This window comes from Mustelus asterias, unplaced genomic scaffold, assembly GCF_964213995.1.
Source record: "Mustelus asterias unplaced genomic scaffold, sMusAst1.hap1.1 HAP1_SCAFFOLD_2415, whole genome shotgun sequence".
Lineage (NCBI taxonomy): Eukaryota > Metazoa > Chordata > Chondrichthyes > Carcharhiniformes > Triakidae > Mustelus > Mustelus asterias.
The window spans coordinates 1-56,646 of record NW_027592360.1 but is presented as its reverse complement, the minus strand read 5'-3'; the positions used below and the strand labels follow the sequence as shown (position 1 = coordinate 56,646).

Here is a 56,646-nt window from a genome sequence, read left to right as displayed (position 1 = left end):
ATCCCAATTGCCTGCATTTGGCCCATATCCCTCTATACCCATCTTATCCATGTAACTGTCCAAATGCTTTTTAAAAGACAAAATTGTACCCGCCTCTATACTACCTCTGGTAGCTTGTTCCAGACACTCACCACCCTGTGTGTGAAAAGGTTGTCCCTCTGGACACTTTTGTATCTCTCCCCTCTCACCTTAAACCTATGCCCTCTAGTTTTAGACTCCCCTATCTTTGGGAAAAGATATTGACTATCTACCTCATCTATGCCCCTCATTATTTCATAAACCTCTATAAAGATCACTCCGCAGCCTCCTACGCTCCAGAGAAAAAAAGTCCCAGTCTATCCAGCCTCTCCTTATAACTCAATCCATCAAGTCCTGGTGGCATCCTAGTAAATCTTTTCTGCACTCTTTCTCGTTTAATAATATCCTTTCTATAATAGGGTGACCAGAACTGCACACAATATTCCAAGTGTGGCCTTACCAATGTCTTGTACAACTTCAACAAGACATCCCAACTCCTGTATTCAATGTTCTGACCGATGAAACCAAGCATGCCGAATGCCTTCTTCACCACTCTCTCCACCTGTGACTCCACTTTCAGGAGCTATGAACATGTATCCCTGGATCTCTTTGTTCTTTCTACTGTGAAGTTAATTTTTGTGTGTCCATCTCTACTATTTCCTAATTCCCCATGATAATTTCTCTCTGATGGACCGATGTTCACTTTAGGTACTTCTTAAATATGCTTGTAAAAGCTTTTAGAATCTGTTTTGATATTCCTAGTTAGTTTACATCTATATTCTATTTTCTCAGTTATGAAATGGGGGCAGTGCAGTACATATTCACCAAAAATTAACTAACTGCATCGTGGGGTTACTATTGACCACAACCTGAACTGGACTAGCCAGAAAATACTCTGGCTACAAGAGGAGATCAGAGGCTGGAAATCCGAACTCCCCAAGACCTGTCCACCAACTATACGCAAAAGTTAGAAGTGTGATGGAATACTCTTCACTTGCCTGGATGACTGCAGCTCCAACAACACTCAAGAAGCTCAACATCAGAGGACAAAGCAGCCTCCTTGTCTGGCACCCTTTCCACATATATTCATTTCCTCCATCACCGACAAATATCATGTGTACCATATACAAAGTGCACTACAGTAACTCACCAAGGCTCCTTAGGCAGCACCTTCCAAACCCTGACTGCTACCAGCTCGAAGGACAAGGGCAGCAGACTCGAGGCAAGTTGCCCTCCAAGTCATTTATTGTCCCAACTTGGAAATATAGTGTCATTCCTTCACTGTCTCTGGATCAAAATCCTGGAACTACCTCCCTAACAGCATTTTGCTGTACCTACACCAAAGAGACAGCAGCATCACAAGGCGGCAACGCACCATTACTTTTTCAAGGGTAATTAGGAATGGATATGAAATGCTGTCCTAGCCAGCAACACCTATATTCCATATCACAGAATGCAGAAGAGGCTCTTCGGCCCATCGAGTCTGCACCTTGTGAGAAACACTTGACCTACCTACCTAATCCCATTTACCAGCATTTGGCCAATAGCTTTGAATGTTATGATGTACCAAGTGCTCATTTATGTACTTTTAAGGATGAGACAACCCGCTCCACCACTCTCCCAGGCAGCGCATTCCAGACTGTTATCACCATGTGGGTAACAAGTTTTTTCTCAAATCCCCCCAAACCTCTTGCCACTCACTTTGAACTTCTGTCTCCTTGTGACAGACCCTTCAATTGAGGGGAGCAGCTGCTCCTTATACACCCTGTCCATGTCCCTCATAATCTTGTACACCTCAATTGGGTCACCCCACAGTCTTCTCTGCTCCAACGAAAACAACTCAAGTCTATCCAACCTCTTTTGACAACTTGTAATGTTCCATCCCAGGCAACGTCTTGGTGAATCTCCTCTGCACTCTCTCCAGTGCAATCACATCCTTCCTATAATGTGGCGACCAGAGATGCACATGGTACTCCAGCTGTAGCCTCACCAAAGTTCTATACAACTCAAACATGACCTCCCTGTTGTTGCAATCTATGCTTCGATTGATAAAGCGAGTGTCCCATATGCCTTTTCACCACGCTACTAACATGCCATGGGGTAGCACAGTGGTTAGCATTGCTGCCTCACAGTGCCAGGGATCTGGGTTCGATTCTGGCCTCGGGTCACTGTCTGTGTGGAGTTTGCACATTCTCCCCATGTCTGCGTGGGCTTCCTCCGAATGCTCCAGTTTCCTCCCACAGTCCAAAGATATGCAGGTTAGGTTGATTCGCCAGGCTAAATTGCCCCTTTGTGTCAGGGGGACTAGCAGGATAAATAGGTAGGGTTGAGGATATGGCTTGGGTGGGATTGTGGTCAGTGCACACTTGATGGGCCAAATGGCCGCCTCCTGCACTGTAGGGATTCTAAGATTCCACCTTCAGAGATCTATGGGCAAACACAAAACCTTTGTTCCTCAGAACTTCCTCGGGTCATGCCATCCACCGAATACTTCCTTGACAAATTACGCCTATATGGAGCGACGGAGGTTGAGGGGAGACCTGATAGAAGTCTACAAGATTATGAGAGGCGTGGATAGTCAGAAGCTTTTTCCCAGGGTGGAAGAGTCAATTACTAGGGGGCATAGGTTTAAGGTGCGAGGGGCAAGTTTTAAAAGAGATGTACGAGGCAGATTTTTTACACAGAGAGTGGTGGGTGCCTGGAACTTTTAAGGGGCGTCTTGACAAATACATGAATGAGATGGGAATAGAGGGATATGGTCCCCGGAAGCGTAGGGGGTTTTAGTTAAGTCGGGCAGCATGGTCGGTGCAGGCTTGGAGGGCCGAAGGGCCTGTTCCTGTGCTGTAATTTTCTTTGTTCTTGTTCAAAGAGTATCACCTCATACTTTTCATGGTTAAATTCCATCCGCCACTTATCTGCCCATTTGACCATCCCATGTATATATTCCTGTACCCAAAGACACTCAACCTCACTGTTAACCACCCAGCCATTCTTTGTGTCATTGGCAAATTTACTAATCCTACCCCCCCACACAGTCATCTATGCCATTTACATAAATGATGAATAATATGGGACCCAGCACAGATCCCTGTAGTATGCCACTAGATACTGGCTTCCAGTCAACTAAAGGGGGAGACATGGTGGCACAATGGTTAATACTGCTGTCTCAGTGCTAGGGACCCAGGTTCGATTCCTGGCTTGGATCACTGTCTGTGCGGAGTCTGCATGTTCTCCCCGTGTCTGCATGGGTTTCCTCCCGGTGTTCTGGTTTCTCCTCTCAGTCCGAAAGACATGCTGGTTTTGTGCATTGGCTATGCTAAATTCTCCCTCAATGTTCCCGAATAGGCACCGGAGTGTGGCGACCCGGGAATTTTCATAGTAACTTCATTGCCGTGTTAATGTAAGCCTACCTGTGACACGAATAATAAATAAATAATAATAAAGCAGCCTTCTGTCATCACCCTCTGTCTTCTACAACTAAGCCAATTTTGACTCCACCTTACCAAATTACCCTGTTCCCCATGTGCACTTTCCTTCTTTATAAGTCTCCCCTGTGGGATCTTTAAAGTATATTTATTAGTCACAAGTAGGCTTCCATTAACTCTGCAATGAAGCTACTGTGAAAATCTCCTAGTTGCCACACTCTAGTGCAAAGGCTTGTCAAAGGTATTGCTGATATCCATACAGATTATATCAATGCATTACCCTCATCTACACGTCTGGTCATCTCCTCAAAAAATTTAATCAAACTTGTTACACATGCCCTCCATCTGATGAAGCCATGCTGACCATCACTGATCACTTGCCTCTTCAAATGGAGATAGATTCTCTCCTTCAGAATTTTCTTCAATAGTTTCCCTACCACTGACATGAGACTCACTGGTCTGTAGTTTCCTGGCTTATATCTACAACCTCCATAACTGAAAAAAAAAAAGCTAAATGGCTTAAATTATGAGGACAGTTTACATCATCTATGCTTATATTCTCTTGAATATAGAATGCTGTGATCTAATTGAAGTGTTTAAAATAATCAATAGCATAGAGAGAAACCCTGACTAGGCACTTCAGAGTAAGAATAAAGGGTAAGCCATTCAGGACTGAGATGAGGAATAACTTCTTCATTCAGAGTTGTGAACCTGTGGAATTCTCTACCACAGAAAGCTGTTGGGGCCAGTTTGTTAAATATGTTCAAGAGGGAACTGGACGTGGCCCTTGTGGCTAAAGGGATCAAGGGGCATGGAGCGAAAGTGGGAGTGGGATACTGAAAGTGCATGATCAGCCATGATCATATTGAATGGTGGTGCAGACTCTAAGGGCTGAAATGGTCTACTCCTACACCTAGTTTCTACGTTTCTAACCCAATAAACAGAAGTGGTGTCAAGAATAATTTCTTCATACAAAAGGTAGTGGAACTCTATTCCCAAGAAACTGTTGGTTTTGAAATTTTCAAGCCTCAAGTGTTATATTTGGATGATGTAAGGATATGGAGGGTTCTGGAATCAGATGTGGTCAGATACACATCAGTCACGATCTAACTGAACGACAATGTACCCATGCTCCGACACGGCAACAAAACGACATTTCTTTAGAAATACAATTCTGCCTCAGTTTCAACTCAAAATGTTACTTTTATAAACAGAATAAATGGTCAATATCAATATGAAGCAGATAGCTAATACATTATATTAAATCTTTAAAAACCCTTAATAAATTAAATATATTTCTATACCTCTCAGCATCACTGTCCTCCATGTGGGTCACTAAAAAAAAACACAAGTTATCAGTTCATTATTAACAGGTCACTAAGTTGATTAAATCATTAAATGAGGCACGCTGCATCACCAACCCAGCCAGCACATTTAAGGTGGAATATCTCTGACTCTTCATTTACAGGACATAGTGACTAAACCAAATTTCCCCCTAATGGTAGAGATGTTTAGAACAATAGAAGAGTTATGGTGCAGAAAGAGGCCATTCAGCCTATTGCATCTGTGCCGACCAAAAATGAGGGGAAAAGAAAGGCTGCTCATTTCAATCCCAGTCTCCACCACCTGGTGCAGGTTACTGCACTTCAGATGCAGATCCAGGTACCTTTTAAATGGGTTGAGCATTTCAGATTCCACCACCAGCTTAGGCAGCGAATTCCAGACACCCACCACTCTTTGGGTGAAAAAATGTGCTCTCTAATACATGCACATGCACATGCAGAAAATGCAGATGTATGGGATTGGGGGTGATCTAGGAAATTGGATCAGGAATTGGCTAGCGGATAGGAAACAGAGGGTGGTGGTTGATAGTAAATATTCATCATGGAGTGCGGTTACAAGTGGTGTACCTCAGGGATCTGTTTTGGGGCCACTGCTGTTTGTAATATTTATTAATGATCTGGATGAGGGTATAGTTGGGTGGATTAGCAAATTTGCTGATGACACCAAAGTCGGTGGTGTGGTAGACAGTGAGGAAGGGTGTCGTAGTTTGCAGGAAGACTTAGACAGGTTGCAAAGTTGGGCCGAGAGGTGGCGGATGGAGTTTAATGCGGAGAAGTGTGAGGTAATTCACTTTGGTAGGAATAACAGATGTGTTGAGTATAGGGCTAACGGGAGGACTTTGAATAGTGTGGAGGAGCAGAGGGATCTAGGTGTATGTGTGCATAGATCCCTGAAAGTTGGGAATCAAGTAGATAAGGTTGTTAAGAAGGCATATGGTGTCTTGGCGTTTATTGGTAGGGGGATTGAATTTAGGAGTCGTAGCGTTATGTTGCAACTGTACACAACTCTGGTGCGGCCGCACTTGGAGTACTGTGTGCAGTTCTGGTCCCCACATTACAGGAAGGATGTGGAGGCTTTGGAGAGGGTGCAGAGGAGGTTTACCAGGATGTTGCCTGGTATGGAGGGGAGATCCTATGAGGAGAGGCTGAGGGATTTGGGATTGTTTTCGCTGGAAAGGCGGCGGCTAAGAGGGGATCTTATTGAAACATATAAGATGATTAGAGGTTTAGATAGGGTGGATAGTGATAGCCTTTTTCCTCTGATGGAGAAATCCAGCACGAGGGGGCATGGCTTTAAATTGAGGGGGGGTAGTTATAGAACCGATGTCAGGGGTAGGTTCTTTACCCAGAGGGTGGTGAGGGATTGGAATGCCCTGCCAGCATCAGTAGTAAATGCGCCTAGTTTGGGGGCGTTTAAGAGATCCGTAGATAGGTTCATGGACGAAAAGAAATTGGTTTAGGTTGGAGGGTCACAGTTTTTTTTTAAACTGGTCGGTGCAACATCGTGGGCCGAAGGGCCTGTTCTGCGCTGTAATGTTCTATGTTCTATGTTAATCCCTCCGCTAATCAACTGTCTACACTGTTTTGGTTCCTCATAATTTTGTACACCACAATTAGGTCACCCCCTTAGCCTTTGTTCCAAGGAAGACAACCCGAGCCTCCTAATCTCTCATCATAACTGCAATTTTCAAGCCCTGGCAACATTCTTGCAAATCTCCTCTGCACTTTCTCCACAGCAATTATGCCCTTCATTTAATGTGGTGACTAGAATGTAGCGAAAATTCCAGCTGTGGCCTGACCAGCATTTTGTACAGTTCCATCATTATATCCCTGCTTTTGTATTCAATACCTCACCCAATAATGGAAAGTATTCCATACGCTTTCTTGACCACCTTGTCCACTGGTCCTACTACCTTCAAGAATCTGTAGGTATGCACTTATAAGGTCTCTCACTTTCTCAACCCCTCTCAATATCTTTCCATTTATTGAGTATATCCATGCTTTATTTGCCCTCCCCAAATACATTACCTCTCATTTTTCCGGACTAAATTCCATTTGCTGCTTCTCTGCTTACTCAAACCATTCTGGAGTTGACGGCTATCCTTTTCACTATCGACTACACAGCCATTTTTTGTGTCATCTGCAAATTTCACAATCATGCCACACACATTTAACTCCAAATCATTGATATACACAATAAACAACAAGGGCCTCAACACTGAGCCCTGTGGAAGACCACTGAAAGTGTTTTTTCATTCCCAAAAACATCCATTGACCATTACCTTTTGTTTCCTGTCACTGAGCCAATTTTGGATCCAACCTGCCATCTTCCCCTGTATCCGATGAAAGCTCACTTTTCTGACCGGTCTGCTTTGTGGGACCTTGTTAAATGCCTTAATGAAATTCATGCAGAGAACATCCACTCCACTACCCTCATCAATTCTCCTTGTTATGTCCTCAAAAAATTCTATTAAATTAGTAAAATATGATCTTCCCCTAACAAAACCATGCTGACAAGCCCTGATCAATCCATGTCTTTCTAAGTGATAGAATTCTGAGAGAAGGATAAACTTTCTATTAATTTACCTACTACTGAAGTCAGGCTGACTGGCCTATAGTTTTCTGGCCTATCCCTCACACACTCTATAAATAATGGTACAACGTTCGTAGACCTCCAATCATCTGGTACCTCACCTGTATCTACTAAGGATTGGAAAATGATCCTCAGAACATCCACTATTTTCTTCCTGGCTTCCTTCAACAGCCTGAGATACAATCCATCCGGCCCTGGTGATTTATCCACCTTCAAGGATGCCAGTCCCTCCAGTACTTCCTATGCTTATTGTATCTAATATTTCACACTCCTCCTCTAATTAGAATGTGAGAATCATCCCTTTCCTTAGTGAAAACAGAGACAAAGTATTCATTGACAGCAGTTTTAAAAACAGCCTGCAGTGAAATAACTGAAGGGAGAGGCTTCTTTCTACAACAACTTTCATTTATCAAACACCTTTAACATAATAAAAGTATTAATTACATTCCTAAGGCGCTTCACAGGAGCATTATATTTTTAAAACAGTACAACATTGAGCTACACAAGGAGATATTCTGGTCATTCAGATGACCAAAAGATTGATCAAAGAGATGGATTTTAAGAAGTGTCTTAAAGGATGAAAGCGAGGTAAAGAGACTGAGGGTATAGAGAGGGAATCCCAGAGCTTGTGGCCGAGGCAACTGAAGGTCACTTAAGCAGAATAACGATATAGAATGCACGAGGCCAGAATTAGAGGTGTGGAGATATCTCAGAGGGTTGAGGTGAAGAGGACATTTTTTTTAAACTTTATTTTTTCATGGGATGCAGCAGCACTGGTAAGGCCAGCATTTCTTGCCCATCCTTATTGTCCTTGACCAGAATGCCTTACTGGGCCATTTTAGAGGGCAGATCAGAGTCAATCATATTGCTGTAGACCTGGAATCACAGGTAGGCCAGACCAGGTATAGATGACAGATTTCCAATCCCAAGGAAATCTGTACCAGATGGGTTTTTAATGACAACAGTTTCATGGTCACCATTAGAGAGACGAGCTTTCCAATTCCTGATTTTGCTAATTAATTTGAAATCCACCAGCTGTCTATGTGCCCAGGGCGCTAACCTCAGTTTCTGAATTACTGGTCAGTGACATTATCACTATGCCACCCTCTCCCCCCTACTGAAGCAGGGAGGCAAAAAAAAAAATCAATCACCATTCAATAGGTAAAAAAACACTCAACGATCAATCACTTGCACATTAGCTTCATTTTATCAACAAACACAAAACTGAATTTGAATATTAAAATCACAAGCTCCATTGTCTGTATCTATAACTCATTTTTAGTTAATCAACTGTAATTATAGCCATACCTGGATTCCAAATTAAACAAGTGGCTCTAAGCTAATAGAATGGGCAATATAGATCTAATTTTACAAGAGCAAAATACTGCTGAAGCAAAAACAAAATGTTGAAGAGTCACAAGGACTCAAAACATTATCTCTGTTTCTCTTTCCACAGATGTTGCTCGATCTAAGTTTTTCCAGCATTTTCTGCTTTTATTTCAGATTTCCAGTATCTGCAGTATTTTATTTTTACTACAGAAAATATTGGAAAAACTCAGGTCAGGTAGCATCTTTTGAGAGAGAAAGGGTTAAAGTTTCAAGTCAATGACCTTTCATGAGGGCTGGATAAACATTAGAATTACAATTGGTTTTAAGAAGACCAAGTGGGAAAGGGTAGAGAATTAAAAAGAGATCCATGATAGGGTGGAAGACAGTCAAAATTAAATGACAGAGTTAATCATACAGGGCCAAAGTGACAAATAAGTTTCGAAACAAGATCGAGAAGACAGATTAGACTCACTGAGGTTTACAGCATGGAAACAGGCCCTTCGGCCCAACATGTCCATGCCGCCCTTTTTTTAAAAAAAAAAGCCCTAAGCTAATCCCACTTGCCCGCATTTGGCCCATATCCCTCTATACCCATCTTACCCATGTAACTATCTAAATGCTTTATAAAAGATAAAATTGTACCCACCTCTACTACTACCTCTGGCAGCTTGTTCCAGGCACTCACCACCCTGTGTGTGAAAAGATTGCCCCTCTGGACACTTTTGTATCTCTCCCCTCTCACCTTAAACCTATGCCCTCTAGTTTTAGACTCCCCTACCTTTGGGAAAAGATATTGACTATCTACCTTGTCTATGCCCCTCATTCTTTTATATACCTCTATAAGGTCACCCCTCAGCCTCCTACGCTCCAGAGAAAAAAGTCCCAGTCTATCTAGTCTCTCCTTATAACTCAATTCATCAAGTCCCTGTAGCATCCTAGTAGATCTTTTCTGCACTCTCTCTAGTTTAATAATATCCTTTCTATAATAGGGTGACCTGAATTGCACACAGAATTCCAAGTGTGGCCTTACCAATGTCTTGTACAACTTCAACAAGATGTCCCAACTCCTGTATTCAATGTTCTGACCGATGATCCAAGCATGCCGAATGCCTTCTTCACCGCTCTGTCCACCTGTGACTCCACTGTCAAGGAGCTATGAGCATGTACCCAGAGATCTCTTTGTTCTGTAACTCTCCCCAATGCCCTACCATTAACTGAGTAAGTTCAATCTACCAAAATGCATCACCTCGCATCTGCATTAAACTCCATCTGCCATTCGTCAGCCCACTGGCCCAATTGATCAAGATCCCGTTGCAATTGGAGATAACTTTCTTCACTGTCCACTATCCCACCAATCTTGGTGTCATCTGCAAACTTACTAACCATGCCCCCCATATTCTCATCCAAATCATTAATGTAAATGACAAATAACAGTGGGCCCAGCACTGATCCCTGAGGCACACCGCTGGTCAAAGGCCTCCAGTTTGAAAAACAACACTCTACAACCACCTTCAACTTTGTATCCATTTAGAGACCTCAACCTGGGTCCCGTGAGATTTAACTTTATGCAACAACTTACCATGCGGTACCTTGTCAAAGGCCTTGCTAAAGTCCATGTAGACAACATTAACAGCACTGCCCTCATCAACCTTCAAAAAGCTCAATTAAATTTGTGAGACATGATTTTCCAGTCACAAAGCCACGCTGACTGTCCCTAATCAGTCCTTGCATCTTTAAATGCCTGTAGATCCTGTCTCTCAAAATACCTTCCAACAATTTACCCACCACAGATGTGAGGCTCACTGGCCTGTAGTTCCCAGGCCTTTCCCTGCAGCCCTTTTAAAACAAAGGCACAACATCTGCCACTCTCCAATCTTCAGGCACCTCACCCGTGTCTATCGATGATTCAAATATCTCGGCTCAGGGACCCGCAATTTCCTCCCTTGCCTCCCAAAACGTCCTGGCATATACTTCATCAGGTCCTGGGGATTTATCTACCTTGATGCGCTTTAAGACTTCCAGCACCTCCTTCTCTGTAATATGTACACTCCTCAAGGCATCACTATTGATTTCCCCAAGTTCCCTAACATCCACGCTTTTCTCAACAGTAAATACTGATGAGAAATATTCATTTAGGATCTCACCCATCTCTTGTGGATTCGCACATAGATGACCTTGTTCATCCTTAAGAGGCGCTACTCTCTCCCTTGCTACTCTTTTGCCCTTTATGTATTGGTACAAAGAACAAAGAAAATTACAGCACAGGAACAGGCCCTTCGGCCCTCCAAGCCTGCAACGGCCATGCTGGCTGACTTAACTAAAACCCCCTACGTTTCCGGGGACCATATCCCTCTATTCCCATCTCATTCATGTACTTGTCAAGACGCCCCTTAAAAGTCACTACCGTATCCGCTTCCACTTCCATACCCGGCAACGAGTTCCAGGCACCCACCACTCTCTGTGTAAAAAATCTGCCTCGTACATCTCTTTTAAAACTTGTCCCTCGCACCTTAAACCTATGCCCCCTAGTAATTGACTCTTCCATCCTGGGAAAAAGCTTCTGACTATCCGCTCTGTCCATGTCTCTCATAATCTTGTAGACTTCCATAAGGTCTCCCCTCAACCTCCGTCGCTCCAGTGAGAACAAACCAAGTTTCTCCAACCTCTCCTCTCCGCAGACTAGATGGTAGGACAGCTGAGCAACAGTGGCGGATTTTTAAGGAGATTTTTCTCAGTACTCAGCAAAAATATATTCCTGTGATAAAAAAGGAATGTAAGAAAAGGGATAACCAGCCGTGGATAACTAAGGAAATAAAGGAGAGTATTAAATTAAAAATTGATGCGTACAGAGTGGCCAAAACTAGTGGGGAATTAGAAGATTGGGAAAGCTTTAAAAAACAACAAAGAGCTACGAAGAAAGCGATAAAGAAAGGAAAGATAGATTATGAAACTAAACTAGCGGAAAATATAAAAACTGATAGTAAAAGTTTTTACAAATATAGAAAAAGGAAAAGAGTAGCTAAAGTAAATGTTGGACCCTCAGAAGACGAAAAGGGGGATTTAATAATGGGAAACGAGGAAATGGCTGAGGCCTTAAACAAGTTTTTTGTGTCATTCTTCACGGTAGAGGACACAAATAGCTTACCGAAAATTGATGGTCGTGGGACTGTAGGGGGTGACGTCCTTAAAACCATTACTAAAGAGGTAGTGCTTGGTAGGCTAATGGGACTAAAGGTAGACAAGTCCCTGGGCCCGGATGGAATGCATCCCAGGGTACTGAAAGAAATGGCAGAAGTAACAGCGGATGCGTTGGTTGTAATTTATCAAAATTCGCTGGACTCTGGGGAAGTGCCGGCTGATTGGAAAACAGCTAATGTGACGCCACTGTTTAAAAAAAAAAGAGGTAGACAAAAGGCGGGTAACTACAGGCCGGTTAGCTTAACGTCTGTAGTTGGGAAATTGCTGGAATCCACCATTAAAGAAGAAATAGCAGGACACCTGGAAAAAAATGGTTCGATCAAGCAGACGCAGCATGGATTCATGAAGGGAAAGTCGTGTTTGATGAATTTACTGGATTTTTATGAAGATGTAACGAGTGCGGTTGACAGAGGGGAACCGGTGGATGTGGTGTTTTTGGATTTCCAGAAGGCGTTCGATAAGGTGCCTCACAAAAGGTTGCTGCAGAAGATTAGGGTACACGGAGTTGGGGGTAAAGTGTTAGCGTGAATTGAGGATTGGCTATTTAACAGGAAGCAGAGAGTTGGAATAAATGGGTGCTTTTCTGGTTGGCAGTTGGTGACTAGTGGCGTGCCGCACGGATCGGTGCTGGGGCCTCAACTGTTTACCATATACATAGACGATCTGGAGGAGGGGACCGAGTGTAGGGTAACAAAGTTTGTGGATACAAAGATGAGTGGGAAAGTGAATTGCGTGGAGGATGCGGAAAGTCTGCAGAGAGAGTTGGATAGGCTAAGTGAGTGGGCGAGGAACTGGCAGATGGAGTATAACGTTGACAAGTGTGAGGTTATCCACTTTGGAAGGAATAATAGTAAGATGGACTATTATTTAAATGGTGAAAAATTACAACATGCTACTGTGCAGAGGGACCTGGGGGTCCTTGTGCATGAATCGCAAAAACTCAGTTTGCAGGTACAGCAGGTGATCAAGAAGGCAAATGGAATGTTGGCCTTTATCGCGAGGGGGATAGAGTATAAAAGCAGGGAGGTTTTGCTGCAATTGTACAAGGCACTGGTGAGGCTGCAACTGGAGTAGTGTGTGCAATTTTGGTCCCCTTATTTGCGGAAGGATGCATTGGCCTTGGAGGGAGTACAGAGAAGGTTCACCAGGTTGATACCGGAGATGAGGGGGTTAGCTTATGAGGAGAGATTGAGTAGATTGGGCCTGTACTCGTTGGAGTTTAGAAGGCTGAGGGGAGATCTTATAGAGACATATAAGATAATGAAGGGGCTCAACAGGGTAGAGGCAGAGAGATTCTTTCCACTTCGAAAAGAAACAAGAACTAGAGGACACAGCCTCAAAATAAGGGGGAGTCAGTTTAGGACAGAGTTGAGGAGGAACTTCTTCTCTCAGAGGGTAGTGAATCTCTGGAATTCTCTGCCCATTGAAGCAGTGGAGGCTCCCTCGTCAAATATGTTTAAGTCACGGGTAGATAGATTTCTGATCAATAAGGGAATTAAGGGTTATGGGGAGCGGGCAGGTAAGTGAAACTAAACCACTATCAGATCAGCCATGATCTTATTGAATGGCGGGGCAGGCTCGAGGGGCTAGATGGCCTACTCCTGCTCCTATTTCTTATAGCTAATGCCCTCCATACCAGGCAACATCCTGGTAAATCTTTTCTGTACCTTCTCCAAAGCCTCCATCCTTCTGGCAGTGTGGCGACCAGAATTGAACACTATATTCCAAGTGTGGCATCACTAAGGTTCTATAAAGCGTCAACATGACTTGCCAATTTTTAAACTCAATACCCCGGCTGATGAAGGCAAGCATGCCATATGCCTTCTTGACTATCTTCTCCACCTGCATTGCCACTTTCAGTGACCTGTGTACCTGTACACCCAGATCCCTTTGCCTATCAATACTCTTCAGGGTTCTGCCATTTACTGTATATTTCCTATCTGTATTAGACCTTCCAAAATGCATTACCTCACATTTGTCCAGATTAAACTCCATCTGCCATCTCTCCGCCCAAGTCTCCAACTGATCTATATCCTGCTGTATCCTCTGATGGTCCTCATCGCTATCCGCAAATCCACCAACCTTTGTGTCATCCGCAAACTTACTAATCAATCCAGTTACATTTTCCTCCAAATCATTTATATATATATTACAAACAGCAAAGGTCCCAGCACTGATCCCTGAGGAACACCACTTGTCACAGCCCTCCATTCAGAAACACACCCTTCCACTGCTACCCTCTGTCTTCTTTGACCGAGCCAGTTCTGTATCCACCTTGCCAGCTCGCTTCTGATCCCATGTGACTTCACCTTCTGCACCAGAAGCTCTTTGGATTCTCCTTTGCCTCATCTGCCAAAGCAATCTCGTGTCCACTTTTTGCCCTCCTGATTTCTCTCTTAATTCTACTCCTACACCCCCATACTCTTCAAGAGATTCACTTGATCCCAGCTGCCTATGCATGTCATGTGCCTCTTTCTTCTTCTTGACCAGGGCCTCAATATCCCGAGTCATCCAGGGTTCCCGACTTCTGCCAGCCTTGCCCTTCACTCTGAGAGGAATGTGTTTATCCTGGACCCTGGTTAACACACTTTTCAAAGCATGTCACTTACCAGACGTCCCTTAGCCTTCCCACAGACTCCCCCAATTAACTTTTGAAAGTTCTTGCCTGATACCATCAAAATTGGCCTTGCCCCAATTTAGAATTTTAACTTTTGGGACAGACCTATTATTCTCCATAGCTACCTTAAAACTAACAGATTAAAGAACAACTGTCATCAGAAGCAAAAAATGAGAGAAAAACAAGGATAACACTGAAACATTCAAAAAGGAACAAATTGTGAACAGGGATTAACAGACTGAAATTGTTGACCTCAGTCTAGAAGACTGCGAAGTGCTGAATTCAAAGAGGAGGTGCTGTTCCTCAAGCTTATCTTGAGTTTCATTGAACATTGCATTCGGCCACATACCGAGAGGCCAGCATGAGAGCAAGGAAGAGAATTAAAAAGATAGGTGACTGTTAGCTCAGTGTCATACTTGCAGACTTTAATGGAGGCGTTTCATAAAGCAGTCATACAATCTGTGCTTGGCTTCTCCAATATGGAACAAACCACGTTACAAGCAGACAAATTAAGTCCCCAGGGATCTGTTCTGGGACCCTTGCTGTTTGTCATTTTCATAAATGACCTGGATGAGGAAGTGGAGGGATAGGTTGGTAAGTTTGCTGACGACACCAAGGTAGGTGGTGTTGTGGATAGTTTGGAGGGATGTCAGAAGTTGCAGCGAGACATAGATAGAATGCAAGACTGGGCGGAGAAGTGGCAGATGGACTTCAACCCGGATAAGTGTGTAGTGATCCATTTTGGCAGATCCAATGGGATGAAGCAGCAGTATAATATGAAGGGTACCATTCTTAGCAGTGTAGAGGATCAGAAGGACCTTGGGGTCCGGGTCCATAGGACTCTTAAATCGGCCTCGCAGGTGGAGGATGCGGTCAAGAAGGCGTACGGCGTACTAGCCTTCATTAATCGAGGGATTGAGTTTAGGAGTCGGGAGATAATGCTGCAGCTTTATAGGACCCTGGTTAGACCCCACTTGGAGTACTGCGCGCAGTTCTGGTCACCTCATTACAGGAAAGATGTTGAAGCCATTGAAAGGGTGCAGAGGAGATTTACAAGGATGTTGCCTGGATTGGGGGGCATGCCTTATGAGGATAGGTTGAGGGAGCTTGGTCTCTTCTCCCTGGAGAGACGAAGGATGAGAGGTGACCTGATAGAGGTTTACAAGATGTTGAGAGGTCTGGATAGGGTAGACTCTCAGAGGCTATTTCCAAGGGCTGAAATGGTTGCTACGAGAGGACACAGGTTTAAGGTGCTGGGGGGTAGGTACAGAGGAGATGTCAGGGGTAAGTTTTTCACTCAGAGGGTGGTGGGTGAGTGGAATCGGCTGACGTCGGTGGTGGTGGAGGCAAACTCGTTGGGGTCTTTTAAGAGACTTCTGGATGAGTACATGGGATTTAATGGGATTGAGGGCTATAGATAGGCCTAGAGGTAGGGATTTGATCGGCGCAACTTGTGGGCCGAAGGGCCTGTTTGTGCTGTGGCTTTCTATTTAATTTCTATTCTATTTAATACACTAAATGGAACATTGCAAAAATCAGTTTCACCTGGATTGAGCCCTGCTTCCATTGTCTCCCCTATTGTCCATTTCTTTGACCTGGAGTCTTCTGCTGACGCAGAAAACTGTGTCTCCCACCTTTCAGCATTCTCATTTCACTTGGAACCCTTCACATTGGGCATTTCAATCCCGACTCATTTCACACGATAATTACACCTGCTGACAAGGGAGGTGCTGATAAACAAATCTTTACCTTGCAGAGGCCGAATGTCAATCTCCTGATACCTCCTCCTGGACCATGATTCCCCACCCCATATCAAGTCTTTTTCCAGACTGTCGATTTAATCTGCTCTGAAGGTTATCTTCTCATTGTCTCGAATCACATAGTCACCCAATCATAATGCTTCGACATTCATCCCAAGAACTACAAACCTGTCCACTCATTTCTCTGGTTCTGTGCTTGCTGAGATGTTTTATAAAGGTTCAGCAATAACTTCCATGCTTTTGTACTCTATGCTGTTATTTATAAAGTCCAGAATCTCGTATCCTATTTAATTGCTTTCTGAATCTGCGCTGCTATCTTCAACAGTTTGTGCACAAATATCACTTGGTTTCTGCAGCCCCTTTAGAATTGTGCGTTTTAAAATATCGCCACTTCTTGTATCCGTAGTACTTTACACTTTTTTGCATTAACCGTCAGAGATAAGTGACCACAATGTGATATAATTTTACATTATGTTTGAAAGTGAGGAAGTTGAATCAAGGAAATTATGAAGGCATGAGGGACAATTTGGCGGAGGTGGATTGGGAAAATGCATTAAAAGGTGTGACTGCGAATAGATAGGCAATGGATAGTCTTCAAAGGACTATTACACAGCTTACAGCACCAAAACATTAATTCAAGGTGCAAAACTCAAAAAAAAAGTCAAATGTGGCTGAAAAAGGAAGTTAACGATTGTACAAGATTAAAAGAAAAGGCTTATAAAGTTGCCAGAAATAGCAGTGAACCTGAGGATTAGAAGGTTTTTAGAATACAGCAAAGGAAGATCAAGAAATTGATAAAGAAAGGGAGGACAGAATATGGATGCAATCCAACAAAAAAAAACAAAAATGGACTGTAAAAACTGTCGGTAAAGAGGAAGCATTTAGACAAATGCAGATCCATTACAGGCAGTCAGGAGGATTCAAAATGGGGATTAGAAAAATGGCAGAGAACCGAAATGATTACTTTGTAAGATAGAGGAAATCTCTCAGATTCCTCTCCCAGATGTAGAGATCCAAGAGGCTAGGGAGAATGCGAGTTGAAGGAAATTAGGATGCTTTGGTGATCATCTTCCAAAATTCTATAGATTCTGGAATGGTTCCTGAAGGTTGACAAGGAGCAAATGTCACCCCACTCTATATGGGAGAGAGAGAGAAAACGGGGAATGACGGACCTGTTAGACTTGTGTCTAGTAGGGAAAATGCTAGAATCCATTATAAAGGAGGTAATAAATTGACATTTGGACAATCATGGCCTGATTGGGCACAGTCAGCATTGATTTATGAATGGGGAATCATTTTATCAAACTTGTTTGCGTTTTTTTGAAAATGTTGCTAACAAAACTGATAAAGGAGTGTTGATGGACGTGGTGCATTTGGATTTTCAGAAGGCTTTTGATAAAGCCCCTCCACAGGAGGTTGATTAGCAAAATAAAACACTTTGGGTTGGAGGCAATATATGAATCAAGGATTGACTAACTGGCAGAAATAAATGGATTATTCACACATTGGCAGATTCTGACTAGTGAGCTACTGCATGGATGAGTACTTGGGGCCCCAGCTGTTCACAATATAGGTAATTGATTTGGCTGTGGTGACCAAATGTAATATTTTCAAATTCATGGATGATACAAAGCTGGGTGGGAATGTATGTTGTGAGGAAGATTTTATTTATTGTCATATATATTGGGATACAATGAAAAGTATTGTTTCTTGCAGACTATACAGATAAAACATACCCTTCATAGAATACATAGGGAAGAAGGGAAGGAGAGGGTGCAGAATACAGAGTTACAGTCATAGCTAGGGTGTAGAGAAAGATCAGCTTAATATATGGTATGTCCTTGCAAAATTCTGATGCAGCATGGAAGAAGCTGTTCGAGTTGGTTGGTACATGATCTCAGACCTTTGTATCTTTCCCCTGACAGGAGGTGGTGGAAGAGAGTATGTCCGGGGTGCGTGGGGTTCTTGATTTTGCTGGCTGCTTTGCCAAGGCAGCAGGAAGTGTAGATGGAGTCAATGGATGTAAAGCAGTTACAGGAGGAATTGGACAGACTTAGCGAATGGGCAAGAACATGGCAGATGGAATATAATGTGAAAAACTGGGTGGTAATCCACTTTGGTAGAAGGAACGGATGTGCAGAGTATTTCCTAAATGGTATTACTTAAAGGAATAGCCAGGTTACATGCAGGCAAGATGTCTGCCTTGGTCACAGAATCCAGAACCAGGAAGCACATTTTCAAAATAAGGGTGAAGCCACTTGGGAAGAGGAGAAATTTATCTACAGAGGGTAATAAATCTTTGGAATTCACTGCCAAGAGAGCCATGGAAGCTCAGCCATTGAGAAGGTGGAGACTAATAGATTTCTGATTAACAATAAAGTAATGGGCTTGGGGAAAGTGTGGGTAAAAGGCATTGAAGAGTCCGATCAGCCATGATCGTATTGAATGGTGGAACAAACCCAATGGGCTGAATGGCCTACTCCTATTGCTGTGTTTGTCTGCCACTGGTCTGTTCATTCCACCAGCCTATGTCCTCAAAGTTGATCACCATTTTCCTCACTGTTCACAATACTGTGCCACCTGCAAACTTTGAATTTCTGTCCCACACGCCTAAGTTTCAGTCATTAAAATGTCAAGGAAAGCAATATTCTAAGTATCAATGCCTGGGGAAGCCCACTGTATACCTTGTTACAGTCATGTCATGCTTGCAAGGATATTGGATTCCTAACTTTCAAGATACAGATTTGACTTTAAGTGGTCAAAATGCTGCCCAAGATGGCCCCCATTGTCAGGTGATCTTCTGTGATTTCTGCACGAAGGATTAATTCATGTCTGAACATGCTTCCAGAAAGTTCTTAAAATGTAATTGGCCATGTTGGACTGCCCTCCCTTGAATAGACATTCACAATGTGAAACTACTTGTGAATTTACAGCTTGTATTGACTGGATATTTAGCTTGACTGAAAACCAACAGCTCCCCCAGAAAATGTCTGAGTGTTCAACCCTTGACAAAGAAAGATGCAGAGGAACCCAGTTTATCACAAGCAGATATGAAGAGCCACCATTAAAACCTCACTGTGTAGTAATGGTTTATAACTCCAAAACAGTTAATTGGACAATTGAGGTATTGAACATTTGGCCGAGTGTCAGGCAAGGTTACATGACTGAAACCAACTTTTTTTAAGTTTATTGATTAGTCACTAGCAAAGCTTACATTAACACTGCAATGAAATTACTGTGAAATTCCTCGAGTTGCCACATTCCGGCACCTGTTCGGGTCAATGCACCTATCCACAAGTGTTTTTACTCCACAACCCATGAGGGGCATGACACCTTGGAAACCAAGAAGAAAACAGGGTTCATTCTCCAGCCAGAAGGAACCATGCCTCATACCAACACCCACCCTGTGAGACAGAGGCTAATTTGTCTTTATCTGCAACATTCATTCCACAGAAATTCACCTAAAGATATTTTCAGCCTCCATTTATCTTTAAAGAACCAAAAAAAAATCATCAGGCCTGAACACCTCCAACCCTAAAAGACTGTTTATCTACATGATTTACTTGTATTTTTTTTGCTAGCAAACAAAATACATCCTTTGTCTCTAGTGTCTGAGTGGATAAGGGATAGTGTGTTTAGTTGCATCTACATTTCAGGTTGTTGTGTGAATAAAAGTTATCCTTTCTTTTGATTTAAAAAGTTATCCGAAAGACTGCGTCACGTTTATGACCAAAACTCAACACAAAATGTAAAACACTCCCTTTAAACACACATCTTGCTGTAGACACCCAAGAGGTGAGGAAAAGGAAAAAGTTATCCTACCCTGCTTCCTGTTCATAACAACCCTCCATTTCAAAAAACCATTCACCTCTGTGATCCCTATTACTCAGCCAACTTCTGATCCATGTTGCCACTTTCCTTTCTATTTCATCAGCTCCATCTTTGTGGACAAGTCTATTACATGGCAATTTATCCAAAGCTTTTTTTAAGTCTATGTACATCACAACAACCCATTACCCTCCCCATAGTATCCAATAACTTCCCCACAACTGTTAGAAGGCTGACTGACCGAGTTTCCTAGTTATCCGTCTCATTTTTCTTGATAATGGTACAAGAGCGACCCTCCAGCACTATTATTGTATCCCTTGAAGACTAAAGATTGTAACTAATGTTTTGATTTCGAATTTTGCTTCCATCAACAACTTTGGATACATTCCATCTGGAGCAGATGGAAAGATTCACCATCTTTCTTATCTGCCAAATGTTTCCAGTATTTTCCATTTTCATACAAGGTGACACTGTTCTATTAAATAAAACACAAGGTCCCTACCTCGGAGTTCAGGCCAGATTTTGTTCTTCCAGGTATCAATACACACAACAATAATCAGGCCGAATGCAATGAGGAATACCAGCCGAAACGGAGCTAGTGCCAGAAACCTGTCAGGGAAAAGAAATGAAAATGTAAGCAACTTTCAGAACTGTAATCAGTTCCTGAACACCAGACCACCATTGCATTTCTGTAGCACAGCCCACTTGTGGAGTGGCATCTCAACTGGACATTGAGCACAGGAAGGAAAAGTATGAAAATACAGAAAGGTCCTGAAAATTTTCAGGGAAGGAGTTTATCATGACAGGGAAAATTCAAGTTGTAATGAATTAGTTAGCAACTTTCAACATCACAATTTAGGTTGACAGTCGGCAGCTGATGTTCCCACATCAACCTGACCACCAATTTGATTAACACCCAGAACAAGGTATGTCAACAGATCAAAGGAGTTATAAAGGAACAGATTAAAGGATCAGTCTACATTATCCCACTAATTGGGCTCCAGTAATTAAGGTTTAGTCAAGGGAAGTAACTCCAATTATCCACGACATACCATATAGAGATATTTCCCCAGTGACAGCACGATAATACTTGCTCTTACATAGTGACTTAAAACTAAACTAGGGTCTGAATAAGGGACCCTGAGCCAGGAAAGATAAAAGGACCAAAAGATCAGAGAGATTTTGAGGATGCTTTTAACAATTATGGTGTCACAGGGGTTAGCACTGCTGCCTCACAGCGCCACGGGCCTGGGTTTGATTCCTGCTTGGGTCACTGTCTGTGCGGAGTCTGCACGTTCTGCCTGTGTGGGTTTCCTCCAGGTGCTCCGGTTTCCTCCCACAGTCCGAAAGACGTGCTGGTTAAGTGCATTGGCCATGCACCTCATGGGATAAAGGGGGAGGTGGCTAGATGGGTGGAGAACTGGCTTGGTCACAGAAGACAGAGGGTGGTAGTGGAAGGGTCTTTTTCCGGCTGGAGGCCTGTGACTAGTGGTGTTCCGCAGGGCTCTGTATTGGGACCTCTGCTGTTTGTGATTTATATAAATGATCTGGAAGAAGGTGTAACTGGGGTGATCAGTAAGTTTGCGGACGACACAAAATTGGCAGGACTTGCAGATAGTGAGGAGCATTGTCAGAAGCTACAGAAGGATATAGATAGGCTGGAAATTTGGGCAAAGAAATGGCAGATGGAGTTCAATCTGGATAAATGCGAAGTGATGCATTTTGGTAGAAATAATGTAGGGAGGAGCTATACGATAAATGGCAGAACCATAAAGGGTGTAGATACGCAGAGGGACCTGGGTGTGCAAGTCCACAGATCCTTGAAAGTGACCTCACAGGTGGAGAAGGTGGTGAAGAAGGCATATGGCATGCTTGCCTTTATAGGACGGGGCATAGAGTATAAAAGTTGGGGTCTGATGTTGCAGATGTATAGAATGTTGGTTCGGCCGCATCTGGAATACTGCGTCCAGTTCTGGTCGCCACACTACCAAAAGGACGTGGAGGCTTTGGAGAGAGTACAGAGGAGGTTTACCAGGATGTTACCTGGTATGGAGGGGCTTAGTTATGAGGAGAGATTGGGTAAACTGGGGTTGTTCTCCCTGGAAAGACGGAGGATGAGGGGAGACTTAATAGAGGTGTATAAAATTATGAAAGGCATAGATAGGGTGAACGGTGGGAAGCTTTTCCCCAGGTCGGTGGTGACGTTCACGAGGGGTCATAGATTCAAGGTGAAGGGGGGGGGAGGTTTAACACAGATATCAGACGGACATATTTTACACAGAGGGTGGTGGGGGCCTGGAATGCGCTGCCAGGCAAGGTGGTGGAGGCGGACACACTGGGAACGTTTAAGACTTATCTAGACAGCCATATGAATGGAGTGGGAATGGAGGGATACAAAAGAATGGTCTAGTTTGGACCAGGGAGCGGCGCGGGCTTGGAGGGCCGAAGGGCCTGTTCCTGTGCTGTATTGTTCTTTGTTCGTTCTTTAATTCTCCCTCAGTATACCCAAACAGGTGGTGGAGTGTGGCGACTAGGGGATTTTCACGGTAACTTCATTGCAGTGTTAATGTAAGCCTACTTGTGACACTAATAAATGAGCTTTAAACAATTAGGGAAAGGTGGAAAGACAAAGTAATTTAAAAAGGGAAGAACCAAGGTGCTGTAATGATAGGGACACTTTTGCTGCACAAATAGCCACAGATAGAGGAATGGAGAGTTCAGACAAAAAGATAGGATTGAAATTAATTTCAGGGATATGATTTGAAGATGGGGATTTTAAAATGGAGACATTTTGGATGGAAAGTGAAGGTCAGTAAAGTTTGAGGTGATAGATGAGTAAAACATTTTGTAAAAATGAAAACAGTAGCATCTGGAAAGCATCAATTGTGTGTGGGGGTGGGGGGGGGGGGGGGGGGGTGGTGAGTGAGTCTTTCAGGTTGATGATCCGTCATCAATCTATGTCTTTATTTATAATGATGTGGAGATGCCGGCGTTGGACTGGGGTAAACACAGTAAGAAGTTTAACAACACCAGGTTAAAGTCCAACAGGTTTATTTGGTAGCAAAAGCCACACAAGCTTTTGGAGCTCTAAGCCCCTTCTTCAGGTGAGTAGGAATTCTGTTCACAAACAGAGCTTATAAAGACACAGACTCAATTTGTAAATTGAGTCTGTGTCTTTATAAGCTCTGTTTGTGAACAGAATTCCCACTCACCTGAAGAAGGGGCTTAGAGCTCCGAAAGCTTGTGTGGCTTTTGCTACCAAATAAACCTGTTGGACTTTAACCTGGTGTTGTTAAACTTCTTACTTTATTTATAATGTCAGGATAGAACATAGAACAGTACAGCACAGAACAGGCCCTTCGGCCCACGATGTTGTGCCGAGCCTCATCTGAAACCAAGATCAAGCTATCCCACTCCCTATCATCCTGGTGTGCTCCATGTGCCTATCCAATAACCGCTTAAATGTTCCTAAAGTGTCTGACTCCACTATCACTGCAGGCAGTCCATTCCACACCCCAACCACACTCTGCGTAAAGAACCTACCTCTGATATCCTTCCTATATCTCCCACCATGAACCCTATAGTTATGCCCCCTTGTAATAGCTCCATCCACCCGAGGAAATAGTCTTTGAATGTTCACTCTATCTATCCCCTTCATCATTTTATAAACCTCTATTAAGTCTCCCCTCAACCTTCTCCGCTCCAGAGAGGACAGCCCGAGCTCTCTCAACCTTTCCTCATAAGACCTACCCTCCAAACCAGGCAGCATCCTGGTAAATCTCCTTTGCACTCTTTCCAGCGCTTCTACATCCTTCTTATAATGAGGTGACCAGAACTGCACACAATATTCCAAATGTGGTCTCACCAAGGTCCTGTACAGTTGCAGCATAACCCCACGGCTCTTAAACTCCAACCCCCTGTTAATAAAAGCTAACACACTATAGGCCTTCTTCACAGCTCTATCCACTTGAGTGGCAACCTTCAGAGATCTGTGGATATGGACCCCAAGATCTCTCTGTTCCTCCAGTCTTCAGAACCCTACCTTTGACCCTGTAATCCACATTTAAATTTGTCCGACCAAAATGATTCACCTCACATTTATCAGGGTTAAACTCCATCTGCCATTTTTCAGCCCAGCTTTGCATCCTATCTATGTCTCTTTGCAGCCTACAACAGCCCTCCACCTCATCCACTACTCCACCAATCTTGGTGTCATCAGCAAATTTACTGATCCACCCTTCAGCCCCCTCCTCTACGTCATTAATAAAAATCACAAATAGCAGAGGACCAAGCACTGATCCCTGTGGCATACCGCTAGCAACCTGCATCCAGTCCGAAAATTTTCCATCCACTACCACCCTCTGTCTTCGATCAGATAGCCAGTTACCTATCCAATCGGCCAACTTTCCCTCTATCCCACACCTCCTTACTTTCATCATAAGCCGACCATGGGGGACCTTATCAAACGCCTTACTAAAATCCATGTATATGACATCAACTGCCCTACTTTCATCAACACACTTAATTACCTCCTCAAAAAATTCTATCAAATTTGTGAGGCACGACTTACCCTTCACGAATCCGTGCTGACTATCCCTGATTAATCCGCATCTTTCTAAATGGTCGTAAATCCCATCCCTAAGGACCTTTTCCATCAACTTACCAACCACTGAAGTAAGACTAACCGGCCTATAATTATCAGGGTCATTTCTATTCCCTTTCTTAAACAGAGGAACAACATTCGCCACTCTCCAGTCCTCTGGCACCATCCCCGTGGATAGTGAGGATCAAAGCCAAAGGCTCTGCAATCTCATCCTTTGCCTCCCAAAGAATCCTAGGGTATATTTCATCAGGCCCAGGGGACTTATCAACCTTGAGTTTATTCAAAACTGCTAGTACATCCTCCCTCCGAACATCTACTTCCTCCAGCCTATTAGCCTGTAACACCTTCTCTTCTTCAAAAACATGGCCCTTCTCCTTGGTGAACACTGAAGAAAAGTATTCATTCATCACCTCGCCTATCTCTACTGACTCCATACACAAGTTCCCACTACTGTCCTTGACCGGCCCTAACCCCACCCTGGTCATTCTTTTATCCCTCACATCAGAGTAAAAAGTCTTGGGGTTTTCCTTGATCCGACCCGCCAAGGACTTCTCATGTCCCCTCCTAGCTCTCCTAAGCCCCTTTTTCAGCTCATTCCTTGCTAACTTGTAACCCTCAATCGAGCCATCTGAACCTTGTTTCCTCATCCCTACATAAGCTTCTCTGTTCCTTTTTGCAAGACATTCCACCTCTTTTGTGAACCATGGTTCCCTCACTCGGCCATTTCCTCCCTGCCTGACAGGGACATACCTATCAAGGACACCCAGTATTTGTTCCTTGAAAAAGTTCCACTTTTCATTTGTGCCTTTCCCTGACAGTTTCTGTTCCCATCTTATGCCCCCTTATTCTTGCCTAATCGCATCATAATTACCTCTTCCTCCAATTATAAACCTTGCCACGCCGTACGGCCCTATCCCTCTCCATTGCAATAACAAAAGACACCGAATTGTGGTCACTATCTCCAAAGTGTTCTCCCACAACCAAATTTAACACTTGGCCCGGTTCATTTCCCAGTACCAAATCCAATGTGGCCCTACCTCTTGTCGGCCTATCCAAATATTGTGTCAGGAAACCCTTCTGCACACACTGCATAAAAACTGCCCCATCCGAACTATTTGACCTACAAAGGTTCCAATCAATATTTGGAAGGTTAAAGTCCCCCATGACAACTACCCTGTGACCCCCACACATATCCATAATCTGCTTAGCAATTTCTTCCTCCACATCTCTATTACTATTTGGGGGCCTATAGTAAACTCCTAACAACGTGACCGCTCCTTTCCTATTTCTAACCTCAGCCCATATTACCTCAGTATGCAGATCCCCCTCGAAGTGCCTTTCCGCAGCTGTTAAACTATCCTTGATTAACAATGCTACTCCTCCACCTCTTTTACCAGCTTCCCTACACTTACTGAAACATCTATACCCCGGAATGTCCAACAACCATTCCTGTCCTTGTTCTACCCATGTCTCCGTAATGGCCACAACATGGTAGTCCCAAGTACCAATCCACGCCCCAAGTTCATCTACCTTGTTCCGGATGCTCCTTGCATTGAAGTGGACACACTTCAACCCACCTTCCTGTCGACTGGCACCCACCCTTGACCTTGATACCTTCCCCAATACCTCACTACCCTCAACACTGACTTCCAGACTACAACTCCTTTTCCCAAGGATCCTGTATGTTTTTAAACTACTTTCTTAAACTATCATGCCACTTTCAATGACACTGGTCTTTAGTGCTGCACACACTTCAAAATTGTATTATTAGTTTATATTGTCTCTCCTCATTATTCCTATCAAAATGAATCATTACACATTTCACTGCACTAAATTTCATCTGTCAACCTCACAATACCTTTTGTAATATTCATCTTTTTTTCTTTCGCAGGATGTTGGTATTAGCTAGACAAGCACTTTTATGTTCATCCCCAACTGCCCTCAAGAAAGTGATAGTGAACTGCCTTTTTGAACTGCTGTGTGGCCATTTTCCATTTTGAAGTTGGCTGATCCACCATCGTAGCAGGTCGGATCTCAAACAATTATGAGGTGGAATACAGGAAAGAGATAGAAAATCTGTGAAATAGTGCAACAACAATAATCTTTCCATCAATGTCAGTATAAAGGAGATGGTCATCGACTTCAGGAAGTGTAGTGGAGAACATGCCCCTGTCTACATCAAAGGTAGTGAAGTGAAAATGGTCGAGAGCTACAAGTTTCTCGGTGTCCAGATCACCAACAACCTGCCCTGGTCCCTCCTGCTGATGCTATAGTTGAGAAAGCCCCACCAATGCTTCTTTCTCAGGCGGCTTCAGAAATTCTGCATGTTCACTACGACTCTCACCAACTTTTACAGATGCCCCATAGAAAGCATTCTGTCTGGTTGTATCACAGCTTGGTGTGGCTCCTGCTCTGACCAAGACTGCAAGAAACTACAAAGGGTTGTGAACATAGCCCAGTCCATCATGCAAACCAGCCTCCCATCTATTGACTCCATCTACACTTCCCAGTGCCCTAGAAAAGCAGCCAGCTTAATCAAGGACCCAACGCACCCCAGACTCTTCTGCAGGAAAAAGAAACAAAAGTCTGAGATCATGTCCCAACCAACTCAAGACTAGCTTCTTCCCTGCTGCCATCAGACTTTTGAATGGACCTACCATATGTTTTAGCTGATCTTTCCCTATACCCTAGCTATGATTGTAACACTACATTCTGCACTCCTTTCCATGAATGGTATGTTTTGTCTCTATAGTGAGCAAGAAACAATATTTTTCACTGTATCCCAATACACGTGACAATAATAAATCAAATAATTATTTAAGATTTAAATGTAGGAAGGAAAATAAAGTAGGTTATAGATGGATCAAATAGTTGATAGTGAAGAAGAAAGCTATAGCCTGCAGAAAGATATCAACAGACTGGCCAGAGAAGTGGCAAATGGAAGTGTGCAATAACGCACTTGGGAAGGACAAACAAGGGAACAATAAACAATGGGATTCTAAACGTACAGGAACAGATGAACCTGGAGTTAGGCCACAGTTCGAGTACTGCCTGCAGCAGTACAAAAGGAACCGACAGCTTAAAATCGGAAATAACAGAAAATGCTCGAAATACTCAGATGAAGCGTCTCAAAGGTTATTGACCTGAAACGTTAACTCACTTTCTCTGCAGAAATGCTACCTGACCTGAGTATTAAGTGCTGGTGGCAGTATTGTCGGGGAACGGGAAAATCCAAATCAACAGTGCAGGCCCCGAGCCAGCAGAGCCGCCCCCCCAACTCCGGCTCTGGGGCCCGGCTGGCCTGAGCAGTCTCACCCCGGGCTCCCTCTTACCAGAAGCCGGTGTTGGCGCCCAGGTACAGGAGCAGGCTGTGCAGCGGCCTCTCCCAAACCAACACGCTCTGCCAATAAGTTAACACCGGCTCGTAATGTCCCAGGACGCGGAGTAGCTGCCGCTGCCGGAGCTGATGCTCGGGCTGCGAAGGCGGTTGGCGGTCCACAGGGCCGGCTCTCTCTGTCCCCGCATCCATCTTGGTGACTGTCCGGACGCTGACTATTAATCAATAACCTAAATATGGATCAGATCATTTCGTCACGTCCGTAAACACAGATGAAGAAAGTTGTAAATACACATGCGCCTCGGCCGTACTCGGCGATGAGCAGCTGCTCTATTCGGATTATCGAGACAGCATCAGCTGCACAATTCCCGATTAGCCGACTCCAAATGTGCGCATGCGCTCGGCTGTTGGGTTGCGCGCGCACGTGCCAGTTTATTGGGTTGCGCGCGCACGCGCCAGGTTGTTGAGTTACGCGCGCATGCGCCAGTCGGTTGGGTTGCGCGCGCATGCTCGGTACCGTTGGCGGGAGGAGCGACGGCGATGCCTCGGGAAATTATAACGTTGCAACTGGGCCAGTGCGGCAATCAAAGTAAGGCAACGGCTGGGCACCGGGATAGATAGATAGATAGATAGGGCGGGCGACTGGAGTCTAACACTTGGTTGTTGGACTGTTTATGCTGTCTTTCCATTGCACGGTACAGGAGGTGGTGTGGGCCTGACCCGACACACAGACCTGGAGATGCGGCCGCTGGGCTCAGGCTGTCACTCCTTCGCCTCAGCCCGACTGTTGTTGCTGGAGGGAAGGGCCCAGTGTAGAGACAGCTTCGAACCCAGCCCGGCAGGGTCTCCAGTAACTGCACCCCGGCTTTGTGAGCACCTTCGGTGCAACAGCTTTCCTGGACATGGTGCAGACTGTCACTTCAACAGCAGTCTGCACTTGGAAAGCGGATTTAGGTTAGAATTCTAAAGAAGAGTGGTAACCTATTACACACCTTAATTCTTTCTTTCTCCACCAATACTATCAAACCTGCTGAGTTATTAGGATAGATCTTATTTAGGAGAGAAACATTATGTTTCACAGGATTAAAACAAAAGATTGGTCAATGTTATTGGATTTGGAAAATAACCTGAAATGAAGCGAAGGAGGTAGAGGGACAGAAAAAATAGCCAGTTTAAGGCACATCCATAACTGGACCATATATAAGAGCCTGTAGTCTGGAATGGAAGAGGAGTAAGAGTCTCGAGGTGACAAATGCCTGAAAATATTTTCACGGTAGAGCAGTCATCCATTTGTGGTGGTTATGCTCATGTTCAAACAGAATTTTGGATTTGGGAACACAGCCTGTCAAGTCTGCTCTGCCATGTAATATGATCAAGGCTACGATTAAGCTTCAAATCCACTTTTCTTGCCATCTCATATCACTAAGCCTTAAATATATTCAATGGTAGCTTATCCCAACCTCTTGGGAGAGAATTCCAAGGATAGCCATTTGAGTGAAGAAATTTTATCTTCATCTATCACGTGGTAGGTTGTTGTATAAGGTTAAATCTCATGGGATCCAGGGTGAGGTAGCTAAATGGATACAAAACTGGCTTGATGACAGATGGTTGAAGAGGGTTGTTTTTCAATTGGAGACCTCTGACCAGCGGTGTGCCTCAGGGATCGGTGCTGGGTCCACTGTTATTTGTCATTTATATTAATGATTTGGATGAGAATATAGGAGGCATAGTTAGTAAGTTTGCAGATGACACCAAGATTGGTGGCATAGTGGACAGTGAAGAAAGTTATCTCGGATTGCAACGGGATCTTGATTAATTGGGCCAGTGCACTGATGAATGGCAGATGGAGTTTAATTTAGATGAATGCGAGGTGATACATTTTGGTAGATTGAACCAGGGCAGGTTTACTCAGTCAATGGTAAGGTGTTGGGGAGAGTTACAGAACAAAGAGATCAAGGGGTACATGTTCGTAGCTCCTTGAAAGTGGAGTCACAGGTGGACAGAGTGATGAAGAAGGCATTCAGCATGCTTGGTTTCATTGGTCAGAACATTGAATACAGGAGTTGGGACGTCTTGTTGAAGTTGTACAAGACATTGGTAAGGCCACACTTGGAATACTGTGTGCAATTCTGGTCACCCTATTATAGAAAGGATATTATTAAACTAGAAAGAGTACAGAAGAGATTTACTAGGATGCTACCGGGACTTGATGGTTTGAGTTGGAAGGAGAGGTTTGATAGACTGGAACTTTTTTCTCTCGACCGTAGAAGGCTGAGGGGTAATCTTATAGAGGTCTACAAAATAATGAGGGGCATAGATCAGCTAGAAAGTCAATATATTTTTGCAAAGGTAACATAGAAACATAGAAACCCTACAGTGCAGAAGGAGGCCATTCGGCCCAACGAGTCTGCACCGACCACAATCCCACCCAGGCCCTACCCCCACATATTTTACCCGCTAATCCCTCTAACCTACGCACCCCAGGACTCTAAGGGACAATTTTTAACCTGGCCAATCAACCTAACCCGCACATCTTTGGACTGTGGGAAGAAACCGGAGCACCCGGAGGAAACCCACGCAGACACGAGGAGAATGTGCAAACTCCACACAGACAGTGACCCGAGCCGGGAATCGAACCCGGGACCCTGGAGCTGTGAAGCAGCAGTGCTAACCACTGTGCTACCGTAGGGGAGTCTAAAACTAGAGGGCATAGATTTAAGGTGAGAGGGGAGAGATACAAAAGTGTCCAGAGGGGCAATTTTTTCACACACAGGGTGGTGTCTGGAACAAGCTGCCAGAGGTAGTAGTAGAGGCGGGTACAATTTTGTCTTTTAAAAAGCGTTTAGACAGTTACATAAGTAAGATGGGTACGGAGGGATCTGGGCCAAATGCGGGCAATTGGGACTAGTTTAGGGGTTTTTTAAAAAAAAGGGCGGCATGGACAAGTTGGGCCAATGGGCCTGTTTCCATTCTGTAAACCTCTATTACTCTATCTCAGTCCTAAGCCCCTTATCCTGAAACTGTGCTCCTTTGGTTTAAATACCCCAGCACTGATCCTTGCAATACTCCACTATTCCAAGCTTGCCACTTGAAAGCGCCCTGTTTATGCCCACTCTCTACTTACACCTGTTAAGCAATCTTCTATCCATACTAATATCCAACCTCATCCTTCCTGTTAACCTTTTGTTCAGCATCTTATTGAATGAGTGAATTAGTCACCTGGTCTGATGACTTACATCCCAGGTCGCTAAAGCAACCTGGGCTGATCAGTTTAAAATCAGTCGTGACTTTGTAAACAACAAGGGACAAATCAACAGGCAGTGTCTTGGAGAGATTTATGTTAATTAATGGGTTTTTACAACAATTGACAATGGGTTCATGGTCATCAGTAGATTCTTAATTCCGGATTTTTTTTAACAAATTCAATTTCCACCACCTGCCATGGCGGGATTCGAACCCGGGTGCCCAGAACATCAGCCGAGTTTCTGGATTAACAGTCTAGCGATAATACGACTAGGCCATCGCCTCTCCTAAAGATTTGCCTTTGTTTGGAGGTGGCTGAAACAGACTCACCGACCCCGTTTTTAAAAATTCATTCTTGAGACATGGGTGTCGCTGGCTGGGCCAGCATCTATTGCCCATCCCTAGTTGCCCTTGGAGGGTTGAGAGTCAATCACATTGCTGTGGCTCTGGAGTCACATGTAGGCCAGACCGGGTAAGGGCAGCAGATTTCCTTCCCTAAAGGGCTATTGATAATAGCACTAGGCCATCACCTCCCCTCTGTTAATTAATGGATTTGTAAACAAACAGATTGTGCTTTACTAATCTCATTGGAATTTTTGATGAAGTAATAGAGAAGGCTGATGAATAGAAAGCAATGGATGTTGCCTGTATCGATTTTAAGAAAGGTTTTTTAAAAAAACCTTTGATCACCTATAAAGCCAATTACCAAAATTGAGGCTCATGAACAGGAGACAAGAAGTCATGGTAAATGGTCATTTTTCTATTAGAATGGGTCAACAGTGATTTTCTCCTCGGGTTGGTGTTGAAACCAGTGATTTTTTTTTCACATAATATTTATTCTTTAAATCACGTGTTGAGGTACCAGATCAGAAACCCCAAGGTATATTGTGAAGCCAGATTAGAGTCCCAACGATTTTCCACTTTGGCATTAATGTGAGGATATAATGTTTTACTCCACGCGACTCTACTGACAGGGAGCTTTTATCAAAAGAAACTTTATTTAACAACAAAATTTAACTATAACAAATGAATTAGCTTAACTTTTAACAATTGAACAATACTTAAACATGACAAGATACAATTCTTAACTGCTAACCGAGCACTGAGTTCCAATCAAGTAAAATTTCCCTTATAGACTTAAACCCCTCTTAGCAAAACACAAGCATACTGAACTGCCAGTGTTTGGGTAGATGATTGCAATTTTTACTTGTAAAACAAAATACCGATAGCTGTCAAAATTCTTCATCTTCAGCACCTGAAGCAAAGAATTTGTCGAATTCATTGTGAGTCGCCATGGCGCCATTGTAGGGATCTCACTCTGGAGCAAATGTAATGCTTTCGGTTTTAGGATCAACTCTCCACAAGAAATCATCTACCTTGCCATCCGTTGAATTGGATATTCTGCATTTTGCTGATGGATTTGATAGTTTATGCATTAATAGCATCCCACTGTTTGATGATGAAGCCATATGAAACATCAAGTAGGACAGCACGCATATTTCCACTGAGTTTTTTTCTATCAATCATTCGCTGATTCCATTTGGCCCGAAAATTATCCTTGAGTACTTTGTTGAGGTATGCATCTAAATGTTGAGCTATGAACGTTAGACCCTCTGGTATAACAGCAATGTGGGTGTTATTTTTTTTCACGGGCCCCTCTTGATGTCATTGGTTATATAGGATCCAGATGTCCCACGCTAATATTTGAGGAGGTCACCGGGACTCTTATTCCACAAATTATTGACCGACACTTCACTCCATCCTCATCCATTCTCCATGTCATGGACATGCACAAAAGCTCCTCCAGTGAATTTAATTTTCAGTATTGCTTGCATGGGCTTTAATTTTGTTCCATCAGGCTAGTACGGCGATGAATCTTGTAATCTTATATCCAGTTCACCAGAAATGTTTTCGAATATTTCCACCCCACAGTTCAGTTCCTCGGCTTCTGGAAATTCATGTCATTGATTGGATATAATAGATTCTTGTGTTTTTGCCGCTGTGTGATGATAAATTGCTGGAAACTGTCAATTTTGGCATTGAGATCTCTTGGTAACCTTTGAGCGATCTTGAGCTTCAGCTGCAACTCTAGACATTTTCATTCCATAAAGTGGATATACCAACTAGCTGTTTCTCTGAAATCTTTGCTGGATTTAGGGTTTGACTTGGCCCACTTCAGTGCTTATTGCATTTCTGGTCATCTTGACAACACAGCCCACATTGCCTGTTTGATCCCTTGTGCTGACTCCTAATGTGAATACAGGCCTAAACATATATTCTGCTGCTGGAAAAATGGAATTTATGATATGCCGGGTCAATATATATGCTGTGATCTACAATAAATGCTTTGGAAATTAGCATACAAAGTAAAGTTTATAAATTTGCTGATGTATGAAAATTAGGATATGGCTGACAGGGGGAATGATACTAATCGACTGCAACAGGACATAAGCTAACAGAATTGGCAAACAAGTGGCAGATGGAATTTAATACAGAGAGTTATGAGGTGATGCACTTTGATAATAGGGATCTTTGAATGTGGCTGGGCATATGCTTTGCTGATGAGACAATATATTTCATGAATAGAGACATTGAGTACAGAATCAGGGAAGTTATACTAAAGCTGCACTAAGCTCTAGTCTAGTTCTGCTCTGCAAAGCTAGAGTATTGCGTCCAGTTCTGGTCACCACACTAGAATGGATGTGAAGATCCTTGACCGGATGCAGAAAAGATTTAACAGGACATGTTAAATTCCTCATTCTAGGAATTGGGGATTTTAGGTGCAAAGTTAGGCTGAAGAGCTGGGTTTCTGCTTGGAGCAAAGCAGATTGAAGGGATATTTGATAGACATGTAGGTGATTATGACAGATTAAGACAAAATAGACAAAAGAAAACTGTTCCTGTTAGCTGATAGTAACAAGGATGAGGGGCAGAGATTTAAGGCAAGTAAAACAGGAGGGTAGAGTGAGCAAGAACATGCAGCAAGTGGTTATGACTTGGAATTTGCTACTGGCAGGGGTAGTGGACACAGAGTCAAATGATTCGAAAGGGAATTGGATGGGCACCTGAATTAAATAAACGTTATAGGCTGCAGGAGGGGGGGAATATAATCAATGGACTGAATGGCCTCCTGTGCTGTCATGACTCCCTGATGTCAATCTCTCCCTGTGGTAACAAGTTCCACATTCTCACCACTCTGGATAAAGAAGTTTCTTCATGTGAGACACGATCCCACATAGGAGACTTATAAAGAAGGCAATTGCACATAGGATACAGAGTAATTTGATAAAGTGGATTCAAAATTGGCTCAGTTGTGGGAGACAGAGGGTGATGACACAAGGCTGCGTTAGTGACCGGAAGCCAGTGTCCAGTGGCGTACCACAGGGATCTGTGCTGGATCTCCTATTATTCGTAATTTATATAAATGACAGGTGACTATGCGGCGGGTAGGACTAGTAAGTTTGCAGATGACACAAATATTGAATGGGTGGTTAATAGAAAGGTTGAGTTGGGTTACAGGAAGATATAGAAGGAATGGGCAGATAAGTGGCAGATGGAATTTAATTCTGAAAAGTGTGAGGTGATCCAATTTGGAAGGAGTAATCAAGGCATAGATTACAAAACCAGGGAAGTCATGTTGGAGTTGTATAGGACTTTGGCGAGGCCATAGCTGGAGTACTGTGTGCAGTTCTGGTCGCCACAATCTAGAAACAATGTGATTGCACTGGAGGGGGTGCAGAGATTTACCAGGATACTGCCTGGGATGAAACACTTAAGTTATAAAGAGAGGTTGGATAGGCTTGGGTTGTTTTTGTTGGAGCAGAGAAGACTGAGTGGGTGACTTGATTGAGGTGTAAAGATTATGAGGGGCACGGACAGCGTGGGTAGGGAGCAGCTGTTCTGCTTAGTTGAAAGGTCAGTCAAGATGGGATACAAGTTCAAGAGGTTTAGGGGAGATGTGAGGAAAACCTTTTTTACACAGAGGGTGGTGATGGTCTGGAATATGCTGGCAGGGAGGGTAGAGTGGGCGGGTTGCCTCACATCCTTTAAAAAGTACTTGGATGAGCACATTCAAAGCTATGGGCCAAGTGCTGGCACATGGGATCAAGTAGGTAGATTAGGTGGTTTGCGTGTGTCGGTGCAGACACGGGCCGAAGGACCACTTCTGCGCTGCATGATTCTGTGATTCTGAATTCCCTATAGATTTCTTGGTGATTGTGTTATATTGCTGACCTGTAGTTATGCTGTTCCCACAAATGGAAACATTCTCTAGCTATTCCAATCAAAACCTTTCATAATTTTAAGGATTTCTATTAGATCACCCTTCAGTCTTTTTTTCAAGTGAAAATAGTCCCGACTTTGTACTTTAAAATTTCTGAATCCAAAATGAGTGAGCAGTACTCTACTTTCTACAATTCTGAATATTTTCAAAATGTGTTGCTACAGAGCCTTTAAAGCCCCATAGTACTTGAAGTGTGTAATCAAAACTCTGGATACCCAGCCAAAGAGAAAGTAGGAGGCATGGGCAAAAAAAGCTTGGCGAAAGAAATGAGATTTTGAGAAGATCTAGAGAGAAGTGGAAGATCTTAGGGAGTGAATTCCAGAACATGGAGCTGAAACCATGGCCACTGTTGATGGATGCTATGTTCTATTTCATCTAACACCTAGATTGTCTAATTAGGACAGTGTGGCATTTAGTCATCACCACCCATGTTACTGCTGAGAGTGCTTGACATGTCTGGACAGCAGTAATGTCTGAAAGACGAATGTGGCATTTGCAGGGAAAGAAAATCAAATCCCCCAGCTTAAAAATAAAAATTATTTTGTGGATTAAAAATTTCTTGCTGCAAATGTCACTTTTGTAAAATAAAAAGTAGTATTGGAACAGGATAGTTAGGTTAGTCTTAAATTGGTGGTGGGCAAATTAGTAGAATCAATCCTGTGAGAAAGGCTTGGAGTTGTGAGGGATAGACAGTATGGATTTGTGAAAGGAAGGTCTTGTCTCACAAACCTGATTGAATTCTTTGAGGAAGTGAAGGTACTGCAGTGGATGTTGTGTACATGGATTCTCGCAAGGCATTTGACAAGGTCCCACGTGGCAAATTGGTCAAAGTAAAATCCCATGGAATATAGGGTAATGTGGCAAACTGGATCAAAAGTTGGCTTAGAAACAGGAAACAAAGGGTAATGGTCAATGGGTGCCTTTGCGAATGGAAGGTTGTTTCCAGTGGTGTTCCACAGGGTTCTGCGTTGGACCCTTGCTGTTTGTGTTATATATTAACGATTTGGATGTGAATGTGGGGTGCACAATTGGAAAATTTGCAGACAACACAAAGATTGGCCAAGTAATGGATAGTATAGAGGATAGCTATAATCTGCAAAAGGGTAACAGTGGGTTGGTGGAGTGGGCAGTAAAGTGGCAGATGAATTTTAACATAGAGAAGTGTGAGGTAATGCATTTAGGTAAGTCAAAAAATTATAGGCAATACACAGTATGGGGGAATATACTAAGAAGGGTAGATGAAGTGAGAAACCTTGACATACAAGTACACAGGTCCCTAAAGGCAGGGGTGCAGGTAGCAAGGTTGTAAAGCAGGCATATGGAATGTGTTCCTTCATTGGCAGAGGTATAGAATACAAAAGCAGGAATATATTGTTGGAATTGTATAAAACAATGGTGAGGCCACAACTGGAGTATTGTATACAATTCTGGTCACTGTATTACAGGAAGAACGCAATTGCTCTGGAGAGAGTGCAGAGGAGGTTTACAAATATGTTAACAGAGCGAGAAAAGTGTAGCTATGAGGAGAGATTGGTAGGTTGGGGTTATTTTCCTTGGAACAAAGAAGGATGAGGGGTGACTTGATAGAGATGTACAAAATTATGAGGAGAAGTGATGGAGCAGACAGGATCAAATTGTTTCCCTTGGTGGAGAATTCTAGAACCAAGGGACGTAGATTCAAGATAAGTGGCAGTCGGTGTAGAGGGGACATGAGGAAGAAATTTTTTACACAAAAGAATCCATTGCCCAAGTTGGTGGTGGAGACAGAGACCCTTAAAAAGTACTTAGATCTGCATCTTAACATAGGAACAAAGGAATTAGGAGCAGGAGTAGGCAATTCAACTCTATGAGCCCACTACACTGTTTAAAATGATAATAGCTGATCTTATCCTGATCTCAATTCCATTTTCCTGCCTGCTTCCCATAGCCCTTTATCCAGCTTCTCATCAGGAACATATCTATATCCCTTTTAAATCTGTTGATTGAGTCTGTCTCCACTGCACTCTGGGTCAGTAAATTCCACAGATTTACAACCCTCTAAGAGAAGTAGTTTCTCCTCATCTCAGTTTTGAAGCTACCTCCTCTCACTCTATATCTATGACCTCTTGTTCCGGACTGTCCCACAAGGGGAACATCTGTTCAACTTCCACCTTTTCAACCTCCTTTAGCATTTTATATACCTCAGTTAGATCCCCCTCGTCCTTCTGAACTCCACTGAGTACAAGACCCAGCTATTCAACCACTCCTCGTACGACAGCCCTGAAATCAATCTGGTAAACCTCTTCTGAACTGCCTCCAATGCCATCATATCCTTCCTCAAGTAAGGAGACCAAAACTGGACATGATATTCCAGGTGTGGTCTCACCAACACTTTATACAATTGTAAAACATTTCTTTACTTTTAAAATCCAGTACTTTTGCAATAAATGCCAAGATTCCATTTGCCTTTCCTGTTATATGCTGCACCTGCGTACCCACTTTCTGTGATTCATGCATAAGGACACCCAGATCCCTCTGCACTGATGGACTTTGAATATATTATTTCAATAATAATTTCCCCTTTTATTTTCACAGCCAAAATGGATAATCTCACACTTATCCCTATTAAACTCCATCTGCCAGATTCTGGCCTATTCTCCTCGCCTATCAATATCCATCTGTAAACTCTTTATACCCTCATCACAGCCTGCTTTCCCACCTATTTTAGTATTATCGTGGATTTTGCTATTACACTCTGTCCTTGCTTTCAGATCATTTATACAAATTGTAAGTAGTTGAGGTCTGAGAACTGAACACTGCAGCACTCCACAAGCTACAGTTCACCATCCAGCGAAGTACTTATTTATCTCGACCCTCTACTTTCTGTTAGTCAGTCAATCCTATATCCAAACAAATACTCTACCCCCAACTCCTTCGGATCTAACCTTCTGGATCAGTCTTTTATGTGGCACCTTGTCAAATGCCTTCTCCCTACCTATAGTAATTTCACTAAATTCGTCTGTAGTAATTGCAGGTTTTGGGGAAAAAAAATTATCTTCCATTGTACAAGCAAAGACAAAATATTGGTTTCATGCCTCTGCCATTTCTGAGTTTCCTCGCCATGATCCTCTAAAGGGCCAGCATTTGCTAACACTATTCTCTTCCTTTTTATATACTTTTGGTATCAGTGCTTATTTTTTTAATATAGAACATAGAACAGTACAACACAGTACAGGCCTCCTTCGGCCCTCGATGTTGTGCCGAGCTTTGTCCGAAACCAAGATCAAACCATCCCACTCCCTATCATTCTGGTGTGCTCCATGTGCCTATTCAATAACTGCTTGAAAGTTCCTAAAATGTCTGACTCCACTATCACAGCAGGCAGTCCATTCCACACCCCAACCACTCTCTGAGTAAAGAACCTACCTCGGACATCCCTCCTATATCTCCCACCATGAACCTTATAGTTATGCTCCCTAGTAACAACTACATCCACCCGAGGAGATAGTCTCTGAACGTCCACTCTATCTATCCCCCTCATCATCTTATAAACCTCTATTAAGTCGCCTCTCATCCTCCTCCGCTCTAAAGAGAAAAGCCCTAGCTACCTCAGCCTTTCCTCATAAGACCTACCCTCCAAACCAGGCAGCATCCTGGTAAATCTCCTTTGCACTCTCTCCAATGCTTCCACATCCTTCTTATAGTGAGGTGACCAGTACTGCACACAATATTCCAAATGTGGTCTCACCAAGGTCCTGTATAGTTTCAGCATAACCCCACGGCTCTTAAACTCAAACCCCTTGTTAATAAACGCTAACACACTATAGGCCTTCTTCAGGGCTCTATCCACTTGAGTGGCAACCTTCAGAGATCTCTGGATGTGAACCCCAAGATCTCTCTGTTCCTCCGCATTCCTCAGAACCCTGCCGTTGACCCTGTAATCCGCATTCAAATTTGTCCTACCAAAATGAATCACCTTACACTTATCAGGGTTAAACTCCATCTGCCATTTTTCGGCCCAGCTCTGCATCCTATCAATGTAGGTAACTAAGTGTGTTGATGAAGGTAGGGCAGATGATGTCATATACATGGATTTTAGTCAGGTGTTTGATAAGGTCCCCCATGGTCGGCTTATGATGAAAGTAAGGAGGTGTGGGATAGAGGGAAAGTTGGCCGATTGGATAGGTAACTGGCTATCTGATCGAAGACAGAGGGTGGTGTTGGATGGAAAATTTTCGGACTGGAGACAGGTTGCTAGCGGAGTGCCACAGGGATCAGTGCTTGGTCCTCTGCTATTTGTGATTTTTATTAATGACCTAGAGGAGGGGGCTGAAGGGTGGATCAGTAAATTTGTTGATGACACCAAGATTGGTGGAGTAGTGGATGAGGTGGAGGGCTGTTGTCGACTGCAAAGAGACATAGATAGGATGCAAAGCTGGGCTGAAAAATGGCAGATGGAGTTTAGCCCTGATAAATGTGAGGTGATTCATTTTGGTAGGACTAATTTAAATGTGGACTACAGGGTCAAAGGTAGGGTTCTGAAGACTGTGGAGGAACAGAGAGATCTTGGGGTCCATATCCACAGATCTCTGAAGGTTGCCACTCAAGTGGATAGAGCTGTGAAGAAGGCCTATAGTGTGTTAGCTTTTATTAACAGGGGGTTGGAGTTTAAGAGCCGTGGGGTTATGCTGCAACTGTACAGGACCTTGGTGAGACCACATTTGGAATATTGTGTGCAGTTCTGGTCACTCCACTATAAGAAGGATGTGGAAGCCCTGGAAAGAGTGCAAAGGAGATTTACCAGGATGCTGCCTGGCTTGGAGGGTAGGTCTTATGAGGAAAGGTTGAGGGAGCGAGGGCTGTTCTCTCTGGAGCGGAGGAGGTTGAGGGGAGACTTAATAGAGGTTTATAAAATGATGAAGGGGATAGATAGAGTGAACGTTCAAAGACTATTTCCTCGGGTAGATGGAGCTATTACAAGGGGGCATAACTATAGGGTTCATGGTGGGAGATAGAGGAAGGATGTCCGAGGTAGGTTCTTTACGCAGAGTGTGGTTGGGGTGTGGAATGGACTGCCTGCAGTGATAGTGGAGTCAGACACTTTAGGAACATTTAAGCGGTTATTGGATAGGCACATAAGAACATAAGAAATAGGAGCAGGAGTAGGCCATCTAGCCCCTCGAGCCTGCCCTGCCATTCAATAAGATCATGGCTGATCTGAAGTGGATCAATTCCACTTGCCCGCCTGATCCCCATAACCCCTAATTCCCTTACCGATCAGGAATCCATCTATCTGTGATTTAAACATATTCAACGAGATAGCCTCCACCACTTCAGTGGGCAGAGAATTCCAGAGATTCACCACCCTCTGAGAGAAGAAGTTCCTCCTCAACTCTGTCCTAAACTGACCCCCCTTTATTTTGAGGCTGTGCCCTCTAGTTCTAGCTTCCGTTCTAAGTGGAAAGAATCTCTCCACCTCTACCCTATCCAGCCCCTTCATTATCTTATAGGTCTCTATAAGATCCCCCCTCAGCCTTCTAAATTCCAACGAGTACACACCCAATCTGCTCAGTCTCTCCTCATAATCAACACCCCTCATCTCTGGTATCAACCTGGTGAACCTTCTCTGCACTCCCTCCAAGGCCAATATATATATGGAGCACACCAGGATGATAGGGAGTGGGATAGCTTGATCTTGGTTTCAAATAAAGCTCGGCACAACATCGTGGGCCGAAGGGCCTGTTCTGTGCTGTAATGTTCTATGTCGCTTTGCAGCCGACAACAGCCCTTCACCTCATCCACTACTCCACCAATCTTGGTGTCATCAGCAAATTTACTGATCCGCCCTTCAGCCCCCTCCTCCAAGTCATTGATAAAAATCACAAATAGCAGAGGACCCTGCACTGATCCCTGTGGTACACCGCTGGTAGCTGGTCTCCAGTCTGAAAATTTTCCATTCACCTCCACCCTCTGTCCTCTATGAGATACAGTAAGAAGTTTAACAACACCAGGTTAAAGTCCAACAGGTTTATTTGGTAGCAAAAGCCACACAAGCTTTCGGAGCTCTAAGCCCCTTCTTCAGGTGAGTGGGAATTCTGTTCACAAACAGAGCTTATAAAGACACAGACTCAATTTACATGAATAATGGTTGGAATGCGAATACTTACAACTAATCAAGTCTTTAAGAAATAAAACAATGTGAGTGGAGAGAGCATCAAGACAGGCTAAAAAGATGTGTATTGTCTCCAGACAAGACAGCCAGTGAAACTCTGCATGAAACTCTGCAGGTCCACGCAACTGTGGGAGTTACAAATAGTGTGACATGAACCCAATATCCCGGTTGAGGCCGTCCTCGTGTGTGCGGAACTTGGCTATCAGTTTCTGCTCAGCGACTCTGCGCTGTCGTGTGTCGCGAAGGCCGCCTTGGAGAACGCTTACCCGAATATCAGAGGCCGAATGCCCGTGACCGCTGAAGTGCTCCCCAACAGGAAGAGAACAGTCTTGCCTGGTGATTGTCGAGCGGTGTTCATTCATCCGTTGTCGCAGCGTCTGCATAGTTTCCCCAATGTACCATGCCTCGGGACATCCTTTCTTGCAGCGTATCAGGTAGACAACGTTGGCCGAATTGCAAGAGTATGTACCGTGTACCTGGTGGATGGTGTTCTCACGTGAGATGATGGCATCTGTGTCGATGATCCGGCACGTCTTGCAGAGGTTGCTGTGGCAGGGTTGTGTGGTGTCATGGTCACTGTTCTCCTGAAGGCTGGGTAGTTTGCTGCGGACAATGGTCTGTTTGAGGTTGTGCGGTTGTTTGAAGGCAAGAAGTGGGTGTGTGGGGATGGCCTTGGCGAGATGTTCGTCTTCATCAATGACATGTTGAAGGCTCCGGAGGAGATGCCGTAGCTTCTCCGCTCCGGGGAAGTACTGGACAACGAAGGGTACTCTGTCCACTGTGTCCCGTGTTTGTCTTCTGAGGAGGTCGGTGCGGTTTTTCACTGTGGCGCGTTGGAACTGTTGATCAATGAGTCTAGCGCCATATCCTGTTCTTATGAGGGCATCTTTCAGCGTCTGGAGGTGTCTGTTGCGATCCTCCTCATCCGAGCAGATCCTGTGTATACGGAGGGCTTGTCCATAGGGGATGGCTTCTTTAACGTGTTTAGGGTGGAAGCTGGAGAAGTGGAGCATCGTGAGGTTATCCGTGGGCTTGTGGTACAGTGAGGTGCTGAGGTGCCCGTCCTTAATGGAGATGCGTGTGTCCAAGAATGCAACCGATTCCGGAGAGTAGTCTATGGTGAGCCTGATGGTGGGATGGAACTTGTTGATGTCATCATAGAGTTGTTTCAGTGATTGTTCACCATGAGTCCAAAGGAAGAAAATGTCATCGATGTATCTAGTGTATAGCATCGGTTGAAGGTCCCGTGCGGTGAAGAAGTCTTGTTCGAACCTGTGCATGAAGATGTTGGCATATTGAGGTGCGAATTTGGTCCCCATGGCTGTTCCGTGTGTCTGGATGAAGAACTGGTTGTTGAAGGTGAAGGTATTGTGGTCCAGGATGAAGCGGATGAGATGTAAAATTGCATCTGGAAACTGGCAGTTGTTGGCGCTGAGCACTGAGGCCGTTGCAGCAATGCCATCGTCATGGGGGATGCTGGTGTAGAGTGCCGAGACATCCATTGTGACGAGGAGCGCTCCTGGTTCAACTGCTCCATGTGTGCCGAGTTTCTGTAGGAAGTCCGTCGTGTCGCGACAAAAGCTGGGGGTTCTTTGGACAATGGGTTTCAGGGTGCCCTCGACATAGCCGGAGAGGTTCTCGCACAGGGTCCCATTGCCCGATACGATGGGACGGCCGGGTGTGTTTGCCTTGTGTATCTTCGGGAGGCAGTAGAGATCTCCAACGCGGGGAGTACGTGGGATGAGAGCACGGAGGGTGTTCTGAAGGTCCGGATCAAAGTTCTTGATCAGAGTGTTGAGTTGACGGGTGTGTTCTTTGGTCGGATCTGCAGGTAACTGTCTGTAGTGTTCCTCGTTGTTGAGTTGTCGGTACACTTCTGCAAGACGTGCCGGATCATCGACACAGATGCCATCATCTCACGTGAGAACACCATCCACCAGGTACACGGTACATACTCTTGCAATTCGGCCAATGTTGTCTACCTGATACGCTGCAAGAAAGGATGTCCCGAGGCATGGTACATTGGGGAAACTATGCAGACGCTGCGACAACGGATGAATGAACACCGCTCGACAATCACCAGGCAAGACTGTTCTCTCCCTGTTGGGGAGCACTTCAGCGGTCACGGGCATTCGGCCTCTGATATTCGGGTAAGCGTTCTCCAAGGCGGCCTTCGCGACACACGACAGCGCAGAGTCGCTGAGCAGAAACTGATAGCCAAGTTCCGCACACACGAGGACGGCCTCAACCGGGATATTGGGTTCATGTCACACTATTTGTAACTCCCACAGTTGCGTGGACCTGCAGAGTTTCATGCAGAGTTTCACTGGCTGTCTTGTCTGGAGACAATACACATCTTTTTAGCCTGTCTTGATGCTCTCTCCACTCACATTGTTTTATTTCTTAAAGACTTGATTAGTTGTAAGTATTCGCATTCCAACCATTATTCATGTAAATTGAGTCTGTGTCTTTATAAGCTCTGTTTGTGAACAGAATTCCCACTCACCTGAAGAAGGGGCTTAGAGCTCCGAAAGCTTGTGTGGCTTTTGCTACCAAATAAACCTGTTGGACTTTAACCTGGTGTTGTTAAACTTCTTACTGTGTTTACCCCAGTCCAACGCCGGCATCTCCACATCATGACTCTGAGATAGCCAGTTACTTATCCAATTGGCCAAATTTCCCTCTATCCCACACCTCCTTACTTTCCTCATGAGCCTACCATGGGGAACCTTATCAAATGCCTTACTAAAATCCATGTATACGACATCATTTGCTCTACCTTCATCTACACACTTAGTTACCTCCTCAAAGAATTCAATCAAATTTGTGAGGCAAGACTTACCCTTCACGAATCCGTGTTGACTATCCCGGATAAGATGCATCTTTCCAAATGGTCATAAATCCTATTCCTCAGGACCTTTTCCATTAACTTACCGACCATCGAAGTAAGACTAACCGGCCTATAATTACCAGGGTCATTCCTATTTCCTTTCTTGAACAGAGGAACAACATTTGCCACTCTCCAGTCCTCTAGCACTATCCCCGTGGACAGTGAGGACCCAAAGATCAAAGCCAAAGGCTCTGCGATCTCATCCTTGCCTCCCAAAGAATCGTAGGATATATCCCATCTGGCCCAAGGGACTTATCGACCCTCAGGTTTTTCAAAATTGCTAATACATCTTCCCTCAGAACATCTACCTCCTCCAGCCTATCAGTCTGTATCACACACTCATCCTCAAAAACATGGCCCCTGTCCTTGGTGAACACTGAAAAAAAGTATTCATTCATCGCCTCTCCTATCTCTTCTGACTCCATGCACAAGTTCCCACTACTGTCCTTGACCGGCCCTAACCTCACCCTGGTCATTCTTTTATTTCTCACATAAGAGTAAAAAGCCTTGGGGTTTTCCTTGATCCGACCCGCCAAGGACTTCTCATGCCCTCTCCTAAGCCCTTTTTTTAGCTCATTCCTTGCTACCTTGTAACCTTCAAGCGACCCAACTGAACCTTGTTTTCTCATCCTTACATACGCTTCCTTTTTCCTCTTGACAAGACATTCAACCTCTTTTGTGAACCATGGTTCCCTCACTCGGCCATTTCCTCCCTGCCTGACAGGGACATACCTATCAAGGACACCCAGTATTTGTTCCTTGAACAAGCTCCACTTTTCATTTGTGCCTTTCCCTGACAGTTTCTGTTCCCATCTTATGCTCCCTAATTCTTGCCTAATCGCATCATACTTACCCCTCCCCCTATTATAAACCTTGCCCTGCCGTACGGCCCTATCCCTCTCCATTGCAATAATGAAAGACACCGAATTGTGGTCACTATCTCCAAAGTGCTGTCCCACAAACAAATCTAACACTTGGCCCGGTTCATTACCCAGTACCAAGTCCAATGTGGCCCCACCTCTTGTTGGCCTATCCACATATTGTGTCAGGAAACCCTCCTGCACACGCTGTACAAAAACTGCCCCATCTGAACTATTCGACCTATAAAGGTTCCAATCAATATTTGGAAAGTTAAAGTCACCCATGACAACTACCTTGTGACCTCCACACCTATCCATAATCTGCTTAGCAATTTCTTCCTCCACATCTCTATTACTATTTGGGGGCCGATAGAAAACTTCTAACAACGTTTTTCTGCTCGTTTCCTTTCGTAGTTCATCATAGTTCTTTTGATTTTGCTGTTAGTGACCCTTTGCTGACGTTTAAAGTTCTCCCAATCCACCAGAGTGCCACTAACTTTTGCAGGATGATATGCCCTTGCTTTCGCCTTTATGTTATGCTTGGTTTTCTTGTTAAACCATAGATGATTTTTCACTTTTTTACAATTCCTCTTCCTCTGAGGAATATACTTTAGTTGAGAGAAATTTAGTATCTCCCTAAACATTTGCTACTGTTCTTCAACTGTCTTGCCCTTTGAATGTTTTTGCCCAGTCCACTAGAGCCCATTCCTTCCCTAGGCCTGTATAATTACCTTTGCCCAACACTAAAACTCCAGTATACGACTCTGTCTTCAGTCTTTCAGTCTGAATTTGAATCTCTGCATGCTGTGATCGCTCCTTTTAAGAGGATCCTAAACTACAAGACCATTTATCAATCCTCCTTGTTACATAATACTAAATCTAAAGTAGCCAATTCTCTGGTTGGCTGCATTGACATGTTGCTGTAAGGAACAATCCCTCATACACTCTATGAACCTTTCCTCGAGACTACCCTTGCCAAGTTGATTAACCCAGTCAATATACATATTAAAATCACCCATAATTACCATTGCGCATTTCTCACATTTCCTGGTTTATACTAAGCCCTACTTCGGAAGTGTAGCAGGGGAAATGAGAACCCCTGTTTTATAAGACTATTAAACAAAGTAGATTAGGGACCATAGTGAGCCTTATATATTGAAGGTATCACAATGTGCCTCACTTATATGCTACGAAGATATTGTCTGTATAAGCACATATATAATCATTTTTTTGAACAAGTATTATAGATTTAAACTGTATTTTTGTATTTTCTTGTGAACTTTGACCAACAAGCAGTTTACCCCTTGGGATAATGGGAAATAGGTTTAAGCAGACAGACTGTATTCTTTTGGAATAAAGAAATATAGAGTAATATACCCAATTATCAGAGGCAGGCGAGGCAACTGTAGTAGCAAGGTTTTTGAAATGAATGGAAGGATTCTGCTTCGAGCTGTAATAATAGCTGCAATGTAGCCTCTACTGAGAAAGGGGCAAGGAAACAGGGTTCGGTTGACCAATGAATCCCTAATTCTCTCGAGGGTAGAATGCTAATGGCCAAAGTAAATGAAATGTATGAATGTAATTGGATCATCCAGTTTGGATGACAGGTGGGGCGGGCAGATCAAATCTTCAGAAACGTATAACTGTTGTGCTTATGTGATGTAACGTCCGAGAGAGGCTAGAATCCTCTGACCATCTCTCTCCCACTGACTCCACTTGATGCTCAGTAAGAAGTCTCAGAACACCAGGTTAAAGTCCAACAGGTTTATTTGGTAGCACTTGATGCTGCCAGGAAACCTGTGGAAGTGGTGTGCTGTCAGCAGGATTGGTACATCCCACTGGTGTGAACAGCCGGAAAGTTCCAGCCTTGATGTTTAGATGAAATTTATGTATTTTTAGTTACAGTAAATAAACTTGCAATCCATAGAAAAATTACAGCAAAGGAGGAGGCCATTTGGCCCATCTTGTCCTTGTAAGCCCGGGGGCACCCAGGTGCTCTTTCTAATCCCACCTTTTCAAATAAGTCCGACTGATTTGTTTTTCTCTTCTAATATTTGAAACTGGCGGGACGAGAAGATCCTGCTGCCAAATGGCACGCCAAAAGGGAGACCAGAGAATCCCACCTGTGTTTAACTTTAGGGCTACTTTCAATTTGATCTTTGTGTTTTCACAGTTGGCTTTGAGTTCTGGAAACAGCTTTGTGCAGAACATGGCATCAGCCCTGAAGGGATTGTTGAAGAATTCGCCACTGAGGGCACTGACAGAAAGGATGTCTTCTTCTACCAGGTATGGCTACCAGTCACCACCTCACTGTACATCATGCAAAGATCAATGGAATGCTTTTGGCAGCCTCTGCTACTGACGTCAATGGCTTCTCTTCTTCCCCGCTCCTGCCCGCCCCCTCCCCGCTCCTGCCCGCCCCCTCCCCGCTCCTGCCCGCCCCCTCCCCGCTCCTGCCCGCCCCCTCCCCGCTCCTGCCCGCCCCCTCCCCGCTCCTGCCCGCCCCCTCCCCGCTCCTGCCCGCCCCCTCCCCGCTCCTGCCCGCCCCCTCCCCGCTCCTGCCCGCCCCCTCCCCGCTCCTGCCCGCCCCCTCGCCGCTCCTGCCCGCCCCCTCCCCGCTCCTGCCCGCCCCCTCCCCGCTCCTGCCCGCCCCCTCCCCGCTCCTGCCCGCCCCCTCCCCGCTCCTGCCCGCCCCCTCCCCGCTCCTGCCCGCCCCCTCCCCGCTCCTGCCCGCCCCCTCCCCGCTCCTGCCCGCCCCCTCCCCGCTCCTGCCCGCCCCCTCCCCGCTCCTGCCCGCCCCCTCCCCGCTCCTGCCCGCCCCCTCCCCGCTCCTGCCCGCCCCCTCCCCGCTCCTGCCCGCCCCCTCCCCGCTCCTGCCCGCCCCCTCCCCGCTCCTGCCCGCCCCCTCGCCGCTCCTGCCCGCCCCCTCCCCGCTCCTGCCCGCCCCCTCCCCGCTCCTGCCCGCCCCCTCCCCCGCTCCTGCCCGCCCCCTCCCCGCTCCTGCCCGCCCCCTCCCGCTCCTGCCCGCCCCCTCCCCGCTCCTGCCCGCCCCCTCCCCGCTCCTGCCCGCCCCCTCCCCGCTCCTGCCCGCCCCCTCCCCGCTCCTGCCCGCCCCCTCCCCGCTCCTGCCCGCCCCCTCCCCGCTCCTGCCCGCCCCCTCCCCGCTCCTGCCCGCCTCCTCCCCGCTCCTGCCCGCTCCCTCCCCGCTCCTGCCCGCCCCCTCCCCGCTCCTGCCCGCCCCCTCCCCGCTCCTGCCCGCCCCCTCCCCGCTCCTGCCCGCCCCCTCCCCGCTCCTGCCCGCCCCCTCCCCGCTCCTGCCCGCCCCCTCCCCGCTCCTGCCCGCCCCCTCCCCGCTCCTGCCCGCCCCCTCCCCGCTCCTGCCCGCCCCCTCCCCGCTCCTGCCCGCCCCCTCCCCGCTCCTGCCCGCCCCCTCCCCGCTCCTGCCCGCCCCCTCCCCGCTCCTGCCCGCCCCCTCCCCGCTCCTGCCCGCCCCCTCCCCGCTCCTGCCCCCCCTCCCCGCTCCTGCCCGCCCCCTCCCCGCTCCTGCCCGCCCCCTCCCCGCTCCTGCCCGCCCCCTCCCCGCTCCTGCCCGCCCCCTCCCCGCTCCTGCCCGCCCCCTCCCCGCTCCTGCCCGCCCCCTCCCCGCTCCTGCCCGCCCCCTCCCCGCTCCTGCCCGCCCCCTCCCCGCTCCTGCCCGCCCCCTCCCCGCTCCTGCCCGCCCCCTCCCCGCTCCTGCCCGCCCCCTCCCCGCTCCTGCCCGCCCCCTCCCCGCTCCTGCCCGCCCCCTCCCCGCTCCTGCCCGCCCCCTCCCCGCTCCTGCCCGCCCCCTCCCCGCTCCTGCCCGCCCCCACCCCGCTCCTGCCCGCCCCCTCCCCGCTCCTGCCCGCCCCCTCCCCGCTCCTGCCCGCCCCCTCCCCGCTCCTGCCCGCCCCCTCCCCGCTCCTGCCCGCCCCCTCCCCGCTCCTGCCTCCCCGCTCCTGCCCGCCCCCTCCCCGCTCCTGCCCTCCCCCTCCCCGCTCCTGCCCGCCCCCTCCCCGCTCCTGCCCGCCCCCTCCCCGCTCCTGCCCGCCCCCTCCCCGCTCCTGCCCGCCCCCTCCCAGCTCCTGCCCGCCCCCTCCCCGCTCCTGCCCGCCCCCTCCCCGCTCCTGCCCGCCCCCTCCCCGCTCCTGCCCGCCCCCTCCCCGCTCCTGCCCGCCCCCTCCCCGCTCCTGCCCGCCCCCTCCCCGCTCCTGCCCGCCCCCTCCCCGCTCCTGCCCGCCCCCTCCCCGCTCCTGCCCGCCCCCTCCCCGCTCCTGCCCGCCCCCTCCCCGCTCCTGCCCGCCCCCTCCCCGCTCCTGCCCGCCCCCTCCCCGCTCCTGCCCGCCCCCTCCCCGCTCCTGCCCGCCCCCTCCCCGCTCCTGCCCGCCCCCTCCCCGCTCCTGCCCGCCCCCTCCCCGCTCCTGCCCGCCCCCTCCCCGCTCCTGCCCGCCCCCTCCCCGCTCCTGCCCGCCCCCTCCCCGCTCCTGCCCGCCCCCTCCCCGCTCCTGCCCGCCCCCTCCCCGCTCCTGCCCGCCCCCTCCCCGCTCCTGCCCGCCCCCTCCCCGCTCCTGCCCGCCCCCTCCCCGCTCCTGCCCGCCCCCTCCCCGCTCCTGCCCGCCCCCTCCCCGCTCCTGCCCGCCCCCTCCCCGCTCCTGCCCGCCCCCTCCCCGCTCCTGCCCGCCCCCTCCCCGCTCCTGCCCGCCCCCTCCCCGCTCCTGCCCGCCCCCTCCCCGCTCCTGCCCGCCCCCTCCCCGCTCCTGCCCGCCCCCTCCCCGCTCCTGCCCGCCCCTTCCCCGCTCCTGCCCGCCCCCTCCCCGCTCCTGCCCGCCCCCTCCCCGCTCCTGCCCGCCCCCTCGCCGCTCCTGCCCGCCCCCTCCCCGCTCCTGCCCGCCCCCTCCCCGCTCCTGCCCGCCCCCTCCCCGCTCCTGCCCGCCCCCTCCCCGCTCCTGCCCGCCCCCTCCCCGCTCCTGCCCGCCCCCTCCCCGCTCCTGCCCGCCCCCTCCCCGCTCCTGCCCGCCCCCTCCCCGCTCCTGCCCGCCCCCTCCCCGCTCCTGCCCGCCCCCTCCCCGCTCCTGCCCGCCCCCTCCCCGCTCCTGCCCGCCCCCTCCCCGCTCCTGCCCGCCCCCTCCCCGCTCCTGCCCGCCCCCTCCCCGCTCCTGCCCGCCCCCTCCCCGCTCCTGCCCGCCCCCTCCCCGCTCCTGCCCGCCCCCTCCCCGCTCCTGCCCGCCCCCTCCCCGCTCCTGCCCGCCCCCTCCCCGCTCCTGCCCGCCCCCTCCCCGCTCCTGCCCGCCCCCTCCCCGCTCCTGCCCGCCCCCTCCCCGCTCCTGCCCGCCCCCTCCCCGCTCCTGCCCGCCCCCTCCCCGCTCCTGCCCGCCCCCTCCCCGCTCCTGCCCGCCCCCTCCCCGCTCCTGCCCGCCCCCTCCCCGCTCCTGCCCGCCCCCTCCCCGCTCCTGCCCGCCCCCTCCCCGCTCCTGCCCGCCCCCTCCCCGCTCCTGCCCGCCCCCTCCCCGCTCCTGCCCGCCCCCTCCCCGCTCCTGCCCGCCCCCTCCCCGCTCCTGCCCGCCCCCTCCCCGCTCCTGCCCGCCCCCTCCCCGCTCCTGCCCGCCCCCTCCCCGCTCACTGCCCGCCCCCTCCCCGCTCACTGCCCGCCCCCTCCCCGCTCCCTGCCCGCCCCCTCCCCGCTCCCTGCCCGCCCCCTCCCCGCTCCCTGCCCGCCCCCTCCCCGCTCCCTCCCCGCCCCCTGCCCGCCCCCTGCCCGCCCCCTGCCCGCCCCCTGCCCGCCCCCTGCCCGCCCCCTGCCCGCCCCCTGCCCGCCCCCTGCCCGCCCCCTCCCCGCCCCCTCCCCGCCCCCTCCCCGCCCCCTCCCCGCCCCCTGCCCGCCCCCTCCCCGCCCCCTGCCCGCCCCCTCCCCGCTCCCTGCCCGCCCCCTCCCCGCTCCCTGCCCGCCCCCTCCCCGCTCCCTGCCCGCCCCCTCCCCGCTCCCTGCCCGCCCCCTCCCCGCTCCCTGCCCGCCCCCTCCCCGCTCCCTGCCCGCCCCCTCCCCGCTCCCTGCCCGCCCCCTCCCCGCTCCCTGCCCGCCCCCTCCCCGCTCCCTGCCCGCCCCCTCCCCGCTCCCTGCCCGCCCCCTCCCCGCTCCTGCCCGCCCCCTCCCCGCTCCTGCCCGCCCCCTCCCCGCTCCTGCCCGCCCCCTCCCCGCTCCTGCCCGCCCCCTCCCCGCTCCTGCCCGCCCCCTCCCCGCTCCTGCCCGCCCCCTCCCCGCTCCTGCCCGCCCCCTCCCCGCTCCTGCCCGCCCCCTCGCCGCTCCTGCCCGCCCCCTCCCCGCTCCTGCCCGCCCCCTCCCCGCTCCTGCCCGCCCCCTCCCCGCTCCTGCCCGCCCCCTCCCCGCTCCTGCCCGCCCCCTCCCCGCTCCTGCCCGCCCCCTCCCCGCTCCTGCCCGCCCCCTCCCCGCTCCTGCCCGCCCCCTCCCCGCTCCTGCCCGCCCCCTCCCCGCTCCTGCCCGCCCCCTCCCCGCTCCTGCCCGCCCCCTCCCCGCTCCTGCCCGCCCCCTCCCCGCTCCTGCCCGCCCCCTCCCCGCTCCTGCCCGCCTCCTCCCCGCTCCTGCCCGCTCCCTCCCCGCTCCTGCCCGCCCCCTCCCCGCTCCTGCCCGCCCCCTCCCCGCTCCTGCCCGCCCCCTCCCCGCTCCTGCCCGCCCCCTCCCCGCTCCTGCCCGCCCCCTCCCCGCTCCTGCCCGCCCCCTCCCCGCTCCTGCCCCGCCCCCTCCCCGCTCCTGCCCGCCCCCTCCCCGCTCCTGCCCGCCCCCTCCCCGCTCCTGCCCGCCCCCTCCCCGCTCCTGCCCGCCCCCTCCCCGCTCCTGCCCGCCCCCTCCCCGCTCCTGCCCGCCCCCTCCCCGCTCCTGCTCGCCCCCTCCCCGCTCCTGCCCGCCCCCTCCCCGCTCCTGCCCGCCCCCTCCCCGCTCCTGCCCGCCCCCTCCCCGCTCCTGCCCGCCCCCTCCCCGCTCCTGCCCGCCCCCTCCCCGCTCCTGCCCGCCCCCTCCCCGCTCCTGCCCGCCCCCTCCCCGCTCCTGCCCGCCCCCTCCCCGCTCCTGCCCGCCCCCTCCCCGCTCCTGCCCGCCCCCTCCCCGCTCCTGCCCGCCCCCTCCCCGCTCCTGCCCGCCCCCTCCCCGCTCCTGCCCGCCCCCTCCCCGCTCCTGCCCGCCCCCTCCCCGCTCCTGCCCGCCCCCTCCCCGCTCCTGCCCGCCCCCACCCCGCTCCTGCCCGCCCCCTCCCCGCTCCTGCCCGCCCCCTCCCCGCTCCTGCCCGCCCCCTCCCCGCTCCTGCCCGCCCCCTCCCCGCTCCTGCCCGCCCCCTCCCCGCTCCTGCCTCCCCGCTCCTGCCCGCCCCCTCCCCGCTCCTGCCCTCCCCCTCCCCGCTCCTGCCCGCCCCCTCCCCGCTCCTGCCCGCCCCCTCCCCGCTCCTGCCCGCCCCCTCCCCGCTCCTGCCCGCCCCCTCCCCGCTCCTGCCCGCCCCCTCCCAGCTCCTGCCCGCCCCCTCCCCGCTCCTGCCCGCCCCCTCCCCGCTCCTGCCCGCCCCCTCCCCGCTCCTGCCCGCCCCCTCCCCGCTCCTGCCCGCCCCCTCCCCGCTCCTGCCCGCCCCCTCCCCGCTCCTGCCCGCCCCCTCCCCGCTCCTGCCCGCCCCCTCCCCGCTCCTGCCCGCCCCCTCCCCGCTCCTGCCCGCCCCCTCCCCGCTCCTGCCCGCCCCCTCCCCGCTCCTGCCCGCCCCCTCCCCGCTCCTGCCCGCCCCCTCCCCGCTCCTGCCCGCCCCCTCCCCGCTCCTGCCCGCCCCCTCCCCGCTCCTGCCCGCCCCCTCCCCGCTCCTGCCCGCCCCCTCCCCGCTCCTGCCCGCCCCCTCCCCGCTCCTGCCCGCCCCCTCCCCGCTCCTGCCCGCCCCCTCCCCGCTCCTGCCCGCCCCCTCCCCGCTCCTGCCCGCCCCCTCCCCGCTCCTGCCCGCCCCCTCCCCGCTCCTGCCCGCCCCCTCCCCGCTCCTGCCCGCCCCCTCCCCGCTCCTGCCCGCCCCCTCCCCGCTCCTGCCCGCCCCCTCCCCGCTCCTGCCCGCCCCCTCCCCGCTCCTGCCCGCCCCCTCCCCGCTCCTGCCCGCCCCCTCCCCGCTCCTGCCCGCCCCTTCCCCGCTCCTGCCCGCCCCCTCCCCGCTCCTGCCCGCCCCCTCCCCGCTCCTGCCCGCCCCCTCGCCGCTCCTGCCCGCCCCCTCCCCGCTCCTGCCCGCCCCCTCCCCGCTCCTGCCCGCCCCCTCCCCGCTCCTGCCCGCCCCCTCCCCGCTCCTGCCCGCCCCCTCCCCGCTCCTGCCCGCCCCCTCCCGCTCCTGCCCGCCCCCTCCCCGCTCCTGCCCGCCCCCTCCCCGCTCCTGCCCGCCCCCTCCCCGCTCCTGCCCGCCCCCTCCCCGCTCCTGCCCGCCCCCTCCCCGCTCCTGCCCGCCCCCTCCCCGCTCCTGCCCGCCCCCTCCCCGCTCCTGCCCGCCCCCTCCCCGCTCCTGCCCGCCCCCTCCCCGCTCCTGCCCGCCCCCTCCCCGCTCCTGCCCGCCCCCTCCCCGCTCCTGCCCGCCCCCTCCCCGCTCCTGCCCGCCCCCTCCCCGCTCCTGCCCGCCCCCTCCCCGCTCCTGCCCGCCCCCTCCCCGCTCCTGCCCGCCCCCTCCCCGCTCCTGCCCGCCCCCTCCCCGCTCCTGCCCGCCCCCTCCCCGCTCCTGCCCGCCCCCTCCCCGCTCCTGCCCGCCCCCTCCCCGCTCCTGCCCGCCCCCTCCCCGCTCCTGCCCGCCCCCTCCCCGCTCCTGCCCGCCCCCTCCCCGCTCCTGCCCGCCCCCTCCCCGCTCCTGCCCGCCCCCTCCCCGCTCCTGCCCGCCCCCTCCCCGCTCCTGCCCGCCCCCTCCCCGCTCCTGCCCGCCCCCTCCCCGCTCACTGCCCGCCCCCTCCCCGCTCACTGCCCGCCCCCTCCCCGCTCCCTGCCCGCCCCCTCCCCGCTCCCTGCCCGCCCCCTCCCCGCTCCCTGCCCGCCCCCTCCCCGCTCCCTCCCCGCCCCCTGCCCGCCCCCTGCCCGCCCCCTGCCCGCCCCCTGCCCGCCCCCTGCCCGCCCCCTGCCCGCCCCCTGCCCGCCCCCTGCCCGCCCCCTCCCCGCCCCCTCCCCGCCCCCTCCCCGCCCCCTCCCCGCCCCCTGCCCGCCCCCTCCCCGCCCCCTGCCCGCCCCCTCCCCGCTCCCTGCCCGCCCCCTCCCCGCTCCCTGCCCGCCCCCTCCCCGCTCCCTGCCCGCCCCCTCCCCGCTCCCTGCCCGCCCCCTCCCCGCTCCCTGCCCGCCCCCTCCCCGCTCCCTGCCCGCCCCCTCCCCGCTCCCTGCCCGCCCCCTCCCCGCTCCCTGCCCGCCCCCTCCCCGCTCCCTGCCCGCCCCCTCCCCGCTCCCTGCCCGCCCCCTCCCCGCTCCCTGCCCGCCCCCTCCCCGCTCCTGCCAGCCCCGCCCGCCCCCGCCCCGCCCTCCCTGCCCCGCCCCGCCCGTGAACGTCACCACTGACCTGGGATCACCCTATCTATGCCTTTCATAATTTTATACACCTCTATTAGGTCACCCCTCATCCTCCGTCTTGCCAGTGAGAACAAACCCAGTTTACCCAATTTCTCCTCATAACTAAGCTCTTCCATACCAGGCAACATCCTGGTAAACCTCCACTGCACCCTCTCTAAAGCCTCCACGTCCTTCTGGTAGTGTGGCGACCAGAACTGGGTGCAGTATTCCAAATGCGGCCGAACCAACATTCTATACAACTGGAACATCAGACCCCAACTTTTATACTCTATGCCCCGTCCTATAAAGGCAAGCATGCCATATGCCTTATTCACTACCTTCTCCACCTGTGACGTCACCTTCAAGGATCTGTGGACTTGCACACCCAGGTCCCTCTGTGTATCTACACCCTTTATGGTTCTGCCATTTATCGTATAGCTCCCCCTTACGTTAGTTCTAGCAAAATGCATCACTTCGCATTTATTTGGATTGAACTCCATCTGCCATTTCTTTGCCCAAATTTCCAGCCTATCTATATCCTTCTGTAGCCTCTGACAATGTTCCTCACTATCCGCAAGTCCAGCCATTTTCGTGTCGTCCGCAAACTTACTGATCACCCCAGTTAAACCTTCTTCCAGATCGTTTATATAAATCACGAACAGCAGAGGTCCCAATACAGAGCCCTGCGGAACACCACTAGTCACAGGCATCCAGCCGGAAAAAGACCCTTCCACTACCACCCTCTGTCTTCTGTGTTCAAGCCAGTTCTCCACCCATCTAGCCACCTCCCCCTTTATCCCATGAGATCCAACCTTTTGCATCAATCTACCATGAGGGACTTTGTCACATGCTTTACTAAAGTCCATATGGACGACATCCACGGCCCTTCCCTCGTCAACCATTCTAGTCACTTCTTCAAAAAACTCCACCAGGTTAGTGAGGCATGACCTCCCTCTCACAAAACCATGCAGACTATCGTTAATGAGTTTATTCCTTTCTAAATGCGCATACATCCTATCTCTAAGAATCCCCTCCAACAACTTCCCGACCACAGACATCAAGCTCACCGGCCTATAATTACCCGGGTAATCCTTCCTCCCCTTCTTAAATAACGGGACCACATGAGCTATCCTCCAATCCTCTGGGACCTCACCTGTGTCCAGTGACGAGACAAAGATTTGCGTCAGAGGCCCAGCGATTTAATCTCTCGTCTCCCTGTGCAGCCTTGGATAGATTCCATCAGGCCCTGGGGATTTGTCAGTCTTTATGTTCTCTAAAAAACCTAACACTTCCTCCCTTGTAATGGAGATTTTCTCTAACGGGTCAACACTTCCCTCCGAGACACTCCCAGTCAACACATCCCTCTCCTTTGTGAATACCGACGCAAAGTATTCATTTAGGATCTCCCCTACTTCTTTGGGCTCTAAGCATAATTCCCCACTTTTGTCCCTGAGAGGTCCGATTTTTTTCCCTGACAACCCTTTTGTTCCTAACGTATGAATAAAATGCCTTGGGATTCACCTTAATCCTGTCTGCCAAGGACATTTCGTGACCCCTTTTTGCCCTTCTAATTCCTTGTTTGAGTTCTTTCCTACTTTCTTTGTATTCCTCCA

General features: G+C 49.2%; 1 protein-coding gene across 1 annotated transcript; it reads right to left on the bottom strand.

The window, feature by feature from the left end:
- Positions 1-4,747: 4,747 nt before the first annotated feature.
- LOC144489662 (reticulophagy regulator 3-like) lies at positions 4,748-28,425 on the bottom strand (the record flags this gene model as incomplete). Its single annotated transcript, XM_078207521.1, has 3 exons — positions 28,047-28,425; positions 20,614-20,720; positions 4,748-4,778 (listed from the first exon to the last, which is right to left on the bottom strand). Coding segments are annotated over exons 1-3 (335 nt in total), but the record flags the coding sequence as incomplete, so codon positions are not given.
- Positions 28,426-56,646: the final 28,221 nt, after the last annotated feature.